The following is a 57,453-nucleotide window of genomic DNA, read 5'->3' as shown; positions in this document are numbered from 1 at the left end:
AAGTGACCTCTCCAGACAATGGAACAACTCATGTGTACTCCATCTGTTTGCCTCCCTCCCACCGACTCCTCTGCCCAGCTCCAGGCACTGGCAAACCACGCTATGCTACTGCTTGGGCACAGTATTGTAATATATATGATATAAATATCAGAAAGGGCCTTTCCCTCTCTCTTCTCTTTTTTTACTATTGCTTTTTATTTTTTGGTTTTTCATTACAGTACAGTGGTACCTCAGGTTAAGTACTTAATTCGTTCCGGAGGTCAGTTCTTAACCTGAAACTGTTCTTAACCTGAAGCACCACTTTAGCCAATGGGACCTCCTGCTGCCGCTGCACCGCCGGAGCACAATTTCTGTTCTCATCCTGAATCAAAGTTCTTAACCCGAGGTACTATTTCTGGGTTAGTGGAGTCTGTAACCTGAAGTGTATGTAACCAAAGGTACCACTGTATTCCCTCCCCATGTAATCTGAATCTATCCTTTCTGCAGGAAATGTCACAAGTTTCTGTAGCAGCCTTTCTACAATTGAGCCAACATCTGGAATCATCCTTAGAAAGGGAAGGTTTCACAGGAAATCTCCTAGGCTCCCTCTGGCGGTGGCAGTTGGCTAGCACAAGTCTTTCATAAGTACAGTGATACCTCAGGTTAAGTACTTAATTCGTTCCGGAGGTCTGTACTTAACCTGAAACTGAAGCTAATGGGGCCTCCTGCTGCTGCCACACCGCCGGAGCACGATTTCTGTTCTCATCCTGAAGCAAAGTTCTTAACCTGAGGTACTATTTCTAGGTTAGCGGAATCTGTAACCTAAAGCGTATGCAACCTGAGGTACCACTGTATTCTCATTCTGTAGACTAGTCTGATTCTTGTTGTAATTTATGCTGGGATATATATATATATATATATAAATAATTACAAACCAAATAGATTTGACATACAAAGGGGCAAATGTTGAGTTTGGGCAGCAAGGCTCCTTAAGAGAACGATTAGTGATTGCAGAGCTTCTTGCATATTCTCCAGTCACAGAATCATAGAAGCACTTCCTGTCCCTGGAAAGTCATTCCTCTCCAAACAGCCAGATTCTCAGAGCTGTTTGCTTGTGTCACAACACAGCAACTTCCATGCCGGAGTTTCGTATTGGGTGGGATCTGCAAAAGGAGCAGCTTCTGTCTTTTGTGCACATCTGCATTTCAGATACAGTGGTACCTTGGTTCTCAAATGCCTTGGTTCTCAAATGCCTTGGTTCTCAAATGCCTTGGTTCCCAAATGCCGAAAACTTGGAAGTATGTGTTCCGGTTTTCGAATGTTTTTCAGAAGCCGAACGTCCGATGCAGCTGTCAGCTATTGTTTCCGGGGCGCCGGCACCAATCAGAAGCTGTGCCTTGCTTTTCGTACATTTCAGAAGTCAAATGGACTTCCAGGATGGATTAAGTTTGGCGCTTTTGTTTTAGCCATTTATTTGTTTTTGAGGCTTTTTCGATTAATTTGTTTTTGTGACTGTGTGGAAGCCAGTTCAGCTACTGATTGATTTATTGTGTGACTGCCGAAATGGATAAAAGCCCCCCATCCAAACAGTGACTATCATCAGTGCAGGTATGAAAAAAATTAACTTTAATTTTTATCACCTACAATACTGTCTTATTTATTTTATAGTACAGTACATTGATTACTGCTTTCATTTTATGGATCAAGGGTCTCGTTCTGGGCCGGATTTAGGTTTGATGAGGCCCTAAGCTACTGAAAGTAATGGGGCCCTTTATCTGTCCAGCTGTCCTTTGTCAACAACAAATTGTTGCTGCTTTTTGTGTTGAATATATGCATATGGTAATTTATGGACCTAATAGGTATCTAAAGCCATTTGCACATAACAAATAGGAGCCTACACAACACAAAACACTGTTGCTGTATGTAGGTTTTTTTTAATTTGTTTTTTTATCTTCTATTTTGGAAATGTGCATCCAGGGTTTTTTTCCCTTTATTTTTTGGGGGGGAGGGGCCCCAAGAAAGTGGAACCTTAAGCTATAGCTTGTTTAGCTTATGCGTAAATCCGGCACTCTCTTTAGATAGTAAAATTCATGTCTAATTACTGTTTTAGGGGTTGTTTGGAACGGATGAATCCATTTTGCATTACTTTCTACGGGAAAGCGCGTCGTGATTTTGGAACACTTTGGTTTGTGAAATATACTCGGAGGCGAGAGTGGATTTCATGCTCTTTATTCAACTCATAGTGGTGAGGAGGAATGGAAGTTCCCCCACAATATCTGCTTTATATACATTATTTACACAATGGGCTACACGTGATTGGCTAATTTTGGGATTCTCCTGTAGGCCAATCAGGTTGTGGATTCACTTCCACCTGGAGCTGGATTGGGTGGCTCCTGCGGACCAATCATACTGCTGCAATGTTCTAGGACCAATCAGACTGCTGCATTTTGGATCCTATTGTTCTAGGACCAGTCAGACTGCTGCATTTTGGATCCTATTCAACTCAGTACATACGTAACACCTTTGGAACAGACTTGCAGAACGGATTAAGTTTGAGAACCAAGGTACCACTTTACTGGGGGCCAGTGGCAGCTGTTAATGAGTATGGCAGGCAGCGGGAAGGAGCAACAGCAGAGGAATGGTTTCCTTGCTGTTGTTCTCTGCACCATTTGGAAGAAGGCCTTCCCAAGGAACGTGCCCGAGGTGCCCTCTGGTGGCCCAGTCTGGGACAGTAACAAGCAAGAAGAGACAACAAGGTGTTCAAAGGCTGTGCGAATTCTAGGGCATCCAAGCACAGTCGCTTTGTATCCAGCGCGTCACGGTGAAACGCTGTAAAATATGCCCAGCCAGCGCTTCTTGTTTTCATGCAAGCTTCTTTTCTCCTGCTCTGGAGGGTAGGACTCAAACCCATGGCTTCAAGTTACAAGAAATGAGATTCTGACTTAACATCAGGAAGGACTTTCCGACAGTAAGAGCTGTTTGACCGTGGGACGGTCTCCCTCGGAAGGTGGTGGACTCTTCTTCCTTGGAGGTTTTTAAGCAGATGTTGGGTGCTCGTCTGTCATAGATGCTTCAGTTGAGATTGGGGGGACGCGGGATGCTCAATCCTTGCTCCTGCCAACCTAGCAGTTCAAAAGCATGTCAAAGTGCAAGTAGATAAATAGGTACCACTCCGGCGGGAAGGTAAACGGCGTTTCCGTGCGCTGCTCTGGTTCGCCAGAAGCGGCTTAGTCATGCTGGCCACATGACCCGGAAGCTGTACGCCAGCTCCCTCGGCCAATAAAATGAGATGAGCGCCGCAACCCCAGAGTCGGCCATGACTGGACCTAATGGTCAGGGGTCCCTTTACTCTTTACCTTAGATGACCCTCAGAGTCTCTCCTAACTCTATCATTCTATGGAAAGGCTCTCCTCTCCTCTTCAAGCTCTTCTAACAGAACACCTCCTGTTTCAGAACTTCTCTCCACTGTGCATTTTTTGGGTCAGAAAAAAATTGAGGGTGGTAGCAGTTGTTATTACAGTCATACCTCGGGTTACAGATGCTTCAGGTTGCGTTTTTTCAGGTTACGGACCCGCCAAAACCCGGAAGTACCGGAACGGGTTACTTCCGGGTTTTGGCAGTCGCGCATGCGCAGAAGCGCCAAATTACAACCTGCATGTGTGCAGACACGCAGCTGCAGGTTGCGAACGCTGTGGGTTGTGAACGTGCATCCCGCACGGATCACATTCGCAACCCGAGTGTCCACTGTATTTCTTTTGCTCATTTATTTTTATATGTACGATGGAACCTTGGTTTTCGAACGTCTCAGCTGCCGAATGTTTCGGAAGCCGAACGTCAAAAACCCAGAAGTGAATGTTTCCGTTTTCGAATGCGCCTCGGACGTCTAACGGCTTCCACTGAGTTTTTTTCTCCATTTTCACCATTGAAATTGCCAACAACCCTTCGATTTTTGGTTTTTGAATGTTTTGGAAGTTGAATGGACCGAAAACCAAGGTTCCACTGTATATATAATTTTGATTAAAAATTCTGTTTTACAATTTAAAGTACCATATTTTTCACTCTATAAGACACACCAGACCACAAGACGCACCCAGTTTTTGGAGGAGGAAAACAAGAAAAAATATATTCAAAATCTCAGAAGCCAGAACAGCAAGAGGGATCGCTGCGCAGTGAAAGCCGCAACCCCTCTTGCTGTTCTGGCTTCTGGGATAGCTGCGCAGCCTGCATTCGCTCCATAAGATGCACACACATTTCCCCTTACTTTTTAGGAGGGAAAAAGTGAGTCTTATAGAGCAAAAAATACGGTATTCATTTTTACATTCTTAAAATATCAATGACTTCCCTTCTTCTCTTTCCATGGTTCGTTTGACATATCATAAGTCCCTGCATATTTTACAGAAACTATACCGCTCAGTATTCCATTATTACATCCATCAAAACTTATTTACACTGTTGAATTTATCTTAATGCTGCCAACATTTTCAAGTGTACACAGTCCCCCCCCCCCCCCCGTATATTCAATAAACATTTTCCAATCTTTAAACGTGCATTCTTCTTGTTCTCTTATTCTATATGTTAGGTCCGCAAGCTGCAAATATTCCATCAGTTTAAGTTGCCATTCTTCTTTAGTTGGGACCTCGATCATTTTCCATTTTTGGGTTAACGAAACATGGGCCACCGTAGTAGATGATATACAGTGGTACCTTGGGTTACATACGCTTCAGGTTACGGACGCTTCAGGTTACAGACTCCGCTAACCCAGAAATAGTACCTCAAGTTAAGAACTTTGCTTCAGGATGAGAACAGAAATTGTGCGGCGGCAGTGGGAGGCCCCATTAGCTAAAGCGGTACCTCAGGTTAAGAACAGTTTCAGGTTAAGAACAGACCTCTGGAATGAATTAAGTACGTAACCAGAGGTACCACTGTAAATAACTTTTTTTGACACCTGGGAATTTCAGTCTGGATATTTCTTTTGCTCATTTCAAAGCGGCATTTTTCTAAGTGCCCCTGACACTTGCCTGCCTCTGTCTTAGCTGATCTTAGTTGATCCTAGGACCTGGGAGGTAAAGGTAAAGGGACCCCTGACCATTAGGTCCAGTCGTGGGCTTGCGGCGCTCATCTCGCTTTATTGGCCGAAGGAGCTGGTGTACAGCTTCCGGGTCATGTGGGCAGCATGACTAGGCCGCTTCTGGCAAACCAGAGCAGCGCATGGAAATGCCGTTTACCTTCCCGCCAGAGTGGTACCTATTTATCTACTTGCACTTTGACGTGCTTTCGAACTGCTAGGTTGGCAAGAGCTGGGACCAAGCAACAGGAGCTCACCCAGTCGCAGGGATTCAAACCGCTGACCTTCTGATCAGCAAGTCCTAGGTTATGTGGTTTAACCCACAGTGCCACCCGCGTCCCTAGGACCTGGGAGAACAGAGTTCAAATCCACACTCAGCCATGAAGCCTGCCGGATAACCTTGGGCTGGTCACTCTCTCTCTCTCAGCCTAACATACCTCACAGGGTTGTTGTGCGGATAAAATGAAGAAGGAAAGGCGTATGCACGTCACCTTGAACTTCCCTGGAGAAATGTGGGCTGTAATAATAATAATAATAATAATAATAATAATAATAATAATAATTCGAAAACAAAAAAATATGAGCCAGCAGTGTTGTGCAATTGCTAGGAAAAGTAGTACAATCTTAGACTGCATTAGCAGAAGAATAGGGTGATATTCAATTAGGTTTTACTCATTCAGATCCATTGAAATGAATAGACTCAGCTGAGTTATGTTGGCTAATTTCTGTGGGTCCTTAGTTGGTTATTGCAAATACAGTATCAGGCAAGTTCAACAGCTTCCTAGATGACATCCGGTGTGGCTTGCAGAAAACAGCCTTCAGGGCCCTGTTAGGACTGCAGCTATCTAATAAAATGTATAAGAGATTATTCCTTGTTTCCTTGGTTTTTCTTGGCACCGTTCAAAACAGTAGGAGGTGTGAAATCCACACAGCCTTTGAACACCTTACTTAGCTGTTCCTATCCCTTTCTGTGCCACCAGAGGGTAGCCTTGGCTAGTTCAACTTTGTGGCAAGCCAAGAAGGTTTCCCCAATATTTCTGCTGCTAGTGTGTAAAAACTGAAAAGGCTAGCAATCAGATTTCTGACCCCAAAGCCAAGGAAATAAGTAACTATACGAACTTTAGGAGACATCTGAAGGCAGCCCTGTATAGGGAAGTTTTTGAATGTTTAATGTTTTATTCTGTTTTCATATATGTTGGAAGCCACCCAGAGTGGCTGCGGCTACTCAGTCAGATGGGTGGTGTATTAATAATAATAATAATAATAATAATAATAATAATAATAATAATAATAATGGAATAGGTAGGCCATCCCTATTTTTATTGGAGAAATGTGGGAGAGTATGTGGATTTTCTATTCCCTCATAGCTCCCCCACCAATCCCAGATAATAATAATTTATAATGATTTATTATTTATACCCCGCCCATCTGGCTGGGTTTCCCCAGTCACTCTGGGCAACTCCCAACAGAATATTAAAAACACGAAAAAACATCAAGCATTAAAAACTTCCCTAAACAGGGCTGCCTTCAGATGTCTTCTCAAAGTCATATACAGTGGTACCTCGCAAGACGAATTCCTCGCAAGACAAAAAACTCGCAAGACGAAAGGGTTTTTTGTTTTTTGAGCTGCTTTGCAAGACAATTTTCCCTATGGGCTTGCTTCGCAAGATGGAAACGTCTTGCAAGTTTGTTTCCTTTTTCTTAACACCATTAATACAGTTGCGACTTGACTTCGAGGAGCAACTCATAGAACGCGGTGTGGTAGCCTTTTTTGAGGTTTTTAAAGACTTTGGTGATTTTTGAAGCTTTTCCAAAACTTTCCCGACACCATGCTTCGGAAGACGAAAAAAATCGCAAGACGACAAAACTCGTGGAACGAATTAATTTCGTCTTGCGAGGCACCACTGTAGTTGTTTATTTCCTTGACATCTGGTGGGAGGGCATTCCACAGGGCGGGCACCACTACCGAGAAGGCCCTCTGCCTGGTTCCCTGTAAGCTCACTTCTCGCAGTGAGGGAACCGCCAGAAGGCCCTTGGCACTGGACCTCCATGTCCAGGCTGAATGATGGGGGTGGAGACTTGCAGGATATTTTTGGGAGAAGAAAAGGTTAAGGAGCGAACCCCTACACAAAACTGTGCTTACCTTCCCAGGGGCTGCCGCTGCTGCTGCCGCCACTGCTGCCTCTTCTTGTGGGTAGGCAGAGGGAGCTCGTTCGCTCTGCTCTCTGACCCACAGGAGCACCAGGGCGGTGGTGGCAGAGGGAAGATGAGTGGCTGGCTCCAGAGAGGGGCTCCTTAAAATGGCGCTCAACCAGTTCAGCCCAGCCCCCTTCTTCCTCTAGGCAGGACCATAGCTGTCAACTTACAGATTTGAAAATAAGGGACCAGCAGCCTCGAAAATAAGGGATCAGCAGCCAAAATAAGGGATTTTAGTCAACCAGCAGCCAAACGAAGCCTCATCGGTGGTTCCCACAGCGCAGCAACCCGGCAAAGGGGATGCAGCAAGGAAAACCACCGTCACCTCTTCGCTGGGAAGCGCTGAGCAAAGGCAAGTCCCCAGGCAACGCGGCCGATTTGATCAGCACAAAGCATGCAAGCTCCACCCCCCAGTTGTTCTTAGACTCCTTATTGGGTGAGCAACGCAGCCAAGCAACACAATCGGAGCCTCCCTCATCCCTGGCCGGCAGGGAGGGAGGGAGAGGAGCTGTTTCCTTTGAAACCCAGGAAATTTAAGGGATATCATCAATAAGGGACAGCAGCGGGACACGGCGCTGGGATAAGGGAGTTTCCCGCCAAATAAGGGACGGTTGACAGCTATGGGCGGGGCGGGGAGAAACCAGGAGGAGGGAGGGAGGAGGTGGCGCTGCGGTGTGTGTGTGTGGGGGGAATGGAATGGCGCAGAAAAAAAATGGCACAGCCCGAACGAACAGAATCCTCACACCAATCCACGGACAGTCCGCGGGCCGGATCCTGAAGGCAATTGGGCCTGATCCGGCCCCCGGGCCTTAGTTTGCCGACCCCTTCTCCAGACTCTCAATATTTTGCGGGAGGGATTCAAGCACGTATCATCACTTTCGTTTGCATAGTTAAAATGGATCTAAGGCAGCCTAACACAACAAACGCGGGACAACAAACACAACAACAAATGCAGGGATGCGGGTGACGCTGTGGGTTAAACCACAGAGCCTAGGACTCACCGATCAGAAGTTCGGCGGTTCGAATCCCCACGATGGGGTGAGCTCCCATTGCTCGGTCCCTGCTCCTGCCAACCTAGCAGTTCGAAAGCACATCAAAGTGCAAGTAGATAAATAGGTACCGCTCCGGCGGGAAGGTAAACGGCTTTTCCATGCGCTCCTCTGGTTCGCCAGAAGCGGCTTAGTCATGCTGGCTACATGACCCAGAAGCTGTATGCCGGCTCCCTTGGCCAATAAAGCGAGATGAGCGCCACAACCCCAGAGTCGGCCATGACTGGATCTAATGGTCAGGGGTCCCTTTACCTTTACCTTTAACACAACAAATCTGCTTAGAAAGACACGCACAGGCTTTTTGCACTTTGGAAAGTGATGGGGAAACACTTTTAAAAGTGTAGGATGAATAAACGACTAATGGGAAGATATGCAAACACCCTGCTAGCAAATCAGCTTGAATGCAGGATGAATCTTCATGGTTACATAAGAAACCCGAATCCGGTGCTCAATAAAGACAGGATATAATCTACCTTCCTTATAAGCTTTGTGCGAGCAAATCGGGATGAATGCTCAGCAGATAAGTTGTTGGAGGGAACTCTGTCTGTTTCCAGACAGGGTGGGTGCTCCTCATGCCCCCATGAGGGCCAAATGCAAATCTTACTACGTGATGTTGTTGGCATCAAAATGCCAACTCCCCAATTTAATCTGGATTTATCTTTTAAGAGGAAATGCAGTTAAGTTAGAAGCAAGCGCCACCCGATGTCTGCTGGCGATGTAACACTGAAAAAGGTACTATGATGCATATATGGTGGAATTGTTTAAACATCAAACAATTTTGGGAAACAATATTTAATGAAATGAAAAAAAATGTTCAGATATTCATTTAGGAAAACATCAGAAGGTTTTCTATTGGGAATAGTACCAGGAAGTCTAAAGGAAGAAGACAAGACATTATATTTATATGCAACAGTAGCCGCAAGCGAAAAATTGGAAAAGTGGTATAATACCGGCAAAAACAGAGTGACTTGCCAAATTATTGGAGTATTACAATATATCCAAAACAATGGGAGAAATTGGAAGGATCTCAAAAGAGAAGATAGACAAGGACTGGAAGGTGTTTAAAGGACACTTGCAAAATCATATTGAAAAATCAGAACTCCTATTAGAATAAGCAAGTTCCATTATAAATACTGAAATACTAAATAAGATGGATAACAATGTGTAACAGAAAAAGAAGGAGAAAGTTGGTTTAAAAGTGTGGGGGAGTAATAGAAGTGGAAAGAAATTGCAATTGAGTAGATTGGAAGTCTAACACAAGGGGGGGTGAAGAAAAGGAAGTACCTGTGGGATTGAGTGTGGGTATGTGTGAATATTTTTAAGGATTGTATGAAATGTATGCTTGTTTGTATATTCGTAATATGTATGTGTCAGAGCTGCCCTAGGTCCCAGCTCACAAAGGACCAACGCCAGTTCGTTGTTATGTAAAACAGTCTTTATTGAAGCTCAGTTCCGCTTTCACAGCCGCGGCGCGCAGCTCTACGTCTTAAACTCTAGACCGCCGAAGCTCCGTCTGAATCTCCTCCCCCCAGACACCAGTTTAAGACTCTAGCCTTGCTCCACCTCTTCCTTTGCTCTCTTCTCCTCTGGGCCCGCCTGTCCGCTGGGGTCTCGCCTCTCCTAGACTCTTCTGACGCTGAGTCTCCTGAGTCCTCCCCCTCCCTCCGGCGGGCTTTAGGACCTGGTTCCCAATCCGGGTTTCCTGCTGTGCCACCCGCCTGTACATTCGAACTTGGCGCGCGCGCCCAGCCGGCCACCTTCCTCCTGACCGTTACACTGCTCCTGTCACTGCTTCCCCCTTCGGGGAGGCTAGCTGCACCTGACTCTCCCTCCGTTCCCTCACTCTGCGATGGAGGCATGGCCACCCCTGACTCATCTTCTCTCCCTGCTGGAGGAGAAGCTGGCCCTGATACATGTGACTCTTCCCCCTCACTACGCTCTGGTGGAGGAGCTGGTCCTGCTCTCCCGCTGCTGCTTTGGGAGTCCCCGCTGGCCCCTTGCTTCTGGTGTGTCCCCCCTGGGACCCCCCTTGCCCTGGCCATCGGCGCCCCCCTCTGGGAATCTTCTGATTCGCTGGAGAGACTCATGGAATCTCTCGGGCCACTTTCATACTCCCCTACGCTGCCCTCAGATTCTTCCCCTTCGCTCTCCATTTCCTCTCTCCCCTGTGCCTCTGCTCCTGAGCCCCTGACAGTATGTATTAACGTTGAATTTTAATTTAAAAAAATTTAAATTAAAAAAAAGAGAAGCAAGCGCCACCACCTGTTGCTAATAACCCTTTTATGGTATCTCAGCATCCTGTTTGCAAATTAAGCCCCTCTCTGGAAGCACCGAGAGTCTTCTTCCACTTGCGATGCATCCATCCTCCCTGTTGCTTCATCTCTTTCCCCTCCTCTCTCGCAGCTCCCTGCAGTCCACTGGCAGTGGCTACACTTTACTCAGCTGCAGAGAAAGTTTGGGAAGCCATTGCGGCAATGCTACTTTCTCAGACTTGGGTCTTCAGCTGTGATGGCCTGGGAATCTGATTCAGAATCTGAACCTGAGGAATCCCAGCCTGCACAGGAGTCCCCGCCTCCAGAACCAGCTGAGCCGGGGCAGGGGCTTGAATCTGAAGGGCCTGCACCTGTGCCGGGTCCTCAGGAGCAGACACCAGATGTATCCACTCTGGCTCCAGAGGTGACGGAGGACCCATTGCCTGCAGGTGCTCCACTCTCAGCCCCGTCAGGGGAAGGTGAGGTTGCCTCTGGGTCCGGTAACCCTCCAGCCTCTCCTGAGCTGCAGAGGCTCAGGGCAGAGAGGCGGAGGGAACTAAGTTCTCTCAGGAGAAGTGCTCGCCTTAAGGCCAGGAGAGGCGGGTCACCTGTGGGCCGGGACCACCCTAGGCCCCAGAGGAGATAAAGGCCAGTCAGCCCAGTCCCAGGTTGCGGGAGCAACGACGTTGGAAACCTGTTCCTGCCAGCACCCAGACCTGTTTCTCCAGAGTTCCCGACCACACCCGGCTTCTTGCTTTGCACCCCGCTTCGCCCTTGGTGGACAGTCTCCAGACCCTCGGCCCAGGACCGGACTCTGACCATGCCTCACGGTAAACCCCCCCCCCCCAGACCAGCACATCAGCTGTTGTCAGACTACAGCTCCCACCATTCCTGACCACTGGTCCTGCCAACTAGGGTAGGCTCACCATACTTCAAAATGTGAAAACCTGGACACAAAAGTTGTTGAGTTTCTTTTGGGAGGCAAAGTTGTGGAGCTTTTTTTGGAAAATCTCAAAAAAGAAGATGTTTTTGAGCTCTTTTTAAGGAGATCCACCCCAAAATCAGCATCTGACATGGGTTGTCAAACACAGGGACCTTTTTACCGATTTTTGGAAATTCCGCCCAGACTCAATTTCCGACGGATGGATCCCAGATATGTCCCGGAAATTCCAGACGCATGACAGCCCTGAGCTAGGGATGATGGGATTTGTAGTCCAAGAACAGCTTGAGACCAGGTATGAGAAACCCTGGTCAACTGGAGCTTCCACTTCTCTGAGGGCTACCAGGAAAAACCAGGATCTGCCCGCTTCCAAGGAAGAACCTTGGTTAACAGCTCATCCACTTATGCCCTTTACAGGTGTTGATCCTTCACTTTGATATCATATCTTTATACCTACAACCTGGAGTGGAGTCTCTAAGACAGTTAGATGGCACCTTGTACACCTCCTTCCAGCAACTCCTGCAGCCCAGCTGGTGCCAAACATCTTGTTCTGCTTTCCTATGGACCACATCATTGAGGCCGAGAAGGGGGTCCTGTCAACTGGGCAGCCCAAGACCTCCAGACACCTTGCCCAGGCTTGTGCCCAGGAAGGTCGCTTTGGTGCTGGTTTGACTTCACCCTCGGAGGTGCACTCCATTGTCTCTCCAGACAGATGGATACCAACAAGAACAAATACCTTCAACATGATAGTGCAACGGATCCCCAATCCTAACAGGAGCGCTCTCGTTTGGAGCTTCAGAAAGCCTGGAAGAAGAGCCTTGAAGCATTGTGTTGAGCTCCCAAAGAGTTGCAGGCATATTATTATTATTATTATTATTATTATTATTATTATTATTATTATTATTATTTCCTGTGCTTCCGCTCCTCCCTTGTCTGATGTTCTATACAGTGGTACCTCGGGTTAAGTACTTAATTCGTTCCGGAGGTCCGTTCTTAACCTGAAACTGTTCTTAACCTGAAGCACCACTTTAGCTAATGGGGCCTCCCACTGCCGCCGCGCCGCCGGAGCACGATTTCTGTTTTCATCCTGAAGCAAAGTTCTTAACCCGAGGTACTATTTCTGGGTTAGCGGAGTCTGTAACCTGAAGCGTATGTAACCTGAAGCGTATGTAACCCGAGGTACCACTGTACAGTGGTACCTCTGGTTACAAACTTAATCCATTCCAGATGTCCGTTCTTAACCTGAAACTGTTCTTAAGCTGAGGTACCACTTTAGCTAATGGGGCCCTCCGCTACTGACGGCACACGATTTCTGTTCTCATCCTGAGGTAAAGTTCTTAACCTGAGGTACTACTTCCGGGTTAGCAAAGTCTGTAACCTGAAGTGTTTGTAACCCGAGGTGTTTGTAACCCGAGGTACCACTGTATAGCAGTAAAATTCGGAGCTACTTGCTTTGTTGTTACGTGTTGGGATGGGGAGGGTTTCTGAAGAGTGGAGAAGAAAAGGAAAATGGCGCCCTTCCCTCCAGAAACCTTCCCAGGTGGAGTTCAATCTCCTCTTGATGGAAAATTCTCTTTCTTCTCTCATTTGTACTAGGATTCTCTTCAAAGGCATTGGAGAGGAGTACCGTAAGTTGGCAAGCTAAACCCAAATGTATGGGTGCTTTTGCATGTATAACAACTTGTAATCAGTATTATTGTTACTCTATTCTGAACTTAAAAATAGTAAGCATAATGTTGGTGGTCAACAAAAGAGCTTCAAAGACTCTCTCAAAGCAAATCTTAAAAAAAAAGTAGTATAAACACTGACAATTGGGAAACACTGGCCTGGGAGCACTCCAGTTGGAGAACAGCCTTTACCAAAGGTGTCATGGGTTTTGAAGACGCTTGAATTCAGGACGAAAGGGAGAAATGTGCTAGGAGGAAGGCACGCTTGGCAAATCCACACCATGATCAACTCCCACCCAGAAACCTATGTCCCCACTGTGGAAGAACGTGTGGATCCAGAATTGGCCTCCACAGTCACTTATGGACTCACTTTTGAAAACCGTGTTTATGGAAGACAATCTTACTTGGCTGCGAGTGATCGCCAAAGAAGAAGATCATCCTTGTCTAGAGTATTTGCTCCAAAGGAGGGATTGAAAAAGCCAAAAGGAAAGAAGACCTTTGGGTGCCAACTCCTTTTCTATCTAGCTCTTTGAGGGATGAGTTGCAAATATTCCCGATTCTCCAGCCTTCTTCTCAGAAGCCCTCTTACGGCGCAACTCCACCTCCCCAGTTCTTAAGAACAAATATAATTCATGCTCGCGGAAAATGCGCAGGTTGCAACGGAAGCCTCCAAGGCGAAAGATCAAAGATTTGGAATCAGTCTTTCCAAGATGCCTTTGGGGATGTTGCAGGGTTGCTGATGGTGGAGACTGCACCCAAGGACTATTGCAGGGATTTGCTTTGTCTCTTTCTGTCTTTTTATCTCTGTCAAACAACACCCCCCCCCAAAAAAATCCTTTTTCTTGGTTGCATTTGTCTTTGAGGGACCTGGGGTGTTCTTTTGATCACTTCAGTCTCTCTCTGGCACTTGAATCCTGATTGGCTGAAGGACTTAGGGGGTGTGTGGAGAGAGAGAGAAATCTTTAATTAAGTAGATAATCTCTTCTTACAAATTTCAGTGGCTCCATTTCACCAATCGCCTTTTGCTTGCACTTCAGGACCGATTGTCCTACAGCGCAGTTTGGATTCGGGGTCTTTTAACTTCTCTGCACCCTTTAGGAGCAGAGGCTGGAAGCTCATTTTGCTCTTCTTTCCCCCCCTCCCCCTCCTCAAATTACCATCCTAATATTTTAAGATCTTCTTTTCTCGGCCTTTCATTTATTTATTTATTTATTTTTGAGGGGGCAGGATTATGGGCTCCTATCCAGGCACCTTGTTCCTCGTGTCCTTCTTCCACTTCAGCTATCCTTGGTGAGTAACGAGAGTTCCTTCCTTTGCGATGATGTAGCAAGACAGGCCCATGGGACGCTGTCGTGCAGGATCAAAGGCACCCACCTCACCTTGCTCTCTGAGCAACCACCACCCCTTTCCTATTTCCCTCGGGTCGCTAAAGGGTGTTTTAGGCTTGTGGAGCCTGACCTCACCCGGAGGCACATCCTACAGACCCCCCAGAGGACTGCTTGGAGAGATCATCGGGGAATCTCAGGGAAGCCACTTTGCAAGGTATCGCGTCCAATTTGCAAGATGAACTTATCGCAGAAGAGCAGGGGTTCCTCTGTCTGAAGGTTCCCAAGCTAGGAAGCTTTGCTCTCTTTTTTCCTTGCATTCTGTGTCTCCTTTATGTTCCTAACCAGCAATTCAGCTGCTGCCTCCAAGATTCTGGTTGCATTGATTTAGCTGGTTGAAATCACAGCTTTCGGCTTGACATTTCAGTAATGAGGGAATAGCAAGGGTTTTAAAGAAGAAGAAAGTGTCAAAAGGGAACATTCGGCCTTGTTTTTTTAACATCACGACTCGTTAAGATATTCCAATTGGCTCCCCGCAGCAGTCAAAAAAAGTCAACTGTTCTCAGATAAACTAGCAATCAATTCAATTGGACCGTTCTGCTGCGTAGTCTATGTTTTTCGTTGTTCAGCCTGAAATGTTTTGTATTGGTGAGACTCATGAAACTTTAGTGAATGCCTTTGAAATTGTCTGCTTTTAAAAAAGAAATTTGGAAAGGATATCACAGAAGCAAATACACAGTGTTCGTGAGATAATAGGCAATGCATTATCTTTTACTGCGTCTCCGTTAATTTGTTTAAGTCCAGGCACATCTTTAGGTTACATGGAATTTACCATCAGGCAGAATTAATTCCGACAACAGGAATTCCCCCAATCACCTGATCTCTCTTGGCATCCTCTTGTCTCAGTGGAACAAAGTTGTCTGAGAGGATTCTGTGCTTGATAGACACTGTGCTTGCCAGGCTATCAGAAAGCTAAATTTTTGCAACCTGTTGAAATCCGGGGCTAAGTTTAATCAAGTTCAGTGCTGCTTGCGGCATCTTTTCAGAGAGTTTAACTCAACTGGGAATCCAGTATGCTGCGAGTGTAAAAATAACTGAGTTGTGCTGGATGGTGAATAGATTTCTCGTATGATTCCCCATTGCTCTTAATAAGGACTAACAGAGGGATAATTAAATCTGGAGAAATCGGCTAGGGAGCCCTAACTAAAACCTAGAGAGGGTTAGACTTTTGCAGTAGTGACTCTTTAATGTTCAGAGGAGAGATTCTAGTGCGGGGAACAGAAGGAAGTTGTATCGAAATCTTGAGCTTATATTCCACCCCCTCAACAATACAATTTGCTTTTGGGGTGTTAACAGCAGAAGTGCAAAAGGACCAGTGCATGAACAAGTCGTTCAGGCTTGTTGAAATGTTTGAAACCCTCTCATGGTTAAGCCAAAGGTGTCTCAGTGGAATGGGAAATAGGGTTAGGGAGCAGTGTTGTGTGTGTGTATCCTAAGGTTAAAAACTTCTGCTAGGAGAAAGGAAAGCCTCACAGAGGTCTAAGAGCTTTCAACAAGAGCATTCCTCTTAAGGGGTTGAGGATAATCTACAATTTTTCCTCATGGCTCCCCGCTTCTCCCTTCTAACACCATACCCGGTGGTCCTGTGTCGATCGGTCTGGCGGCAGAATGGGGCCACCCACAATTAAAGCGATCGTTTCTGTGCATCTGCATTCCAGATATGCAGCGGTGGAGCATTAATTTAAAAAATAAACGTTAAATAGCTCCCAAGAACGACAGTCCAGCGGGTGAGGTAGTGGTGGAAATGTTTGTCTGTGAGTGAGAGAGAGTAAGAAAGAGAGAGAGCGAGATCAAACTCTTAATAACTTATGTTATCCTGGAAGGATGCAGGGACCAGGGTCAGGATTTGTGCATGGTGAGGCTGGTATATATATTTTAAGGGCCCTAACCACTTTAAAACTTCCCCAAGGGGAAAGTGCTTTCTTCTGTCTGAATTTAATTGTCCTTCCAAAGAAGGAGGTACAGCCCCAGCTGCTTCACGTTTGCTAGACGGAGGATTGAAATGTGGGAATACGAGGTGCACATTCCCAAACCTCCATTCTCCCCTCTCTGGACTCTGTCATGTACACCATTGGGAGGAATATTCCTGTGGTGTATGGACCATCGCTCAGTATGGAGGATTAGGCTCAGGACTCGATGAACCACTTGCTACTTGCCTAGCGCCAAACCTTGGCATCCAGCATTACAGAGCAAACTGTGCTACAGCACTTGACTTCCAGGTTCATTTTTTGACTCCAAACTCCACAGCTACTGAGCTGTTTATTACATGGGTAGGCAAACTAAGGCCCGGGGGCCAGATCTGACCCAATCGCCTTCTCAATCCGGCCTGCGGACTCTGGGAATCAGCGTGTTTTTACATGAGTAGAATGTGTCCTTTTATTTAAAATGCATCTCTGGGTTATTTGTGGGGCATAGGAATTTGTTCATTATTCCCCCCCCCAAAAAAAATATATAGTCCAGCCCCCCACAAGCTCTGAGGAACAGTGGACTGCTGAAAAAGTTTGCTGACCCCGGGTTTATTAGTTAAAATGCTTCTGGCTCCAGGCTAAGAACAGAATCAACACACTAGTGCAAATAAGGGCCACCGTTTTATTAATCTTGATAATAGAACCCGCAATTAAGTACCATCAGGTGCAATTCCAAACCCTCCAAGTGTCTCTATTTTCCAGGGACAGTCCCAGATTTACAGAAGCCGCTCCGGTTTCTGATTTGATCCCAGAATGTCCCGCTTTTCCTTAGGATGTCTCTATTTTCATCGGAGAAATGTTGGAGGGTTTGGAGTTATGCGACCCGACCCCTCGAGCCAAGGAGATAAGTAACTTTACAATTTTTAGAAGACCTCTCAAGGCAGCCCTATATAGGGAAGTTTTCTAATGTTTAATGTTTTTTTTGGGGGGGGGGGTTGGAAGCTGTCTAGAGTGGCTGGGGGAACCCAGTCAGATGGGTGGGGTAGAAATAATAAAATTATTAATAATATGGAATAGGACATCCCTATTTTCATTCGAGAAATGTTGGAAGGCATGCAATTCATCTGAAATTGCTTTATACATGGAATTGTAATCACTGTTTTTATATACGTACTTGTTTTGTATATGGGATGGGGTCCCCCCCCCCCCGGTATTGTGAAATTGCCTCAAGATGCTTCCTAAGGAAGCTATTCATAAATGAAACAATGAATACAAAATCAAACAATCATACAAAAACACCCAAGTACCAACTCTCCTCCTTGCTTCCCGAGTCTGTCTGGGCAATTATCTTCTTATCTGCTATAACCCAGGGGTCGGCAACCTAAGGCCTGGGGGCCAGATGTGGCCCAATCGCCTTCTCAGTCCGGCCCGCAGACGGTCTGGGAATCAGCGTGTTTTTACATGAGTAGAATGTGACCTTTTATTTAAAATGCATCTCTGGGTTATTTGTGGGGCATAGGAATTCGTTCATTTCCCCTCAAAAAAATATAGTCCGGCCCCCCACAAGGTCTGAGGGACAGTGGACCGGCCCATGGCTGAGAAAGGTTGCTGACCCCTGGCCATAACCCAACAATTTCAGGGTGACACAGATTAGTGCAGATAATCTGTGGAACACCTGGTCCTGACAGCTCCTAACCATACCTCTTATGGTGTCGTGAGGGAGTCCTGTCCTTATCAAAGCCACCAAATCTGCTCACCATGAGAGGCTAGTCTATGGAAACCCAACTAAGTGGTGCTCCATTGATGGTCTCCATCTGCTAGGCCAGATATGGACATAATTTAGATCAGAAACTTCTGGGTGATTTGTAGTAAATCGTCGCAACGCAGACCCTTCAAGTGTCCCTATTTTCCAGAGACAGTCCCAGATTTACAGAAGCCATCCTGGTTTCTGATTTGATCCAGGAATGTCCCACTCTTCCTTAGGGCATCCCTATTTTCATTGGAGAAATGTTGGAGGGCATGGAGTAATAATAATAATAATAATAATAATAATAATAATAATAATAATAATAATTTATTATTTATACCCTGCCCATCTGACTGGGTTTCCCCAGCCACTCTGGGCGGCTTCCAACAAAGATGAAAAATACACTAAAATGTCACATATTAAAAACTTCCCTGAACAGGGCTGCCTTCAGATGTCTTCTAAAAGTCAGATAGCTGTTTATTTCCTTGACATCTGATGGGAGGGCGATCCACAGGGCAGGCGCCACTACCGAGAAGGCCCTCTGCCTGGTTCCCTGTAACCTCACTTCTCGCAGGGAGGGAACTGCCAGAAGACAGCCAAGGACCTTTAGAAGACACCTGAAGGCAGGCCTGTATAGGGAAGGGTTTTTTTTTTTTTTTAATGTTTAATGTTTTATTATGTTTTTATATATGTTGGAAGCTGCCCCGAGTGCCTGGGGCAGTCAGATGGGTGAGGTGAAAATATAATCATTATCATATGCATTGACCCTGATTTTAGCTTCAGCTGCCTGTGACTCTTATTACGAGGATGAAAACCAACAATGCAGAATATCTGCTAGCCAGTACTAATTTTTATAGAAAAAGAGGTGCTGGAACTCACCATGAACACCTCTCTTGTTCTCTTATAATGGCAATAGTGCCTACCTGAAAGTTGAGAGAACTGACTTCCTGTGAGTTGTGGCTGAAAAGAGCCCTAATGCTAGCAATAGATATAATTGGGAAATATTCATCTGCAAGGTTTGTTGGGACAGTGTCCTCTTCATCCGTGAGGTATCGATGGCTCTATGCCTCTCTATCTCAGGTCTACCAAGACATCAATGGGCAAATGTTGGTCTGCTATATAAGCTTTCACTATAGAGACGATTCACCAGTTAAAATTTCAGCCTCTTTCGGGAAAAGAGCGAGCTTTTCCGTACCTTTCCCATTGATGTATGGGAACAAGGACACAGGTGGCACTGTGGTCTAAACCACTGAGCCTCTTGGGCTTGCTGATCAGAAGGTCGGTGGTTCGAATCCCCATGACGGGGTGAGCTCCTGTTGCTCTGTCCCAGCTTCTGCCAGTCTGGCAGTTTGAAAGCACGCCAGTGCAAGTAGATAAATAGGTACCACTGTGGCGGGAAGGCAAACAGCATTTCCGTGCGCTCTGGTTTCCGTCACAGTAACCCGTTGCACCAGAAGCGTTTTAGTCCTGCTGGCCACATGACCCAGAAAGCTGTCTGTGGACAAACGCCGGCTCCCTCGGCTTGAAAGCGAGATGAGTGCTGCACCCCTATAGTCGCCTTTGACTGGACTTAACCGTCCAGGGCTCCTTTACCTTTTACAAGGAAATCGGCAAATTCTACAGGAGCACTGAGAATAAGGTTGAAGGGAAATTAGGATGCTTCTTGAATAATGTTTTCTAAGCACCAAATCACGCCAGAAGTGATTTCTATGGCGGTGGGGTTCTTTTTGTGTGTCATGAGAACAAGTTGTGCGCCCAGCTTGCACAACTGGAAAGTTGTGTTTCGTGAGATTGTAAGGCAACAGATTGTGTTAATGACCCCTTCACTCATAGCTATGCATATATCCATAAATAGGATGCACATTTGTAGGATATTGGAGTAATTACTAAAGGAGAATGAGTCGCCCATTCTGTAGTTGTTGCAGTCTTCATGGCACATTTCCCATTGCTCTTCTTGATATGATGATTTCTCATTTTGATTGGTTTTGTTGCTTTATATGTAATTTGTGTATTCTAACTGTGCTTAACCTGTGATATACTGTGCTGAAGAGAGAGCTAACAGTATGCCATAATATTACAACTAATAGCAATAATAATTGGCTCAAGAAATGAAGTGGTAGTTTTAGGAAGCAACCAACATTCCTTTAAGAGGTTTTACTTTCAGACGACACCTTGGCCCTTAAAAAGCGATTTATTAATATGCACAGACCATCCTCTTTAGATTGCGAATTGCAATTTAATGCGCTGTGGCTCTGCCAGCGGCAAGTTTACCTGAGGTCCAGTAATATTTCCTCGGCTATTGTTTCCCCCCAAAATCTGATATAGTTCTCTTCTGAGCATAATCCAGAAGATCTGCAACTCAGCCAAGCAGAAATAAAATCCAAAAGATTCAGGCCCAATGGAAATAATGTTTCGACTGCCTGTTATCACTAAAAAGTCATTGCAACATAATAATTGGCTTGCTGGATCAGGCCAGAGAAGAAGATACACATTCAGTTAAACAGTTAGTTAAACAATAAATGGACGAAAAGCAGGATTTAAGCAGTAAAAAAAACTAAAACAACTTTAAAAAATTTGACGGCTCTATTTCATATCCTAGCTTCAAGGCCATTCGGGTATTTAATCCCATCGTCTTGGAAAAAGGGATCAGGGAGGTCTGCCTCTTTAGCTCAGAGTCTGCTTAGTTTGCCCAATTGGGAGTCTGTGGCTGTCCTGTTCACTCCGTGGCAAGTGGTAAATTGATAGAAACTGGTTCTAAAAAAGAAATAACCCCAACTTCTATTGTTAAAGGGAACATCTCCACACATAGGTGCTTATTTTGCGCCAGCGATTAATCTGTCCCCTTGTGTGCTGGCCAGTAAACTTGAATTTGTGTGCTCTGTCTTTTCTCCTTCCTTGACGACTGCCCTTGCCTTTGAAGGGAGATAAAGCCAGTCTGCTAAGAAGTGATTGCTTCAAAGGTTTGCTACAAAAACGAATGTGAAGGTGCTTTAATAGAAATATTTCCATCGTAGTCTTTCCTGACAAAGGATGCAACTTGAATGCAGCAACCTTTGCTCTTTCCTGCACGGCACAAGCAATCAAATCAAGAAGCATCGTTTCGCCTTTTGTCCAAACTGGGAAACTGGTTCCCGATTTCAGATCAAGCCAGGAGCTCAAACCAACTGTGGTTTTAATATCCTGGCTTGGTTCCTAAACTGGGAACCGGTTGTTCAGTTTGGACGAAAATGGGAAGTTTTAGAGGCTTCCTGATTTGATTGCTCATATTGTGTAGGGAGGGGCAAAGGTGCGTGCTACACAACATGGAAAATGGATACCTCAATTTATTAGGCTGAGATATGTTCATCTGAACTGGGCCATTATGGGAGGGAGATGAAAATCAGCAAGGAAACCTGAGAGATTGGGGGTGGAGAATCACTTGGGGGATAAAAGCATTCTTCTTGGGTTTCACAGTTGATTCTTGCAGTCCATTCTTTGCATGTCCCACGTGAAGTTTATTTCAGTTTTATGGCGGAGAGATACAAAGCTTTATAAATTCATTATAAACTTACATTTAGGGATAGCATTGCCTTGCCCATATCTGCGCTGGGTGAAGGTCTGTTTCCATATCAACAGACGCACCTATTAAGCTAAATGCAACTGCAGTAATTGCCCAGATCTTCTGGGGGGGGGGGCATTTTGCAGATATACATTTCTGTTCCTTCTTGTCCCATCCACAGTGACTCTTGGGGGGCTGTTTCCCTTTCTCCTATGCAGTCAAGGAAGGCTTGAAAAGGAGGTCTTGCTGGGGTACAATGATACTATCACCTCTTAAGTTTTGGTAAATCTTTCTACACAGGTGGAACTGCTCAAATTTTACTTGAAAAGCTGTTTTTGATACCACATTTCAACAGGAAAAATTGCATTTTCAACATTTTCAGACCATTTTATATTCTATTTCGTTATCTCTACTAAATTGTAAATCTGGGCCACTATCTGATTTCTTATGTGTTTAGTTTCTCACTTAGTTTTTGAGTGTTCAGGCAGAAAATGTCATTTTTAGGGGCTTTCTAATTTCAGTTCTATGAAAAGTTCTCTGGTTTCTCTTGAGATCGTTTAAATCTTTCACCTTTTACTAAAGATTTCCATGTTTTAGAAGACATCTGAAGGGAGCCCTGGATTGGGAAGTTTTTAATGTTTGATTTTTTAATGTTTTTATATGTGTTGGAAGCTGCCCAGAGTGGCTGGGAAAACCCAGCCAGACAGGCAAGGTATAAATCAAATCATCATCACCATCATCTTTCCATCTTCGTATACAAAGTACAGTGGTACCTCACAAGACGAATGCCTCGCAAGACAAAAAACTCGCTAGACGAAAGGGTTTTTTGTTTTTTGAGCTGCTTCGCAAGACAATTTTCCCTATGGGCTTGCTTCGCAAGACAGAAACGCCTTGCAAGTTTGTTTCCTTTTTCTTAACACCGTTAATACAGTTGCGACTTGACTTCGAGGAGCAACTCATAGAACGCGGTGTGGTAGCCTTTTTTGAGGTTTTTAAAGACTCTGGTGATTTTTGAAGCTTTTCCAAAACTTTCCCGACACCGTGCTTTGCAAGACAAAAAAAATCGCAAGACGACAAAACTCGCGGAACAAATTAATTTCGTCTTGCGAGGCACCACTGTACAAAATAGAAAGATACGCCTAACAGTTGCAAGGCTGGGGGGGGGGAGAGAATACAAATCAAATCTATATAAAATCATACTTAAGGTATCATATCAAGAAATATCTAATACCTGTGGTCTCACGCCATGTTGTTAAATACATTTCTAATACCTTAATCGGTCCTCAGACTTTGGCAAGCGTTTTCCCACTGTCCATGTGTGGTTTCCTCCATTTTGTACAATACCTTTGCAGCCACAAGCCTACTGCCAACCACAACTCCATCCTGTTTTTTCAACCCAAGTGCAAATACTTGACCATCATTCAACTTACTCCTTAACTTAAAGAAAACATCCTTAACTTACTCCTTAACTTAAAGAAAACAAAAGAGATCATTGTGGAATTTAGGAAATGTAAATTGAATATTCAGCCACTTATTATTGAGGGGAAGTGCGTGGAACAGGTCTCGGTGTTTCGATTTCTGGGAATGGAGTTGAGAGACGACCTAACCTGGGGAGAAAACAGCAAAGAGCTGGTGAAGAGAGCACAGCAGAGGTTATATTTCCTGAGAATCCTCCGGAAAAACAATCTCTCAAGGGACCTGTTGATGGCATTCTACCATTGCACTGTGGAGAGCGTACTAACTTATGGTCTGTGTGTGTGGTTTGGGAGCTGCACGGCCAGGGAAAAAACAATGCTATCCAGGGTTGTAAAGACTGCAGAGAGAATAATTGGGTGCACTCTTCCCACCTTAGATCAAATCTATGCTGCCAGGTGCCATAAGAAAGCGGCAGAGATAGCGCAGGATAGTACGCACCCCGGAAATGATCTCTTTCAGCTTCTGCCTTCTGGAAGAAGGTATAGGGTTATAAAGGCCCGGACTAGCCGCCTGAGAAACAGTTTCTACGCAAATGCAATTCTGGTTCTAAACGCAGCATAAGGGGTCTCTATAGTATAGTGTATTTTAAAATGGGGTTTCAGAGTTTTTAGGGGGTTTTGAATGTTTTATGTAGTTTTGTAGTAGTTTTAGGTAGTTTTGTAGTAGTTTTAGGTAGTTTTTCAATTTCATTGTTCTGCATGGGACAATGACCATAAAGATATCGTATCGTACCGTAACTATCTTTAGGCAATGAATCAGGACAGGGAGAGGCTCGCAGCCCCAACGAACATTCACCAGTACCTACTGGGCAACAATGGGCATATGTGCTTGGTTCAGTAAGTGGGACGACTCTCCGAGGGCTGGGCAGGGGTGGCACAGAGGAATTCCAAGCATTCCCTCTGCTTCTCTCCATTGATGAACCCTTTTCCTCCCTTCCAGGTCAGTGAATAATTTCCTGATGACTGGTCCCAAGGTAAGTGCGTTTCCTTTGATCTGCATTTCTAATTCCAACAAGCCAAGATCTGCTGAAAATCAGGCTTGTTTCCAGCCTCCCAGGTTTGCTAAGGTTTGGACAGGGGCTCCCCACACTCTCTGTCTCTTGAGTGCCGAATCTTAAGCACAAAAGGCAAGGAAAGAAGCTGTTTTCTAAAGAGATCAGGGCAGTATTCCCACCCCACCCCCCAAAAAATTTCCATCTTCCCAACATCCCTGCCCAAGGCAATCCAAAGAGGTTTATGGCTGGGCAGGTTTCAGAGATTTGAATCCAAGTTGCTAAAGTCCAGATTCAACTCTTCTACACCATAGTAGCTGATGACCTGAACCTTACGCATAGTGCTAAGCAGCGTTATTTTGCTAGAAAAATGAATGCTTCCCTTGTTCTCTTACAATGGCAATGGCACCCACCTGAGATATGTTGAAAAAAGCCCTGGTGCTAGGGTTACCAGTTTTGCTGGCTGGTTTTTGTTATTTTCTTACTGGCCCCTGTTCTTGCACCTTTCATGTATTAGCAGGTAGTTAATGCTAATTTCCATGCTGTGGAATTGCTATCCAGAGAACGCATTGCTCTACGAGGCTGAGGGTGGGGGGTCTTGTCATCTGAGCAGCCCAGAACCTCCAGACACACTTCTGCCCCGGGAAGGTCACTTCCGTGTTGCCAACGCAGTGGTTTACCTCCGGAGGCACACTCCATTCTCTCTCGAGACAGACAAATGCCAACAACAGCCGTGTTGAGGGGCGTGCAGAAGCATCACCTGATCAAGCCCAGAGATGTCAAGTATAAAATGGAACAGGTCAACATATAAATGCAACCTAGCAAGTACAGCTCTGCTTAAAAAGCAGAGACATCACCTTGCCAACAAAGGTCCGTATAGTAAAAGCTGTGGTTTTCCCAGTAGTGATGTATGGAAGTGAGAGCTGGACCATAAAGAAGGCTGATCGCCACAGAATTGATGCTTTTGAATTATGGTGCTGGAGGAGACTCTTGAGAGTCCCATGGACTGCAAGAAGATCAAACCTCTCCATTCTTCAGGAAATCAGCCCTGAGTGCTCACTGGAAGGACAGATCCTGAAGCTGAGGCTCCAATACTTTGGCCACCTCATGAGAATAGAAGACTCCCTGGAAAAGACCCTGATGTTGGGAAAGATGGAGGGCACAAGGAGAAGGGGACGACGGAGGACGAGATGGTTGGACAGTGTTCTCAAAGCTACCAGCATGAGTTTGACCAAACTGCGGGAAGTAGTGGAGGACAAAGGTGCCTGGCGTGCTCTGGTCCATGGGGTCAGGAAGAGTCGGACACGACTAAACGACTAAACAACAACAAGCAAATACAAGAACGGTTCCTTGAGCTAATAGCCTCATAAGCTTCTTGAGTTTTAGTGGCCTAGCATGGGGGGGCCCACGGGGGCAGTTTCCCTGGTGGCAAAATGGTCAGGGGCACAAAATTGCCACACCTGACAGTGCCTCAATACTTCTGTTGCTGAGCTCTGTTGAAAATGGCTTCTCCATGCAAACCAGGAAGTGGCATCTCAAGACAACGGAACAACTCTTCTTATCTCTCTAGTTGCGATCTCCTGGGTGATGTTCTGAGCGCTGGCATTTTGCTACAAAACCCTGCTTAATCTTTTAGATACAGGAGTGAGGGTCAGACAGAGGCAGTAAAAGTCAAACATAGCGGTTGTGACAGTTAGAGTGAGAGACAGGGATGGAACTGAGAGAGGAGAGTGTGACAGTGTGAGATTGTGCCACATCTAGTTAAGGGCGCGCATTTGAGAAACTGTTCTGAACATATTTAAAACCTGTTTGTTCTTCAATAAACTTTAATCTTTGTTGTTGACTTTACAACCTGACTGAGACTCAGAAGAAACCTGGTTGGTGGCAACAGAAGAATAAAGCAGTGGTGTACAGGTCAATAGTCAGTAAAACGACCGGGGGCTCAGAATGAACACCACAAAATTGGGCTCTCCCCACCTGTGTATTCTGCAACAGTGCATTGGCGGTAGATTTATTCTGCTTTCGTGTGTTCTGCAGTGCTTCCTCAATGCTTCCACATTATTGCCTTCTGGAGGGGCAATAGCGGAATGAAAGCAAAACAAAATACAGTGTTACCTCTACTTACGTTCACCTCTGGTTACGTATCCTTTGGGATATGTACACAGCAAACCCAGAAATATTTTTCTGGGTTTTGCCGCACGCACATGCGCAGAAGCGCTCTATGTGCCACACACATGTGCAGAAGACTAAACCGTACCACGCGCATGCGCAGAAGCGGCACCTCCAGATAAGCACACCTCAGGATCCGCCCAGAGCTCCAGAATGGATCCCCTGCGCAACAGGAGGTACCACTGTAAAGAAACTAGAACATTTGTGGCATAAAAGTTACCAGATTTCTTATGCGATATGCCCTGATTTGGAAGCGAAGCAGTGTGACTCCCCCCCAAAATGTTTGCAGATGCAAACAGTATTAAAAGTGAATTGCATGTGACCATTCCTGTAGCATCTTGAGCACAAAAAATCCTGGGTGCCTAATAAGGAGGATATTTGAAGGGGCCCTTTGGCTGTAATCCTATGCACACTTACTTAGGAGTAAGCCCCATTGAAGTTGCTCTGCCGCTCCGTCTGTTGCAGCAAAAACAAACACAGCTGCCTGCCTTGAAGATTTTGAATAGGGCTTCCTCCACCGATACTGTTTCATAGAGGAAAACACCATATTGAACTTGGCCCCCTGAAGTAAAAGGAAGGAAGGGAAAGGGGGTGGGGAGTTGAGGAGGGGGCCACACATCTGAAGAGTCTAGATAAAAGTCTGGCTGTACTTGACAGGTTTGCTGTTTGGGGGTTGGGCTGGGAGGTGGATTAAGAGGCTGGGAAAAAGCATGATCCAAGTGGGAAGATAGCAAACGACACAAACGAGAGGCTCTGCAGTTCTCAACAGTGTGGGGTCTGGCTCAGCCATGCAGTTAGCGCACAGACCAGGTCAGGGAAAGCCCAGCACATAGACCAGGTCAGGGAACCTGCAAAAAGAAAACGGGAGCAAACTAACTAAAACACAAAACAAACGAACAAAACACCTATGTGGTAAACGGTAGTGGTGGTGTGGTATTGATCCTGATCCAAAGGGTTCCATATTCAATTTCCTCAGGGAAACTGAGAGAACAGTAATTCAAAGTCCTGATGTGCTTCTAGAGACCCTGTTTTCCAGGGACGGTCCTGGATTTACAGAAGCCGTCCCCGTTTTTTATTTGATCCTGGAAGGTCCCACTTTTCTTTAGGACGTCCCTATTTCCATCGGAGAAATGTTGGAGGGTATGTGCTGGCCCTTCTATCTCTTACCCAGAGGAGACAGAAGAGCTAGCACATCCAGATTTCGAATTCCTGTTATCTGAAATTCCTGAGGAAGGACCAGTAGGGTCTGATGCGCATTGGCTCAATAAGCCCTTTCCCTCTCTGTTCTGCTGCTTTTTTGCTTCTGTTTCCAGGTCAGGCAAAGCAACCTTCTGTGCTGGAACTAGTGCTGGGCCACGGTGCACCATAAAATCTTAGAATCATAGAATTGTAGAGTTGGAAAAGACCCCGGGCTCCTCTGTTCCAACGCCCTGCAATGCATAAATCTCAGCTAAAGCATCCATGACTCTCCAATTTTTGTACGTTTTCCTCTCCTGTGATTGAGACTTCAATTTGTCTGCCTCATTCTGAGCATTTCCTGGCTTACAATTTGGGTGGCCATGGGGTTTTGAGCTTACCTCAGTGTCATGAGTTGGCTAGTGTTTAAAAATTTCTCCAGCCTCCCTAAACTGACCGCACTGCCTGATCTGGGTGAAAAAAAACTTATCTCCCTCCCAACCACAGGAATTTCAACCCCCCCCCCAAATGCTCTCCTCTGCAATTATTATTTTGTTATTAATAATTAAATTTCTCCAGCGCCCTTCATCCGAGGATCACCAGGATGGAGAAAAACTGGGATGAATTTTCAGCACAGCCCTGAAAATTCAACATCCTTTTTTTCAATGCAAGGAAAAAAAGAAGGCACTTAAGACCCAGTTCAAAGGAAGAAAATCCTCTTGGTAATCTAAAGGAGGAGTAGCAGGCGAGACATTCCGAAAGCCCTGGAATGAGTGGTTTAGGAAGCTGCGCTTTCTCATTGTAGTACTTTATATTCAGATCATGCTCTGTTTCGCCTTTTCAGCTTCTAATGGAATTGTTTTTCGAATTCGTCGCTTACTGGTTGCATGTTAAATATGGAAGGTGTCGCCAAATTCACTGCACAATCTTATCTCTGTGGACTCGAACCCTGGACACAGTCAGACAAGTCTTCTGGACTTGAGCACATAGCCACTCACTTCCTGGGCCTTCCAGGAGACCTTGATGCTAAGTCCCATTTTGCTGCTGAGGATACAAATAGGGTTTCCTTTGTCAGGCAAGGATTGAATTGTGTGGCGAGTTCTCGCCTCCCCCCTACCGAAATAAAGACACAAGACACAAGAATTCGAGTTAATGGGTCAAATTAGGCCACAACTTTATTGATCACAGGAATTGAGCGGTATTGGCTTAGGCATTGGTCCTAACAACTAACCGGCATGAAGACCGGTGAGGGTTAACCACCAGTAGGGGGAGTCCTGCTGAGGCACGTCAACTAGGAGCTCCCCCCGGAGTTACCGCTTGGGGGCATGCCGTGGGCCCACACCTCCATAGGCTTAGGACAAGGCCACGCCCCCCCCCCCCCGGAATCCTTTACCGGACTACCCTTATGATTGGGGAAGGCGATGGCGCTTCCTTCCCACCTTCATCTGCACGACAATAGAACAATACCCCTATCAATGCCTAACCGCCAATACCGCAGAGTTGTGACGGGTTGCTACAAGGTAGGTGAAAACCAAGTGGCCGGTGCCAATCTGCCAAATGGAAAAATTCCTACCAGGCCCCTTGATGGTGACTGACCAAAGTCCATAGCATCGTCAGAGGCTAACCTAACAGGTGGGCGGGAAGGAGAAAAGACCTGGCTGGCTGCGGTATGGGAAAGAGGGAGACCCTCGGCTGCGCCAGACCTAAGTGCTGCCAGGCCATGCCTCCCGGGCCAGTCGATTGGCTGGCCCGAGAATGACGCATCCGAGGATTCCCTGGTATCGCGGGGGCTGGAGCCAGCGTGAAGCCCACAACCCCACTTCCTCCCTAGCTCGGAAGTGGCTCTCTTAGAGGCAGGTTTCAAGGCAGAAGGCATGGCAATCTCTGCATGTGCCCTTGTGGAAGCTCCTCTTTTGCCCTTGCCCTTTTCTCCCTGCAGGCATACCTCATCTATTCCAGCAGCGTTGCGGCCGGCGCACAGAGTGGGATTGAGGAATGCAAGTTCCAGTTTGCTTGGGATCGCTGGAACTGCCCAGAGAGAGCTTTGCAACTCTCCAGCCACGGAGGACTGCGTAGTGGTAAGAAAATGTCAAGAGGGTTGCCCAGGGCCTTCCTGAGACATTGCCAGCCTGAAGGGTAAAAGGTAAAGGGACCTCTAACCATTAGGTCCAGTTGTGGCCGACTCTGGGGTTGTGGCGCTCATCTCACTTTATTGGCCGAGGGAGCCGGCGTACAGCTTCCAGGTCGTGTGGCCAGCATGACTAAGCTGCTTCTGGTGAAATGCCGTTTACCTTCCCGCTGGAGCGGTACCTATTTATCTACTTGCATTTTGACGTGCTTTCGAACTGCTAGGTTGGCAGGAACAGGGACCGAGCAACGGGAGCTCGCCCCGTCACGGGGATTCGAACCACCGACCTTCTGATCGGCAAGTCCTAGGCTCTGTGGTTTAACCCACAGCGCCACCCGTGTCCCTTGCCTGAAGGGACCCCCCCAAACGGGTCCCCCCTTAACTCAAGTTGGTCCAGCACCAAAGCTGGTCAAATGATTTTAAGCCCCTGAGGTGGAAAACCCCACAAGCACCTCCCTCCCTCTCTGGCAATACAAATATGATTGTAATGCACTAAATAACTAACAATTTGCAGCCAGTTCATGACACCCAGGAAGCTGCCTCGCTCAGTCGAAAGATAGGACCGGCCCCATAGGAGCTCTTAAGGGGATTTAAGGATGCTTTTAACTGCCAATTCTCCTGAGTTGTTACCACCTTCATTTCCTTTCCCTGATGTTTCCTGAGTCACAGATGGAAGCGAGTGTCAGGGGTCGGCAAACCTTTTCAGCAGGGGGCCGGTCCACTGTCCCTCAGACCTTGTGGGCAGCCAGACTATATTTGGGGGGGGGGGAAATGAACGAATTCCTATGCCCCACAAATAATCCAGAGATGCATTTTAAATAAAAGCACACATTCTACTCATGTACAAACACGCTGATTCCCAGACCGTCCACGGGCCGGATTTAGAAGGCGATTGGGCTGGATCTGGCCCCCAGGCCTTAGTTTGCCTACCCATGGTTTAATGTGTGAAGCAGTGTGGAATGTGGACGTGTGGTGTTTTGCTGGTCTCATTGAGGGCAGTCTTTCAATATGAGTAATGCATGTTCTTTGTACTTTTGTCCATTTACTGTATTCATTTCCCCCGATTTGAACTATAAAATGGTGATTTTCTTGAGTCAAAATGAGAGTACCCCTAAACATTTTTTTAAAGGAAAAAAGCGCAGTGGTTACCAAATCTGGCTGCTTTGCTTATCTTTGCACATCTGTACCTCCAGCTGTGACCCATCAGTGGCACTGCCACCCAAGAGAAATGTAGAGAACCAAAAGCCAAACAGTATACTCTGTGTATTGTTTTCTCTAACAGGTTTGGGTTTTTTTGGGCAATCTAGATGGCCTCAAGGGATGCGGGTGGCACTGTGGGTTAAACCACAAAGCCTAGGACTTGCTGATCAGAAGGTCGGCGGTTCGAATCCCCACGATGGGGTGAGCTCCCGTTGCTCGGTCCCTGCTCCTGCCAACCTAGCAGTTTGAAATCACGTCAAAGTGCAAGTAGATAAATAGGTACCACTCCGGCGGGAAGGTAAATGGCATTTCCGTGCGCTGCTCTGGTTCGCCAGAAGCGGCTTAGTCATGCTAGCCACATGACCCGGAAGCTGTACGCCGGCTCCCTCGGGCAATAAAGAGAGATGAGTGCCGCAACTCCAGAGTCAGTCACGACTGGACCTAATGGTCAGGGGTCCCTTTACCTTTTAGATGGCTTCAGGTTGACATACGAACTGCTACACCCACTCAGTGCCAAAACTTTTCCAAGAGGTTTTTCCCTCCTGGCAAGGAAAGAAGGAGCCAGACCCTTCCCCACCAATTATTTGTACAACCCTGAAGCAACTAGATATTTATTTGCATTTCACCCACACTTAACACTGCAGTGGGAAAAGCAGTCACATCGCTACATGGCGCATCAATGATCCTGAGCAGTTTAACTGGCTGTTCTTTCTGCTATCATGTTAGGGGCAGGATGGCAGAGGAGAGATCTACAAGTCCACTCCCTCCCATGGCTGCCTTTGGCATTAGTAGGAGTTAACTCTCCTGTTTTAATCTAGGCAGTTCTTAGCAGGCTGGTCCCAAAAAACGTCAATAATAGCATCAGTTCATGTTATTTAGTAGAATGTTATCTATTTTTGTTTCTGCTGGATGAAGAGCCCTAAGTTGTTCTTCGCCATTTCTAAACAGAAGGTTGCTGTTCAGTTTATATTATTATTATTATTATTATTATTATTATTATTATTATTATACATATCTATATATAAATTATGGGGCGTGGGTGGCGCTGTGGGTTAAAACACTGAGTCTAGGGCTTGCCGATCAGAAGGTCAACAGTTCGAATCCCCGCGATGAGGTGAGCTCCCATTGCTCGGTCCAAGTGCAAGTAGATACATAGGTACCACTCCGGCGGGAAGGTAAACAGCGTTTCTGTGCGCTGCTCTGGTTCGCCAGAAGCGGCTTAGTCATGCTGGACACATGACCTGGAAGCTGTACGCCGGCTCCCTCAGGCAATAAAGCAAGATGAGCTCCGCAACCCCAGAGTCGTCTGCAACTGGACCTAACAGTCTGGGGTCCCTTTACCTCTCTCTATATATATGTTTTACAATCTAAAATACTCATTTTATACCCTTAAGATATCAATGACTTCCTCTCTTTCCATGGTTCATTCCACATATAAATCCCTGCATATTTTACAAAAACTATACCATTCCGTATTCCATTATTACACCCATCCAAGCTTATTTACATTGCTGAATTTATCTTAATGCTGCCGGCATCTTCAGCTGTACACAATTACTTCCCATATATTCAATAAACCTTTTCCAATCCTCTTTAAACATATGTTCTTCTTGTTCTCTTATTCTGTAAGTTAGGTCCGCAAGCTACGCATATTCCATCAGTTTAAGTTGCCATTCTTCTTTAGTTGGGACCTCGCTCATTTTCCATTTTGGGGCTAACAAAACACAGACCACAGTAGTAGCAGACATAAATAACCTTTTTTGACACCTGGGAATTTCAGTCTGAATTATCCCCAACAGAAAGGACTCTGTTTTTTGGGGGGGAATGTACTTTTAAACATTTTTTTTCAATTCAGTATGGATTATTTCCCAATACAGTACTCTTTTACCCTTTTACAACTCCATGTTTCCATTCAGCCTTACTGATCATGGATGCTCCAAATCTCAGGAGCTGCTGCCTTATCCTGTCTTGTGCCTCCTTTAGTTTCCTTTTTCCTGTGTCTTCGTTTGACAGCAAACCGAGAAACAGCCTTTGTCCATGCGATCAGCTCCGCTGGAGTCATGTACACACTGACACGCAATTGCAGCCTGGGCGACTTTGACAATTGTGGATGCGATGATTCGCGCAACGGGCAACTTGGTAAGGACTCTTGTGTAGGGTTGCCATATTTCAAAAAGTAAAAAACCAGGACATCCCAAAAGTTGTGGAGCTTTTTCGATTCACTTGCCTAAGATCCAGGAAAAGTGCTGCCTTTTGGACCCCCCCCCCATCAATTCTGCCTTTGAAATCCAAGTCGTGTCTGGAAAAATCCGGACGTATGGCCACCCTACTCTTGTGACCATTCTTATTGCAAGAGAAACAAAACTGCCAAACATAATATTTCTTCCCCTTTTCTATGTCCTCACTTTATTAGAATCATAGATCAGAGCTGGAAAGATCCCTGAGGATCCTGTAGTTTATATGTAGCTTTCCCATATGGGGATCAAACCTGTGACCTTGCTGTTATCAGCACCATGCTCTAACCAACTGAGTTAGAAAGCTGTGCAGAATTGATTCTCCCCTTTCAGTGCTATGGCAGTGAGTGCAATCCTACGCTTGTCCATTCAGAAGTCAGTCCCTCTGAATCCAGTGGAAATTACTCCCACCAGGTTATATAGGACTGTAGCTTCAGTTTTCTGCAAGAAATGGTGTATTTTCATCAGTGGCATAGCGTGGGTTGTCAGCACCAGGGGCAAGGCAAGTAATTTGTGCCCCCTAACCCGTGGATTTGCGCCCCCTAACCCGTGGATTTGTGCCCCCTAACCCTAACCCCCAGATGTTGCGCCCGGTGCGCCCGCCCCCCCCTGCACCCCCCACACTACGCCACTGATTTTCATAGAATCCTAGGGATGGGTGGAGGACCTTGGAGGTGACCTAGTTCAACCTCCTGCGCAATTCAATGCACTCACTCAAATGACTTGAAACAGTAGCGGCTTTTTCCAAAGAATCCCAGGAACTATGGTTTGTTAAGGGTGCTGAGAGTCTGCTAGGAGTCCCCTATTTCCCCTTGGAAAGATACAATTCCTAGAGTTCTCCGCAAAAAGGGTTTGATTGTTAAACTGCTCTGGGGATTGCGGAATTTGTTATTGCCCCTAAAACAAATCTCGTAATTGAGAATCCATCTCTTTTCTGGCTGCGGCTGTAACACTCACCATGAGGATGAAAGGACTGAGAGAAGCTCGCCTGCCTCTTGACTCCATATGTCTGATGACATCTCTCTCTCTCTCTCCAACAGGAGGACAAGGATGGCTGTGGGGAGGCTGCAGCGACAACGTGGGCTTTGGGGAGGCCATTTCAAAGCAGTTTGTGGACGCACTTGAGACAGGGCAGGACGCCAGAGCAGCGATGAACCTGCATAACAACGAGGCAGGCAGAAAGGTAACAACCCATTTTCCACCTATGGCAAATGAAATAGTTTGAAGCAGGAGATAGGCACCCTTTAGCCTTCTTCCTGATGAGGTAGCCTCCTCTGGCGCAGCCAATTCAGATGGATGGCTTGATACAGAGAAACACTTTGGCAAGTTTCCCGAAGGCTCCAGAATTTAATATCAGCAGGTTTGCCATTCATAAATTTCTGTCGAAATTGGAAGGAAGACTCTGACCACCGATGGAACAGTTTTCCAAAACAGTTGCAAAGTACCCCCTCCCTTGCAGGTAGAAAATTATGATCCATTTCAATAAAAAGTCTTCTGAATACTGAGCTCGCAGGACACAGGGGGCGCTGTGGCTAAACCACTGAGCCTCTTGGGCTTGCCAATCGGAAGGTTGGTGGTTCGGTTCCGTGCGATGGAGTAGGCTCCTGTTGCTCTGTCCCAGCTCCTGCCAACCTAGCAGTTCAAAAGTACACCAGTGCAAGTAGATAAATAGGTACCACTGTGGCGGGAAGGTAAACAGCATTTCCGTGTGCTCTGGTTTCCGTCACAGTGTCCTGTTGTGCCAGAAGTCATTTAGCCCTGCTGGCCACATGACCCGGAAAAGCTGTCTGTGGACAAACGCCGGCTCCCTTGGCCTGAAAGTGAGATGAGCGCCGCAACCCCATAGTCGCCTTTGGCTGAACTTAACCATCCAGGGGTCCTTTACCTTACCTTTTTACTGAACCTGGGCTGGGGGGTGGGGAGTGGCCAGTGCCGGATTTACGTATAAGCTAAACAAGCTATAGGGGATGTACATTTCCAAAATATAAGATAAAAAACAATTGCTTTGATAAAATACATATTTTGTTATGTATTTGTTATGTTATGGCTTGAGATAACTATTAGGTGCATAAATTACCATATAGCATATATTCAACACAAAAAACAGTGACAATTTGTTGTTGACAAAGGACAGCTGGACATATAAAGGGCCCCATTACCTTCAGTAGCTTAGGGCCTCATCAAACCTAAATCCGGCCCTGGGAGTGGCTTCCGGTCCGCCTGGCCTTCTTGCATGGCATTCCCTCTTGTCTTCTCCTTCCTCTCTAGGCAGTGAAAGGGACCATGAAGAGGACCTGCAAATGCCACGGAGTATCCGGCAGCTGCACCACGCAGACCTGCTGGCTGCAGCTGCCCGAGTTTCGAGAAGTAGGGACCTACCTGAAGGAGAAATACCACAAAGGGCTGAAGGTCGACTTGCTCCAAGGGGCAGGCAACAGTGCTGCCAGCCGGGGGGCGATTGCCGAAACCTTCAGCTCCATCTCCAAGAAGGAGCTGGTCCACCTGGAGGACTCCCCTGACTACTGCCTGGAGAACAAGACTCTGGGCTTGCTGGGGACGGAGGGCCGGGAGTGCCTGAAGAGGGGCAAGGCTTTGAGCAAGTGGGAGAAGCGCAGCTGTCAGCGTCTGTGCGGGGACTGTGGGCTGGCCGTGGAGGAGCGGCGAGCCGAGATGGTGTCCAGCTGCAACTGCAAGTTCCACTGGTGCTGCGCCGTCCGGTGCGAGCAGTGCCGCAAGCGCGTCACCAAATATTACTGCGTGCGCAAGGAGAAGCGGGAACGTGGTGGGGGCAGCGCAGCCTCCCGCAAACTCAAGAGGAAGCAGCCCTAATACCAGCCCCCTGCCAACCTCCTCCCCCTCCGATTTTTCTTCACTTCTGGATAGTATTTAAGTTAGAACCAATGACCCCGTACAGTGGTACCTTGGTTCCCGGCTTAGTCGTCGAACGAATCGGCTCCCGAACGCCGCAAACCCGGAAGGAAGTGTTCCGGTTTGCGAACGTTTTTCGGAAGCTGAACGTCCGGCGCGGCTTCCACTTGGGTGCAGGAAGCTCCTGCAACCAATCAGAAGCTGTGCCTTGGTTTTTGAGTGGTTTCGGGAGTCAAACGGACTCCTGGAACGGATTAAGTTTGAGAACCAAGGTACCACTGTAGCTGGGGAAGCCCAGAGGGAGAGAGCTCACAGGCATTCTGGCAAAGATGAAGTGTCCAGGAGCCCCCACAGACTTTTGTCGTGTGTGGTGAAATTCTTCATAGGGGAGCAGTTAGGGCCAGAGGCACCAGTTTGTGAGGGTGACGGGCCGGGGTGTGTGTGTGAGAGAGAGATTGAATATTATTTCAATGTTCCACACATGAGCATCATGCCTCCCTCCCTAAGCTGGGCAGAAACTTCCTAGACTTTGCAGAGGAGATGTTAGGCCTCTGCTAGGATGCTGAAACCTGCTGCCTCCTTCGCAAAGCTGGGTGGGCTTTGGGAAGGTGAGGGAATGTCTCTTGGACCCGTCGGAGCATCACATCTCCCTCACTGAGCCACGCAAAGGCTTCCTGGGCTTTGGGAAGGAGGCAGCAGGCTTCAATACTATAATACTCTGATTTACCGGGAACATTTAGGGAACTAGCTTAGTCCACCAACTGCATACCACTGGAGCGGATTTGTTGCTAGACCCAAGAACTGGGTTTCTTTTCCAAGTAAGGAAACACATGGTCCTTTGCTGCGACCTCAGAGGCCATCCTACCCTTAACAGAAGCTAGAAAACATCCACCCAATCTAGGACTTTCTTTTTTACCCGAGATTGCAAGGTAGCAACTCCACATCTGCAGAGCTTGCTTACATAGGCAGGAAATTCCAAGTGTGTTTGAGCCACGTTGCTCTATCTGCTGTCTTCAAGGATAGCTTCCCTCTGTGTCCTTTGCTATTACCTTTGAACTCCACATTCCAGTACATGCCTGGGATCAGGACCATGCTTCTGTCTACAGGTGTGAGAAAAGCACAACTAACTACCCACCCACTTTTTTTTTAAAAAAAGTAGGGTCTTTCTCTTTCTCTGACCTCTGTTGCAGAACCTGATTAGCCCTTTTATTGTGAGAGCTGAATCAGGGAGGAGTGAAGTGAGTTAAAAAGAGTTTTATTTCAGGGAAGCCAATTGTTTTGAGAAGCTCCTCAGGAAAAGGGCACTGTTAGGGATCCCTGAACGCTGAAACGAAACTTGAAGGGCCAGGAGGAACAGGAAATATGAGTGGCAGACTACGTTGCACATTCAGGGAGGGAATAGGAACCAGGAACTAGCCGCAGTTGGAAAGGAATGCAGTTCTGAAGTGGAAGGTGAAAGGAGAGACAAACACAAGCATGGGTGAGGAAGGAGGGAAACAGCTTCTGTTTTGGGTGCTCCCTAATGGAAATACATTTCCATCACTCATAAATTTGCTACAATGTGCCGCAAAGAAAAGAGAAAATGGACACACTGTTCCTTAGAATCAGAAAAAAAATCATAATCTCATGGCCTTACCAGGTGATGAGAGTTTGGCACGATAATTTTACATTCATTGCTCAGTCAGTCGTAAGGTCAAGACATCTTCTCTCAGTATAGTTCTTCTGGGGTGAGGATATCACATTTTCACGGCACTCAAGTGATCAAGGCTTTTGTACTTGGAAAATGCCGTTCTTCTCCCAATAGTGCATTGTAGCTTTCTGCAGCTGTAGTGGGAGCCAAATTCCACTTTGATAGTGGCTTCATTTATGACACCGAAACAGACAAAGAGAACATGCCTTTTTGCGAACTTTTATGTTCTCAGATCCTATGCACACATGCTCCCTGTGCATGCTGCATTGTTCGTCTAGTGCTTTAAAAAAAATCTACTGAAAAGCAGTAAAGCTATTCCATTAGCACCCAACATTCCCCAAACTAGTGCCCTCCAGATATTCTGCACTACAACTCCCATCATACCCAGTCAGCATAGCCCATGAGTCATGGATAATGGGAGTTGTACTCCAAAACATCTGGAGAGCACTAGTTTGGGAAAGGCTATTCTAATGATTCCTTTGCTTGCTGTCTGCAGGCTCCTCAGCCAGGGCCGGCCCACCCATAGGACAAGATGGGGAGACTGCCTCGGGCGGCAGGATCCACAGGGAAAGCAGAGCCCAGTGTAGATCCCCCTTGTATGGTGCCAAATTGTATGGGGCTAGACCCCAGCTAGACTCGCCCAGCCCCATTTACATAAAAGACCTGACAGCTCCCTCCCTCCAAGGCTTCCCTCAAACCTATCCATTACAATGTGGGGATAAGATATTTCACAACTTCTTCTTCTTCTTTGGCAATCACAAATAGCCAAGTAAGATTGTCTTCCATGAACACAGTTTTAACAGTGAGTCCGTAAGTGACTGTGGAGGCCAATTCTGGATCCACATGTCCTTCCACAGTTGGGACACAGATTTCCGGGCGGGAGTTGATCATGGTGAGGGTTTGCCAAGCGTGCCTTCCTCTTAGCACGTTTCTCCCTGTCGTTCTGAGTTCGAGTGTCTTCAAAGCCCATGACACCTTTGGTAAAGGCTGTTCTCCTCCAATTGGAGGCCAGTGTTTCCCAGTTATCAGTGTTTATACTACGACTGGTGCTAGACTGAAGGTAGCAAAAGTGTAGCTCTGAATTTTTTTAAAAAACCCTTTGCTCCTCTGGAAAGCCCTCAGCAAAAAATGAACGATGGAGATCATTGCACATCTTCACCATGGAAAATGTGATATTGCAAGAAGGAAATTTTGATCCAGAAATGTAAACTAAATCTCAATACACAGGAGCGTTATTTTCAATCCTTACTTAATATCTGGAGTTTTATTATCTGGAGAATTAGAAGGATTTTTCTTTGAGCACTTCTGGGCTGGCGTACCTTCTGTGCCACTTGGAGAATCCTCTGCCTCTTTAATAATCTCTGCAGGCCTCAACAGTGCAGTGCAGTGTGAATAAGCGTTTTAGAGGCTCTGGGTGGAAAATTTCAGGGTGCCATTTGACCTTCTTAATCAGCTGCTGTCTCAAACGTCCTGATTTCGAGATCCCATGACTCCTTCTCTCATGTTTTCGGCAGTCCATCTGGAGTATCCATTCTTGCTTTCTTCGGCGCCTTCTCTTTGTCCCCGTTAAGATCCTCGCCAGCTCTCTCCTCCCTTTATCTCTCCCAGCGATGCTGCGGAGAAAGCCCTCTGCTTCTTCCCAAGAACTGATCGCAGGAGAGTTGTTCCCCACAAGTCTGCACTGCCAAGCATTGTTGTTGTTGTTGTTGTTTAGTCATTTAGTCGTGTCCAACTCTTCGTGACCCCATGGACCAGAGCACACCAGGCACTCCTGTTTTCCACTGCCTCCTGCAGCTTGGTCAGACTCATGCTGGTAGCTTCGAGAACACTGTACAACCATCTCGTCCTCTGTCGCCCTCTTCTCCTTGTGCCCTCCATCTTTCCCAACATCAGGGTCTTTTCCAGGGAGTCTTCTCTTCTCATGAGGTGGCCAAAGTATTGGAGCCTCACCTTCAGGATCTGTCCTTCCAGTGAGCACTCAGGGCTGATTTCCTTAAGGATGGAGAGGTTTGATCTTCTTGCAGTCCATGGGACTCTCAAGAGTCTCCTCCAGCACCATAATTCAAAAGCATCAATTCTTTGGCAATCAGCCTTCTTTATGGTCCAGCTCTCACTTACATACAACACTATACCAAGCAGAGCAAACACAGGCCTGATCTGAGCGCTAACTGTTGCTTCTTGGGTTGAAAAAAACAACCACCCAAATTTGAGCAGCCTACACTTTGAGTTTATGCGGACAGGCAGGGTGCTGGGTCCAAAACCAGCTTGTAGTCCATCGGCACAGCAGCTTTCTCAGCCCCCAGCCTCACATTAGACATTATATTTGAGGGGAGGGGGTGAAAGTGCTTTCCTATGTCCCACCCAGTCACTCCAGGGCAGGATGAAATTATTAAAACCCTCTTTCTTATTATTCATGATACTACGACTTACAAAACCCTTCCCCTTAGTAGACGGCATGGATAACACCAGTAAGGTATTTAATTATGTTGTAAATAGGAGAGTTAAGCACTTTGAAGTTTTATTTATTGCACAGTTAACTGTGATATACGTATGCATAACTGTTTATCTGTCTAGATTGTGTATCCCCATTAGGCCTAGCGAAAGCTTTGTAACTCTGGATAGAAAACTGGTTTGCTTGTTTTTTCCCCTCCTTGCTGTGCATGGGTTACACAACACAACTTTTTTTCATGGGACTTTGGGATGGGACATGCTGAGATGAATCCCCGAGGCATTAATTTATCTATGTTGTTTCAGCTTTTGCTGTTAATTTTCAGTATTAAAGCCAGTCTAGCTACCTATTACTGGTCAATAGACCTCTGTCTAGTTTATAATAAATAAACTGAAAGCTAAGTGCTTGCTAAACAGAGATGTCTGTGTGGTATTTATTTATTTCTATTTTTTCAGCCCGCTGCACAATGTTGTAGGTTTATTAAGCATTCATTCTTATTTGTTTCTGGTGGGTGTTACAGGACATCACAGTTGTTATTTCACACTTTCCAGCGAACCACTTTACCCAACACTTTCCTAACTGCAAAAAATCCCCAAATAAGAAGATTTGTTGAGTGCCAAATCCTTGATAATTGTGCAACCTAACCTGGCTTGGCCGCTACGGGCTAGAATTCCCACTTGCAAAATAGCGACAGTATGGAATTTCCCTTTGCTCGACGATGTTCTCAATGATCTTTTTGGCTTTCAATAGTCATCCTTTTGAAATAAAATTCCAACCTGCGTGCTCCCCGCTTGGGATTTCATGATTACAAGAGAAAGAGGAAAGGAGGGAAAAGGAGCTCTTTGTTTTACCCCGTGTTCTTAACTGTTGTTAATGCCACGGGACTCCCAGGAACCAGATCTTTGTCTGTAATAAAACGAGGAAGAAGCACTGGAAGATCCAGTGGAAGTCTCTGTAGTCTTGGGGTGCTTTCAGATGGGTGCTCATTGCAGTCTGGGTGCTCCTCACACATGAGAGTTTTTCGCAGCATCAACACAATGTTGTGGGTATCAAAATGCCCGCCTGCGAGATTGCCGTAGTGGGGCAAAATGCGGATTTGCCCCGGCCTGACTCCACATTACTACAGTGGTACCTCGGGTTAAGTACTTAATTCGTTCCGGAGGTCCGTACTTAACCTGAAACTGTTCTTAACCTGAAGCACCACTTTAGCTAATGGGGCCTCCTGCTGCTGCCGTGCCGCCGGAGCACGATTTCTGTTCTCATCCTGAAGCAAAGTTCTTAACCTGAAGCACTATTTCTGGGTTAGCAGAGTCTGTAACCTGAAGCGTATGTAACCCGAGGTACCACTATATAGTGGTGTTTTGCAATCCTTGGAAAGTCCAAGATGGCCAGGATTGGAGGGAAAACCCGTGCCTTAAAATAGGGGGAACATCCAGGAATGACACTGGGAAGGAGAGGAAGTGATATGGATGCCACTAATGGGAAGACAAGCAGGTATAAATCCTCATTTTGTTCTGGGATAAACAAGCCTGGTATTCCCTACGTAATCTGAATTTATCCTTTCTGCAGAAAATCTCACATATTTGTGCAGGAACCTTTTGTATTCCAACCCCACGTAATCTGAATTTATCCTTTCTGCAGAAAATCTCGCAAGTTTCTGCAGCAGCCTTTGTACGATTAAACCAACATCTGGAATCATCCTCAGAAAGGGAAGGTTTCACAGGAAATCTCCTAGGCTCCCTCTGGCGGTGGCAGGTGGCTAGCACAAATCTTTCATAAGTAGTAGAAGAAGAATCTTTATTTGCATCAGCCACTGGCCATAGCAATGAAAATAAAAATGTACTGCAGATAGAGGTGAAAACTTAACTATGCAAAATAGTTGTTCTTTGGTTGGGACCTCACTCGTTTTCCAATTTTGTGTTAACAAAACATGGGCCGCAGTAGTGGCATACATAAATAACCTTTTCTGACACTTGGGAAATTCAGTCTGAATTATCCCCAACAGAAAGGACTCTGGGTTTTTTGGGGAAAGTACTTTTGAACATTCCCCCCCCCCCCAATTCGTTATGTATCATTCCCCAATACTCTTTTACCCTTTTACACGTCCACCACATATGAAATAACATTCCCTCAACCTCTTTGCATCTCGCGCAACCTAATATTTCAAGCGGTCTGGAATTTCTCTCCCTGGGTGGAACTGGGTGCACAAACCCACAGTTCTGCACACAGACAGGCTGGTACGCAACCATTTAACAAAGACAAGTGTCTGAACGTTTTCTCGTTCTTTCCCCTTCTGTAACCATATCTTACTGGTTGTCTCCATAGTACCTGGTTTCCTTTAGGACCACCAGTGCCGGATTTACGTATAAGCTAAACAAGCTATAGCTTAGGGCCCCACTCTCTTGGGGGGGGGGCAAAAAAATTAAAGGAAAAAAACCTGGATGTACATTTCCAAAATATAAGATAAAAAACAAATTAAAAAACCTACATACAGCAGCAGTGTTTTATGTTGTGTAGGCTCCTATGATGTAAGTCAGGGTGGCCAACTCCCAAGAGACTGCGATCTTGGGGGTTCAGGCCAAAGTTGTTGAGCTTTTTTTAGTTGAGCTTCCTTGGGGGAGCCAGTGATCTACCAGTAGATCAGGATCTACCTGTTGGACGTGCCTGATGTAAGTAATGGGCCCCGCCTTCCAGCCTGCTCCCTAAAATATCACTGGTTTGCTCATTTCTATATATAGGGTGTCTACATCCTGCATGGACTGGTTGCATGGCAACATGTGCAAATGGCTTTAGATACCTATTAGGTTCATAAATTAGAATCATAGAATCATAGAGTTGGAAGAGACCACAAGGGCCATCGAGTTCAACCCCCTGCCAAGCAGGAAACACCATCAGAGCACTCCTGACATATGGTTGTCAAGCCTCCGCTTAAAGACCTCCAAAGAAGGAGACTCCACCACACTCCTTGGCAGCAAATTCCACTGTCGAACAGCTCTTACTGTCAGGAAGTTCTTCCTAATGTTTAGATGGAATCTTCTTTCTTGTAGTTTGGATCCATTGCTCCGTGTCTGCTTCTCTGGAGCAGCAGAAAGCAACCTTTCTCCCTCCTCTATATGACATCCTTTTATATATTTGAACATGGCTATCAGATCACCCCTTAACCTCCTCTTCTCCAGGCTAAACATGCCCAGCTCCCTTAGCCGTTCCTCATAAGGCATCGTTTCCAGGCCTTTGACCATTTTGGTTGCCATATAGCATATCTTCAACACACACACACACAAAAACAGTGACAATTTGTTGTTGACACAGGAGAGCTGGACATATAAAGGGCCCCATTACCTTCAGTAGCTTCAGGCAGGGGTAGGCAACCTAAGGCCCATGGGCTGGATCACCTTCTCAATCCGGCCTGCAGACGGTCCGGGAATCAGCGTGTTTTTACATGAGTAGAATGTGTCCTTTTATTTAAAATGCATCTCTGGGTTATTTGTGGGGCATAGGAATTTGTTCACACACACCCCCCCCAAATATAGTCCAGCCCACCACATGGTCTGAGGGACGGTGGACCGGCCCACGGCTGAAAAAGGTTGCTGACCCCTGGCTTAAGGCCTCATCAATCCTAAATTTGGCCCTGAGGACCAGCAGCTCTATCACAGAATCATAGAATTGAAGAGTTGGAAGGGACCATGAGGGTTACACCCCCTGCAATGCAGGAATATGCAGGTGGTCCGTATGGGTATCAAAGCCACAACCTTGGCATTATCAGCACCACGCTCTAACCAACTGAGCTGTGTCCTCCTTTGAAGCCAAGTGCCAAATGCCTTCATTTTGGCTCTGGGGCTAGGTTAGGCGGAGAGGTTGCAATTGGCACACGGTGACCAATGGAGATGCGAATATGCGTGCATAGCATGCTCCTGTTTTCTTTTTTTTGTTTTTATTTATACTTTTCAATTTTATGCATTTCATTAGTTTTGCAATCAATTGAACATTTCAAAATTTGACTCCCTTCCCCCTCTTTCTGCGGTTCCTTAAATTCATTTTTTCATACCTCCTGCATATCCAAGTTCATTTAACTTGCTCGTTTATTTATCTACTGGAAATATATACTTATAAAACTGAAGGTTGTTCCACTAATCCTGCCAATGTTTTTATCTGTTTACAATTTATCTGCAAATATTCAATAAACCATTTTTTAATAGTTTGTTATCTTGATTTCTTATTCTTCCGCCATTTCTGCATATCCATTTTGTATCCATTCTTCCCTTTACTGGGACTTCTCCTTGTTTCCACTTTGGGGCAAGCAACATTCTTGCTGCTGTAGTAGCATACCTAAATAAGTTTCTATACCATTTATGTAGTTCTGTCCCTATTTTCATGCTCCTATTTTCATCAGAGAAACAAAGGACATGCAAACCACAGGGAAACCAGAGTGCAAGAACCATGCAAACCAGCTTTCGCATTTGGCCACAAAAGAGGCCCCTTTTTAAACAAAGATTTTCATTTTATTTTATTTTAAGTGTTTGCTGCAGACTGAGATATCCATCTGCTAGGTGCAGGTCAGCAGAAAAGAACTGCTGGGAAATTGCAAACTGGCAAGAACTACTCCTGCGGGTGAGCCCGTCCTGCAATATTTTAAGAGCGATGTCCTGCGCAATTAGCATTGCGAGTTCTGCTATAAAAGAAAAACCAAACCAGGTTTAGGAGTGGCTTGTGGCCACTGAAGAGGTCAGCCTGGGAGAGTCGAGAGACCCAGATAAGCCATTAATCACCCCTTGCCATAGCGGTCAAGCGTCCCTTATTTGGCGGGACAGTCCCTTATCCCAGCGCCATGTCCCGCTGCTGTCCCTTATTGATGATGTCCCTTAAATAAGCTGCTGAAGGTAATGGGGCCCTTTATATGTCCAGCTGTCCTTTGTCAACAACAAATTGTTGCTGTTTTTCCGTGTTTAAATATATGCTATATGGTAATTTATGGACTTAATAGGTATCTAAAGCCATTTGCACGCAACAAAATATGCATTTTATCAAAATAATTGTTGACCCCTTATTTTGGCTGCTGATCCCTTATTTTTGAGGCTGCTGGCCCCTTATTTTCAAATCTGTAATTTGACAGCTATGCCCCTTGCCCCTGTAATTTTTACTGCGGCGGGAGTAAAGCAGCAACTCCAGCGGGGGTGAACAGGTGAACTTGAAGTGCACAGGCCCTTTCATTTTTGTGAAGAATGTTCCCAAATTATCTGAGGAAGCATTGCAGCATCGCAAGGCCGGGCCTGTTTTTTTGTAGACTTGCGTGCTTCCTCTCAAAACATGGCCTTCTCCATCCTGTTTTGCACCTCAGAAAGAGCACGCCTGAGAAGCTCAGAGGGGCTGCACGTTGAGTGCAGAGCCAGAGAAATAAAGATCACTTTTCTACACCGCCCTCCCCTTCTTGAAAAGCTCATTTTCTTCCCCTTTCCTTGTCTCGGTGCCAATTAGTCGACAGGCAAAAGCGGGGAGGGGGTGGCACAAGGATGGGGGGGGGACCTGGGAGAGCAGCTCTCCGACGTTGCCCTTCCACCCGTGTTGGGAAGCAGAAAGGCCCAGCCCGGTCTGGTCCACGGGGGCCCCCTCTTTCACGGCCGGCATTCTTCCCCACACAATTGGAGCTTGGGGGCTGCGGCCTTCCAAGCCGTGCCATTCAGCAGAGTGACACCTGTTGGCGAAGCGCAGGATGGTTTCCCTCCAGGCGGGTGCCCAAGCAGACGGGGCTCTGGGAACTCGGCCGAAGGCTCCTTTCTGCGCCACATATGCCGGTGCAACACAGCTGCAGAGCGCGTTGACCCCTCACAGCAGTGCAGGGCCAGCCCGGGGTCGGCCGGAGCAACAGGCTTCCCAGCGGCCGAGGCAGCGGGCCATTGTCCTCGCATATTGGATGCTTCCCCATATTCATTTCTCCTTAATGAAGGTGCATTCCTGAGAGGAGAAATATTTACATTGGGCTTCCCAGGTGGCCGCATCTCGAGCGAGACAACACAGACCCAGCTGCCTCCCAATCAAAACCTCTTTAGCGGGCCTCGAGAGGAGGGTGACGCGAGGGAACAAAAGTCCAATAACCAAGACACCCAACTGCCTCTCTCCCTCCCCACGGCGGAGTCAATGGAAAGTCCATTTCACATGCTAATCCCCACTGGCTCTCTTCAACAACACCTTTTCCCGAAAGTGTTTGGGAAAAGTCCTTGTGGCGGGTACACAGCGCCCCGCTGCTCGGATTCTTCCTTGTTTTAGTCCTGTGGGTCTCTTCCCTCCAGCAGGGCCATTTACAAGAGGGAAGAAATTAAACAAAGACTTTGGAGTTCATCAACCTCCCACTGAAAATCACAGCTGCTGAACAAACTAATCCCCTCTTCAGGGCTTTCTTCCTTTCAATGGGTTCTTGGCTTCAAAGACACTTGGAGAAAGGACTTTGCGGGGACTCACACTGTTCCCTCAATAGAAGTTAGTGCAAGTATTATACTCAAAGCAAGTGCCTTTACAAACCCCATCCCGCTAAACAATCGAGCCCCCTCTGCCTCCATCAAATGTACCCACAGCAATCGAGGCTTCGGGCGCCATGTTCTCCTCCAGGCATTTTGCCCTCTAGAGGGGAAGTCACATGCTCTCTCACACAGCTGGCTCTGTGTGGAGAAGGGGATGTGTGTGTGTGTGTGTGTGTGTGTTTGGCTGCATGGGAATGGCCCAGCGCAGCAAACAGGGCACGCTCAAAGTTGCCACCACTTGGATATAGGAGCAAGGCTGAGTGCTCTTAGGAGAGAGGGCTTTGCAAGCAAGGCATGCTGGGACTACCCAAAGTAGCTGGCGCAGAGTCAAACCCTTGTGTTAGTTGGCACCTTCTCTTGTCATAAGCTGCAATAGAGCATGAGACTATTAATCTCAGGGTTGTGGGTTTGAACCCCACTTCCTGCACTGCTGGGGGTTGGACTCGATGACCCTCGTGGTCCCTTCCAGCTCTAAGATTCTATGATACCCTCCAACATTTCTCCGATGAAAATAGAGAAATTCTATTCCATTCTTCTTCTTCTTATTATTATTCCCCACCCATCTGATTGCGTTGTTGCAGCTACTCTGGGCAGCTTCCGACATCTATAAAAACATAATACAGTGGTACCTCGAGTTACATATGCTTCAGGTTACATACGCTTCAGGTTACAGACTCCGCTAACCCAGAAATAGTGCTTCAGGTTAAGAACTTTGCTTCAGGATGAGAACAGAAATCATGCTCTGGTGGCGCAGCAGCAGTGGGACGCCCCATTGGCTAAAGTGGTGCTTCAGGTTAAGAACAGTTTCAGGTTAAGAACGGCCCTCCGGAACGAATTAAGTACTTAACCTGAGGTACCACTGTACACCATTAAAGGTTTTAAAACTTCCCTATACAGGGCTACCCTTCAGATGTCTTCTAAAGATTGTATAGCTACTTATCTCCTTGGCTCGGTGGGGTCACCTAACTCCATGCCCTCCAACATCTCTCTGATGAAAATAGGGACGCCCTAGGCAAAAACAGGACATTCTGGGATCAAATCAGAAACCTGGATGGCTTCCGTAAATCTGGGACTGTCCCTGGAAAACAGGGACACTTGGAGGGTCTGGAAGTAGGATAAAACTATTGCAGTGGCTGCGGCGCTCACCTAAATTGAGATATTGCAATTGTTGTTTCACTCACATCACAGCAGCCCTCGGTTTTAAGTTCTCAGCAGCTTTGCTGGTCCCAAACAAGCTTTGTGGTTGCATTTCCCACCCCCATTTTCTTTTCCAGGCAGCACCACCAAGACTGGGAAGGTGTAGCTGTGTTGTTTCCCCAGTCTCCAGCACTAACGAGCTGGAGAAAGTTGGGGCTTCAGGGCTTCGCTGCAGCTTCTTTTCCTAACAGTAGCACAGCTCCTGGTGGCTTAGCCACAGTGCACAAGGGCAGAGTTTGACGGAAGCTGCCCTGCCCCTTGGCAGAAGAGTGGATCCCAGCTCAAAAGAGCATATTTCCAGGGAGCGACACCTGACAGGAGGAGGGAGTGGCTTGTGTGTGTGAATGCGAAAAGCATACACTCCCAATGTCCCAAAGACAGCTCTCCTAAGATTGCTATTAGCAGTGCAGGAATTGCAGTATTTTTTCCTACTGCCCTACCGGGTGGTGACGAATAGATTGCCTGTACTTTGGGTTTTTTAGTGCAATCTAGATGGCTTCAAGGGACGCTGGTGGCACTGTGGGTTAAACCACTGAGCCTAGGGCTTGCCGATCAGAAGGTTGGCGGTTCGAATCCCCGCGAAGGGGTGAGCTCCCGTTGCTCAGTCCCTGCTCCTGCCAACCTAGCAGTTCAAAAGCACGTCAAAGTGCAAGTAGATAAATAGGTACTACTCCGGCGGGAAGGTAAACGGCGTTTCCATGCGCTGCTCTGGTTCGCCAGAAGCAGCTTAGTCATGCTGGCCACGTGACCCGGAAGCTGTACGCCGGCTCCCTCGGCCAATAAAGCGAGATGAGCGCCGCAACCCCAGATTCAGCCAAAACTGGACCTAATGGTCAGGGGTCCCTTTACCTTTACCTTACTTTATATCTGGAGACTCTTGAGAATCCCATGGACTGCAAGAAGATCAAACACATCCATTCTTATGGAAATTAGCCCTGAGTGCTCACTGGAAGGACAGATCCTGAAGCTGAGGCTCCAATACTTTGGCCATCTCATGAGAAGAGAAGACTCCCTGGGAGAAACCCTGATGTTGGAAAAGATGGAGGGCACAAGGAGAAGTGGACGACAGAGGATGAGATGGTTGGACATTCTCGAAGCTACCAGCATGAGTTTGACCAAACTGCGGGAGGCAGTGGAAGACGGAGTGCCTGGCGTGCTCTGGTCCATGGGGTCACGAAGAGTCGGACACGACTAAGCGACAACTTTAAATCTATGCAGCTCTTCATTTATTTTTCTCCCCAAGCTACTCTATTCCATTCCCAACTGGCTTTCATAACCCCTGCCCCCCTAGCTTATTCATCAGGCTGTTCTGGGTGCTTCTTACAGTTTCCCCTCCCACCTCCCATTTTCTGCACTTCTGGAAACATCAGGGTTGCCCTGGTTACCGCTCTCTTACGTCCGACTGTTGCAGCCTTGGCTACGTAAGAGGCAGCTCTCGTCTCTGAAGAGCAGAGCACGCGGCAAGCAGGGCTAGCCGCTAAATGTTGCAGGGTGCTCCTGCATGGCGGTTCCCAGGTTGAAAAATTAATTAGCATTGGAACACCGGATTTTGTGTTTGTGAACTTTTAAAGTGCAACCAGTCTGCGTGCAAGCCAATGGACGACTACTTGATTTGGCTGGGGAGGAAGCAAAGGCGAGAGAGCTCCGCTCAGTTGGACCCACCAACCTTCCCACTCTGCTCATTCTCTCGCTTTCTTGCACCCAGATTCCCTCTGCACCTCTCCCGGTGCATCTCAGCCGACAAATGCTTTGTATGTCCCATTGTATCCACTGGTGCTTACTCTCAGGAAGGCGTTAAGATCCCCGTGCTATCTGGATCTGAGCAGCCTGATCCTCTGCAGTCTTAACAGTCACTGCCTTTTCTGGAAAGGTCCTGTATTCTCCACCCCCTTATAATTACGTGGGGAGGGGGCGGAGGGGGAGCATTCTCTCTGACCCTCATATGGCACCGCAGCTGCTCCCACCACCCCTCCATATGCCGGGGGTTAAATTTAGTCAAAGTGCTCATTCGCATCAAGGAGCGGACTACATCGCCGGGTTGTTGTTAAGCAGCACTGCAGCAATGTTGGTGGGATGCTGTTTCGTTATTACAGCAAGCTTTGTTGTTGAACTGACCTGCTCATGCTGCTGGGGCGAGACATCTTTATAAAGGGATCTTTAAAATGCACTCGGATTGAACACATACCACTATGCAAAGGATCATTCTCTTTGGCTTGGTGTCAAGTAACCCAGAGAAACAAAATTAGAATTTCCCTTCACCTAATTGTATTGCATTGTATAGCCTCCGTGATAAAAAAATAGAGGTATTCTATTTATGCAATGCCCCTATTCTCACACTCATTCCAAGGGTTTATCCACTGTTAACTTTGCTGCAGGCTTGTGTGTAACTCCTCTACTCCTTCATTTATTCTTCAATACTCTGTTTGTTTGTTTTTATTACTGGTGCTGGCTTTTTTTTATTTCTTACACATGGTGAGAGTTCTCATTTGGTTCTGCTTGTTTCAGGCCTGAGGGGATATTTTTTGGTAGCAACTTGTGATCTATAGATTTCTGTGACAATTCCTTGTGAGTTGATAGCTAGGTTTTGATGAAGGGCAAGGAAAAGCTTTCTTTTTGAGGTCACCTTTTTTGATTTTCCGTCATTGCAGTTTGGCGCTGTACAAGTGGTGGTGGAGCGGAGGTTACTGGGTTGTTTTTGATTATGTATTTAGTGGTTTTATATTCTGATTTTATCTTGTGGACTGCCCTGAGGCCCAAAGTTATAGGGCAATATACAAATTTAATAAATAATAATGATAAATGTTTCTTTACTGTGGATCAATGGATTTTTAAATAGAAGACAATTTTATCTATTATCACATTTATATCTCACTGCTCAAAGCTGCATATATAACTGTCCTCCTCCTCATCTTTCACAAAAGCCCAGACACATAGCTCAGGCTGTGACTGGCAGGAGTTAATTTTATGTCGGAATGGGCACTTGAACCCAGGCCTTAGCCTGACAAGCCAACCACACAGTAGGTGAGGTTGTCTTATTTTCTTTTGCTGACTGTTTGCCCCTCATTCAAAAATAAGCTGGTCCAGTGCTACTTACTGAATAACCTGGATGTTTGTCAGAATATTGGTGCTCATTTGTTTTTACTTTACAATATTTCTGAGTCATGCTGTATTGATCTTACTCTGTGTGCCGATTCTCACATGACGCAAAAGGTTCTGAAGGAAACAAGGTTACGCATAAAAGAACTCTCTTTAGGTTTTAGAGCGACGCGGGTGGCGCTGTGGGTTAAACCACAGAGCCTAGGACTTGCCGATCAGAAGGTCGGCGGTTCTAATCCCCACGACGGGGTGAGCTCCCGTTGCTCAGTCCCTGCTGCTGCCAACCTAGCAGTTTGAAAGGACGTCAAAGTGCAAGTAGATAAATAGGTACCGCTCCGGCGGTAAGGTCAGCGGCGTTTCCGTGCGCTGCTCTGGTTCGACAGAAGCGGCTTAGTCATGCTGGCCACATGACCACATGCTGGCTCCCTCGGCCAATAAAGCGAGATGAGCGTCGCAACCCCAGAGTCAGTCACGACTGGACCTAATGGTCAGGGGTCCCTTTACCTTTATGCTAAGTCCACATGGGCCACTGTACAACATACTCATACAAATCAGAAATAACTAAGTAGAGGCTTTCATGGTTGTGCCCTCCCGTCCTGTTCTCCCCCCCAAAAAAAACACCACACCAGGATCTTGAGAAGAGTGGTGTACAGTTTGTTTTATAGATAATCCTGATCAGAGAGGATAAAAGAGGAGTTGCAGTTCCAGCCCTCCTTATATCTCATAGTGCTTCACCACAGGTGTTTCGCTGGGGTCCCCACCTCGTGCCACATGCAGGTCGCCGTAGGGAAATTGCTTTGGGCCCTGCAGAGAACAGGAGACAGCGAGAATTAACTCATCACACTACATATTTATAGAGTACAGAACCAAGAGGCCCAAGTGAACCCTTTTAAAGCAACAAAATACCTGCCAACCCACATGCTGAATCTGACCATGTCCCCCACTTTTCGTTTGCTCACAAGGCCACCTGCATGTGGCCTTTCTCACTTAAGACAGATGATTATCACCTGCCAAACAATCTATTGTGAGCAGTAAGAACCCCATCCTTGTAGACCAAGTTCAAGGTTCAGGGATAGTTTGTTTTCAGGGGAACCATTTCTTTATGGGGCTACCTTTGAAGGTGACCCGGAAACTACAACTAATCCAGAATGCGGCAGCTAGAGTGGTCACTGGGGGCGGCCGCCGAGACCACATAACACCGGTCCTGAAAGACCTACATTGGCTGCCAGTACGTTTCTGAGCACAATTCAAAGTGTTGGTGTCGACCTTTAAAGCCCTAAACGGCCTCGGCTCAGTATACCTGAAGGAGCGTCTCCACCCCCATTGTTCTGCCCAGACGCTGAGGTCCAGCGCCGAGGGCCTTCTGGCGGTTCCCTCACTGCGAGAAGCAAAGGTACAGGGAACCAGGCAGAGGGCCTTCTCGGTAGTGGCGCCCTCCCTGTGGAACGCCCTCCCATCAGATGTCAAAGTGATAAACAACTACCTGACATTCAGAAGACATCTTAAGACAGCCCTTTTCAGAGAAGTTTTTAATGTGTGATATTTTAGTGTATTTTTGGTCTCTGTGGAAGCCGCCCAGAGTGGCTGGGGAAACCCAGCCAGATGGGCAGGGTACAAATAATATATTATTATTATTATTATTATTATTATTATTATTATTATTATTATTTATGGGGATCCATCCAGGGCTGCAACTCTGACTTTGCTACAGCAGATTACATTCCAGCCACATGCTGGAATACACCTGTGGGTATAGGGCGATATACAAACTTAATAAATAATAATAATAATAATAACTCACAAGGTTTACACCCCACCCCTCTTCTATGTAGGCAAACCAGAGGCACGATCACAGTTCAATGACACATTCCAGCTGGGCAACAGAAAGTGTGGCTTGGAGAGAGGGGCATGGCTTAGGGAGAGTCCTGAGGAGCGCAGATGACTCCCTAGCCTGAGGTTCCCCAAATCTTTTAACAAAAGACAGAAAGTGGTGTGTCCCCCCAGATGATATGGGGCACTGGAGTCTAGGTATGAACTTTAGAGATCTCTCACAGCCAGATATTCAAAAAGGCTGACTTGTAACTCACCACAGGCTGGTAGGATGGAAATATCTCGCCAAGAAAAAACATGGAGACCATGAAGCCAATGAAGCCGAAGAGGTACTTAAACATTGTGTTCCGGGGCACTAGAGTGGGAGAGGTGTCAACCCGGTTCCGGATGAACATATCAAAATGCCAATGCAGCTGGTCAAAACAAAGGGGAGGTGTGGTTATATATGGCCAACACCACCTGCGAGTTATCTTGGGGTTATTATGGAGATGGGAGAGGGCTTCACACATGTTTACTGCTAATACTATGAACCAGGGGTTGTCTATGGGGGAGCTTAGACATGGACTAGTTCACATCGCAGGAATAAATCTTCCCCTTGAACTGATGTGACAAGCAAACAAAGTTAGTTGTGAAGACCCAGTAAAAAACCAGGAAGGGGGGGGATCACCCAGTTTCCTTGCATGGCCCCCTTCCAGACTTGTTTTGCTTCCCCCACAAAAAACAACAACAAAAAACTGATTTCTTCTGCAAATAAGGGACTCTGCTGTGATGAGACATCATCCTATGATGAAATTTCCTATTTTGTATCTTAATATACTGTATTTTCTGGCGTATAAGACTACTTTTTAACCCAAGAAAATCTTCTCAAAATTCGGGGGCCGTTTTATACGCCGGCTGCAGCAGCAGCTCCGGCAGCAACTCCCCACCAAAGGTTAAAATGACAACAAATTAAATCAGAGGACACCAAGCTCTCTAGATGAAGCAGAAATACGCTTGAAAATTGGCCCCAGAAGCCCCCGGCCACTGGGAAGTGGAGTGGATTTCCGAGCCGGACTGGAGACTGGTTTTTAAAATTTTTAATTGGTGTGCGTTGGAAGAGGAGTAGTCTTATATGGCGAGTATATCCCAAACTCTATATTTAAACTGGAAAAGTTGGGGGGGTCGTCTTATACGCTCAGTCGTCTTATACGCTGGAAAATACGGTACTCTCGCCTGTGATCTTCACTCCTCCAACTCTGTTGCCCTGATCTGCTTAGAGACCTCCTGCTCCCTGAAACAGAGCCATCCATTCAGCCTTGATGCTGTTTATGTCATAGAATCATAGAGCTGGAAGGGAACCAAGGATCATCTAGTCCAGGGGTCTGCAACCCGCGGCTCCGGAGCCGCATGTGGCTCTTTTACACCTTTGCCGCGGCTCCGGGGTGGATACTAGCGAGGGGAGGAGGCGCATTGTGCGCCCCAACACTCCCCACTGTGGAGGGCGCTGTACTGGCTGTGACGTCGCATGGGGGCGGTGCGTGCGTTAGTCACGCGCCGTCCCGACGTCACCTTCCCGCCCACCCACTACATTGTAAGGGGCATGTACGCTGGTCACTGTTTTGAAGGGGAGTGAAGAACACACACACAAAAAAAGGTAACTTGTTAATTTAACGTTTATTTCTATGAGGAGGAGTAATTCTGAGGGGTCAAACAAAGAAATAATAAAAAAGTGACAAAAAAGTTATTTTTATAATGACGAGTTTTGCGGCTCCCAGTTTTTTTTCCTTTGGAAATGGGTCCAAGTGGCTCTTTTTGTCTTAAAAGTTGCAGACCCCTGATCTAGTTCAACCCCCTGAAATGCAGGAAGTCTGGGTGATGTCTAGGTGACATCATCCCCCTGAATGCATGCACCTTCTCTTATTAGTCTTCAAGCCACTGATAAAGATCTCTCTCTAATATTTGCCTTCCCTTGTTAAATCTGTGTTTCCAGGAGAAAACACATCCTATGTGCCTATAACTTCAGTTGCTTCTGCTTAGCCCTTAATACCAGAACCTTCCCGTCCCCTCCCTCCCTATCCATGTTTAGACTAAGTTCTTAGGAAAAGGACCTGCTCAGTTTGTGTTGCATTGCAAAGCACCACAAGTATTGATGACACTGAGTGACTTCCTACACTGCAATCAGAAAGCAAAATATCTGCAAGGTCAGAATCTATTTTTAAAACACATACAATTATCATTTTCATACTCAAAACTTGGATTCTAAAGTGTCAATGCGTGTACACTAAGTAAATTCAAAAACAGGAAGATCTTTTGAGCTTGGAAGCATCAGAATGTGATTCAGTAAAAAGTCTCAACTCGGTGCTACTCTCCCTAACCCAGATAAATATGGACTGCAAACTGAAATCACAGAAATGGAACACAAAAAACTATCATCCTTACGGTCTCGCCGTAGTTACGCCTTAACTCAGGATGGTCCCACTGATAATAAGGATCTCTCTCATGCTGGGATCGGTCAGGAAGCTTGGGATAGTCACCGAAACTATGAAAAGTATATAAGGAAGTCACCATAAATCCATTGCACTACTAGACAAACAGAAAAATGCTTACAAGAACAATAATACAAGAGCAGAAGAGACAGCAGGTAAAGCATCCTATAAAGATCTGAGTACTCTATGTTTATGCATTAAAAAATACTCAGCCATTTCATCCTGTAAAAAGCAATATGCCTGTGTTTTACCATTTCCCAGTTTTCCTAGTTTGCAGGTTCTGTGGGATATAGTGTGATATACCACTAAGTCATGGAAACAAAACCCATTCGGAGTTGTGTATTTAATTAAAAATATGTATCACAGGGTTAGAAAAGATCCAAATTCCAATCAGGAAGGAAGGGGGAGAGAGGGAGGTAGACTGAAGTTTATGTCACAGTGGCAGCTACTGCCACTTTAATATTATTACAAATGTGAGCTAAGAGAGAGGATCCTCCATGAATTAGGCCAATGTTTCTCAATTATGAGTCTTGAAGAGCTTCATACTACAGGACATTAACATGGAATTGTTTGCTTACATTTAAAAACTTTAGATTTAATGATGTTGTATTTCAGCAGTCACCAACCTGACCCCCTGGGTATCTATGGAGTCTGTTAAAAAGGTCTCTGTAAATATTGCCCTCCAAATCAGCAATGTATGAGGGCCTATTTGCTCTTCCTGCTCAGTGCCTGTGTGTATTGGCTCGGCATCTCTTACACTGAACAGGTCCCCTTAAACATGCCCACATTTCATTGGATGCCATGATTGGACATCAACCCTCCCTTCCGTTCTGAACATAGAAGGCGTGCAAAGAACTGCTCTCTGTGAGTGAATGCAGAAGTGGCTGACCATTAGGTCCAGTCGTGGACGACTCTGGGGTTGCGGTGCTCATCTCGCTTTATTGGCCGAGGGAGTCGGCGTACAGCTTCCGGGTCATGTGGCCAGCATGATTAAGCCGCTTCTGGTGAAGCAGAGCAGTGCACGGAAACGCTGTTTACCTTCCTGCCAGAGTGGTACCTATTTATCTACTTGCACTTTGATATGCTTTCGAACTGCTAGGTTGGCAGGACCAAGCAATAGGAGCTCACCCCGTCGCGGGGATTCAAACTGCCGACCTTCTGATCAGCAAGTCCTAAGCTCTGTCGTTTAACCCACAGCCCCACCCACATCCCTTAAAGGAGTAGTTTGCAGACCAATATTTTGGATACTAACATTTTCAACACAGGGACGTGGGTGGCGCTGTGGGTTAAACCACTGTGCCGCTTGGGCTTGCCGATCGAAAGGTTGGTGGTTTGAATCCCCGCGACGGTGTGAGCTCCCGTTGCTCAGTCCCAGCTCCTGCCAACCTAGCAGTTCGAAAGCACACAGTGTAAGTAGATAAATAGGTACCTCTCCGGTGGGAAGGTAAACAGCTTTTCTGTGCACTGCTCTGGTTTTGCCAGAAGTGGCTTAGTCATGCTGGCCACATGACCCGGAAACACTGTCTGTGGAAGCGGACAAACGCCGGCTCCCTCGGCCTTTAAAATGAGAGGAGCGCCACAACCCCAGAGTTGTTTGTGAGTGGACTTAATTGTCAGGGTCCCTTTACATTTTAACATTCTCAAGTGGGTTTGGATAGGGTAGGAATTTTCCCTATTTTAAAATCCTCAGGCGCTGCCCTAACCTCATGTTGCTAATGCAGGTTCATTTCCCTAGTTTTCATTACTCCTTGGTAAAAAGCGGACTAATAACCCAAGTCACTGAGTTGATATGAAGATGAACAAATATCTCAAATGTGGCTCACGCTGAAAGAGACAGTATTGACCTGAATATGTGCTTAAAATTGTCCCTTCCTTTGTGGCTGGCCTTGCAAAGTCCAAGGGGGTTTCCAAGATGGTGTGGTTGGATTCCCACTGACTGAATTTCAGGAAAACCATCTGTTATTGCTGGGGGTCAAAAAGCATGAATATTAAGTTTATTTTACCCAAGTGTCTGCAAACAATACCAGGAGAGGCATATGCTTTTCACAATCCCAGCTCCCCACATCACCCAATCTTTGAGTCAAGTATACCTCACCCCATGCCATCATCTGGATAAGGTTCATAGTCCTCCAGTCTCATGTTGTACTTTTTTGCCGCAGCTGCCCGTTCCTCCGGAGTTTTGGGGTAAGGCCCAGGCAGCAGGTCTTTTGGCGTGTCCGAAGCTAGAGGAAGAAATGCAAGTTAAGC

General features: G+C 46.4%; 2 protein-coding genes and 1 non-coding gene across 3 annotated transcripts in view; 2 read left to right on the top strand and 1 right to left on the bottom strand.

Annotated features, from left to right (window-relative positions):
- Positions 1 to 14,098: 14,098 nt before the first annotated feature.
- On the top strand, positions 14,099 to 38,741 carry WNT8B (Wnt family member 8B). The gene is made up of 6 exons (XM_028728959.2): positions 14,099 to 14,438; positions 24,141 to 24,174; positions 29,477 to 29,615; positions 32,879 to 33,004; positions 34,140 to 34,282; positions 35,368 to 38,741. Exons 1-6 carry the CDS (start codon positions 14,380 to 14,382, stop codon positions 35,926 to 35,928), a joined length of 1,062 nt encoding a protein of 353 aa, XP_028584792.2. The 5' UTR covers positions 14,099 to 14,379; the 3' UTR covers positions 35,929 to 38,741.
- On the top strand, positions 22,259 to 22,379 carry LOC114598259 (U5 spliceosomal RNA). The gene has a single exon (XR_003707003.2). It is a non-coding gene; the product is annotated as a U5 spliceosomal RNA (small nuclear RNA).
- A 12,803-nt stretch (positions 38,742 to 51,544) lies between the features above and the next one.
- Positions 51,545 to 57,453, bottom strand: part of NDUFB8 (NADH:ubiquinone oxidoreductase subunit B8) — a 9,634-nt gene continuing 3,725 nt past the window's right edge. Inside the window, exons 2-5 of the mRNA XM_028728961.2 lie at positions 57,302 to 57,428; positions 55,160 to 55,259; positions 52,999 to 53,154; positions 51,545 to 51,715 (exon numbers count right to left, since the gene is read on the bottom strand). Of these exons, the coding sequence (XP_028584794.2) occupies positions 51,626 to 51,715; positions 52,999 to 53,154; positions 55,160 to 55,259; positions 57,302 to 57,428 (473 nt within the window). The 3' untranslated portion in view covers positions 51,545 to 51,625. The remainder of the gene's footprint in view (positions 51,716 to 52,998; positions 53,155 to 55,159; positions 55,260 to 57,301; positions 57,429 to 57,453) is intronic.

This window comes from Podarcis muralis, chromosome 6 (assembly GCF_964188315.1).
Source record: "Podarcis muralis chromosome 6, rPodMur119.hap1.1, whole genome shotgun sequence".
NCBI classification, from domain to species: Eukaryota; Metazoa; Chordata; class Lepidosauria; order Squamata; family Lacertidae; genus Podarcis; species Podarcis muralis.
This window is presented reverse-complemented; position numbering and strand designations above follow the sequence as displayed.

Coding starts and splice junctions, on each gene's coding strand:
- WNT8B (XM_028728959.2), top strand. CDS start 14,380: ATGGGCTCCTATCCAGGCACCTTGTTCCTCGTGTCCTTCTTCCACTTC. Junction 24,175..29,476: donor TCCTGATGACTGGTCCCAAG/GTAAGTGCGTTT, acceptor TTCTCCCTGCAG/GCATACCTCATCTATTCCAG. Junction 34,283..35,367: donor ACAACGAGGCAGGCAGAAAG/GTAACAACCCAT, acceptor CTTCCTCTCTAG/GCAGTGAAAGGGACCATGAA.